Source organism: Rhinolophus ferrumequinum, chromosome X, assembly GCF_004115265.2.
Source record: "Rhinolophus ferrumequinum isolate MPI-CBG mRhiFer1 chromosome X, mRhiFer1_v1.p, whole genome shotgun sequence".
NCBI lineage: Eukaryota > Metazoa > Chordata > Mammalia > Chiroptera > Rhinolophidae > Rhinolophus > Rhinolophus ferrumequinum.
The window spans coordinates 96,291,053-96,363,141 of NC_046284.1; the positions used below are offsets into that span (position 1 = coordinate 96,291,053).

A 72,089-nucleotide genomic window follows, 5' to 3' on the forward strand; every position below is an offset into this window, starting at 1 on the left:
AGGCAGTATATGTAAAACATTTGATTTTCTTATCCACTCAGCCCCCACTATCTTTTTATTGGCGTATTTAATACATTTACATTGAAAGTAATTCTTGGTAGATATGTAGTTGTGGCCACTTTGTTATTCTTATTTTTAATTTTTTTTCCCTTTTTTTTGTCTTAAAGAAATCCCTCTAAGAGTCTGTGTAATACTGGTTTGGTGGTGATGAACTCCTTTAGATTTTTCTTGTCTGGGAAGCTCTTTATCTGTCCTTCCATTCTAAATGATAGCTTTGCTGGGTAGAGTAATCTTGGTTGTAGATCCTTGCTATTCATCACTTTGAATATTTCCCACCAATTGCTTCTGGATTGCAAAGTTTCTGTTGAGAAATCAGTTGATTTTCTTATGGGAGCTCCCTAGTGGGTAACTAACTGCTTTTCTCTTGCTGCTTTTAAGATTCCCTCTTTGTCTTTAACCTTTGGCATTTTAATTATGATGTGTCTTTGTGTGGCCCTCTTTGGGTTCGTCTTCTTTGGGACTCTCTGTGCTTTATGTGTTTGTATGTCTATTTCCTTCACGAGATTAAGGAAGTGTTCTGTCATTATTTCTTCAAACAGGTTTTCAATCCGATGCTCTCTCTCTTCTCACTCCGGTACCCCTATAATTCAAATGTTGTTATGCTCCATGTTGTCCCAGAGGCCCCTTAGTCTCTCCTAATTGTATTTCTTTGGCTTCTTTTTTCTTTTTGCTGTTCTGATTGGATGTGTTCCACTATCTTACATTCTAAATCACTGATTCGATCCCCTGCTTCATCTAACCTACTACTGATTCCCTACAATGTTTTCTTCATTTCTATTACGGTATATTTTATATCCGACTGGTTAATTTTTATGGTTTCTATCTGGATTTTTATGTTTCCTATCTCTTTGTTAAAGTCCTCCCTGAGATCATTGAGCATCCTTATAAACAGTGTCTGGTAGATTACTCGCTTCTACTTTGTTCAGTTCTTTTACTGAAGGTTTGTTTAGTTCTTTTATTTGGGACATGTTTCTTTGTCTCCACATTTTAGCTACCTGCCTATGTTTGTTTCTATGTATTACATAGGGCTCCTATGTCTCCTGTTGTTAGTAGACTGGCCTCATGTAGTAGGTGTGCTAGGGAGCTCAGTGGCGTAGTCTTCCTGGTCTCCTGAGCCTCGCACTCCAGCTGTGTCCCTTGTGTGGGTTGTGTGTACCCTCCTCTTGTAGTTGAGCCTTGGTAATTATTGGCATGCCAATAGTAGAGACTAACCCTCATGTTCACTGGTTGTGGGGACCGGACGTGACTACAGTGGAGGAGTTGTGGTGAAGGGTCTGACCCTAACAGAGCAGGATATGCCTCAGCAGGGCTCTGATGCATTCCCAATCTGCCCCTTGGGTTTGTCATCCTTGGAGATGATTGGGTGATGCTGGTTTGGAAGCTCACGATAGGGCATGCCAGCACCATGGCCACCTGGGAGAGGACCCACTGCACCTCAAGTTCAGCTGCAGTCCGTGGCCCCCCTGTAGCCAGTTGGCAGAAGCCACAAAGCAATCTACAGATGGCTGCTGCCCGAGCCATGCATGGAGGTACCTTGAGAGGCCAAGCCTTGAACCAAGGCTGGCTGCCGCTTGTGCCATGCTTAGAGCTTCTCAGCCAGAGGTACGGGACATGCTCAAACTAGATGTTGCTTGTCTGGGTTCTGCGAACCTTTGAGAGACCATAGGAAAGTCTACAGCATGAGCCACGGCAGGTAGTTTGTATAAAAAAGCCACTGGAAGAAGCTAGTGTGTGCCCAAATGTTGGGTGGGGAGTTGTCTCAGAATCACCTGGACGTAGAAAACCAATGGCGTTAGATGGCTTGATGGAGACACATATGCTGGCTGCCTGCATCTGCACACTGGGAAGGTGTGGCGTGGGGACTCAAGAGAGAAACAATGGCTTCCACCAGCTCCTCCGTCCAGGAGAAAGCGTCCCCTCCAGTCCTTGTCCTGAAGCCAGACAACTGAGTTCATCCCTGTATGATGAGTTTGCCTCTATAGCTGCAGCCCCAGTGCAGGAGCTCACAGGCAGTGAGTCCATTGGTAAGTCAGTGTTCGGTCCCTTGAAAAGGAACTCCTGGGATAGCAGCTGCCCTCTGTCTCAGTCAGGCAATCTCTGCTGGTTGTCACAACCAGAAATCATGGGAATATCTCTCCTGGCACTGGAACCCTAGGATGGGGACTGGCTGAGAACCCTCGCTCATCAGGGGGTTAATTCAATAGCTGACATACCCCTCTGATTGTTAATGGTCACATGTGGGTGTGGAACCAGCCCACTCCACATCTCTGCCCCTCCTACCAGTCTCAAGGTGGCTTCTTCTGTATGTCCTTTGTTGTAGGGCTTTGATTCAACAAGATTTCAGGAGATTCTCAATGATGGTTGTTTTGTAGTTTATTTGTAATTTTCATATGGTGGTGAGAGGAGGTAAGCACAGAGTTTACCTACTCCACCATCTTGACTGCATCTCAGTGTGCACATTTTAAAACACAAATTCTTCCAATCCATGAGCACGGGATGTGCTTCCCTTTATTTGCATCCTCTTCACTTTCTTTCTTCAATCTGTTAGAATTTCCCGAACACAGGTCTCTTATCTCCTTGGTTAACTTTATTGCTGGTTATTCTTGCATGAAATTGTAAGTGGGATGTTGCCTTAATTTCTCTTCCTGATAGTTTGTTATTGGTGTATGAAAATGCAACAGATTTCTGAATATTAATTTTGAATCCTGCTACCTGATAAGTAGCTAATAGCTTTTCTCTTGATGCATTTAAGATTTCCTTTGTCATTGACCTTTGCCAGGTACCCCGAAACAATAAAGCCACTGAATAACTGACATGTTCTGCCCTCCCATTTCGAGCATAAGCCTACTAGTGAAATGGACATCACAACTCTCGATCAGATCCATGCTAATTACCTGGCTGATCAAATGAGTCCTTTATCCATAAATATAAATGAAACAGGGATTTATCAAATACATGAGGAAAGTTTAAGAGAAGCTCATGATTACCAAAGAGAACTATCTCTGGGGCATGGGAACCCCAAAGGCAATACAGGAAACAGAAAAGAACTTTACCAAAAATTCACCTTCATTTTTCTCAGAAACTCTAGGGGAGAAAACGGATATACAAAATAAAAGATGTCTTATACAGAAGGGAAAGATTAGAGGCCAGATAAAGTCCTTGCAAAAAAGAAATATTATTGCAAAATTAAAAACTCAGACGCCAGGAACTCAGGGCAGATTCTCCCTGCCCCACCCAGACTCTGATGGAACCAGGCGCAGGTCAATGACAGGCAGACCCCTCGGACCCCAGCCCCGCCCGCTGGCACCAACGGATTCCCCCTCCAACCCACCTGTCCCCTCACACCACTTCTGGGGTAAAGGTTATGGCTAACGGTCAGGTTTCAGAGCCAACGTCCAACCGCCAACGGCCAGCCGCCAAGCAACTGGGGACATTCCCGTGAGCAGGAGAAGAGCCTGCTGACCTCCTCACCCATTCCGGGAGCATCCGAGGCCCCGCAGCCACCACCTTCGCCCCCGCCACTGCGCACCTCAGCCTCTGCTTCCGAGCCACCTTGGCCTTGGCACCCGCTGCACCGGCGCCACCAGCTATGACGACCGCGCCGCCCTCGTACGCGCGCCAGAACTACTACCCCGAATGCGAGGCCCCATCAACAACCAGATCTCCCTGGAGCTCTACGCCTCCTACGTGTATGAGTCCATGGCCTCCTATTTCAGCAGCCACGAGGTGGCCTTGAAGCACTTTGCCCGATTCTTCCTGCAGCAGTCCAGCCAGGAGAGGGAGCACGCGGAGAGGCTGATGGAGCTGCAGAACCAGCGCGGGGGCCACCTCCGCCTGCGCGACATCAGCAGCCCTGACCGCAACCACTGGGAGAACGGCCTGAAGGCCATGGAGTGCGCCTTGCACCTGGAGAGGAGCGTGAACCAGAGCCTGCTCGACCTGCACTAGCTGGCCACCGAGAACAAGGACGCCCACCTGTGCGCCTTCCTGAGCAGTCACTGCCTGCAGGGGCAGGTGGAGTTCATCAAAGAGCTGGGGGACCACATCACCAAGCTGCGCAAGATGGGAGCCCCGGAATCCGGCCTGGCAGAGGACCTCTTTGACAAGCTCACCCTGGGTGACAGCGACAAAAAGAACTGAGCCTGGACTGCCTGCCCTATAGCCACTGGGTGACTTCCCCTGGTCACCATGCCGAGCATGCACATTGCAGTATTGCCCTTGCAAAACGTTCACTTAAGTTTTTTCTTTCCAATTTTACCATTTTTTCCAATAAAGTTGTCAGTTCCTAAATATATAAAAGTCTTTTCTTCATTACTCTTCGTGTGTGTGGTGTGTGTGTGCGTGTGGGGGGGAGGGTGTGTGTGCGCAAAACCCTCACCTTTTAAGTTTTAAAACAGGTCTCCAGTAGCCTCTACACTGATCCATGTCCCATCCACATGCAGCTCCCGATCTCCGTGGGTGGAGGAAGAACGTACTCCGTGGGACCCTGGAAAACACAAAAGAAATCTTTCCCTTATAAACACTGTGGTATTTGGGGGTGGGGTGAAGTGGGGCTCTGGTAAATGTGGCTGCAGGTGAATTAGTAAAAGTATTGAAACATGGCCTGAAAATCAGGATTCAAGTTGCCTCTGGGGAAGAACTGAAGGGAATGGGATTGCGCGGCGATTAAAATAAAAGGGGTTTTCAGCTTTACCCAAAATGTTTATGTCCATGAAATTATGCAGACTGTAATGTGAACTCTGTGTAGCAAGATGGATGTTTTGGAAGTCTGAATGGTAGAGTATCTCTTTGACAAGCTAACACTGGGCAAAACTGATGATGGAAATGAGCCTTAGGCTGACAGACGGCTGACTTACCATGGTCACCAATGCCTGGCATACACGTTACAGGTACAGAACATCCACTTATGTATGTTTTCCTTCATCTGCATCATGTGTGTTAGTGGAGGGGCGGTGTGTGCAGAGTTCAGTTTGAATCTGTAGAGTAGATTCTGAATGTTTGCCTAGGAAGACAGCACTTGTTGAAAACCAGTTCATGACTGCATTATTGAAAACGTTATGGATGTTTTCAGGACCTTTCTTTAGGCTGCTTTTATTTCTGCCTTTGGATTTCATGTATCCAACATTGATTAGGTTTTGTTATTTGCTACCAAAAGAGCCTAAGCTCATATGTGTCTTATTATCACCACATCTTTACCAGGCTGCACTGTAACTATTTACAGTAAATAGCTCCTTTAGGATAGTAAATGACACTTTTCTCTTTATCTGTATACAGATTTTACTGAAAAGACAAAAAGATGAAAGGGTGAAAGGGATAAGATAAAAGCAGATGCTTGGATGGAAATACAGACTGGTGAAGCCTCCTACCCTAGGCATCGCTTCACACCTGAAAGTGCCTTCCTTTTAATTTGCAGGTTTTTCATTCCTTAGACCAGCCTTTCCAAGACTGTGTTTCAGTATCGGCCAATGCTACAAATCATTAGCAGGTATTCAGTGAAAAAGCCATCTCTCTCTTTCTCTCTCTACATATAATGTATTAATCAGAATAGCAGGATTTTTGTTTTTTTCAGTTTTTGTTTACGCTAGGAATTCTATATCTTTAACATAAAAAAACACAAACTGTCAATTTATAACATGGGAAAGAATAGTCAGTGTTTCCCAAATGTTCTTATCACAGGATTGTTTTTTTTTTTCTTCTTCTTTTACCACGACTCACAGAACAGTATCGCCAAGAAAAAAGCTTTGGAAACAACGTTAAGAGATCTCATCTATGTTGTTTCAGAAGCACATACCTGGTAACTAAACTTCACTCACTTTCACTACGAATCATTTTTAGAAATGGGAAACTTTGCTGTGAAGGTTCCAGCACAATAAGTTTTACGACAATACGTGTAAGGCAGGGTCCTCACCATGAGAGTGGGCATATATCACACTGTCCCTTCTGTTTCCTAACCGATAGCTGCTGACACTGTATTTTCCCTTCAGATTCTAATTTCCATTTTCAAATGAATGGCTTTCTGGGAATGATAACATTGATACTTTTTCCAAAACTTAACGTATAGAGAATGGCTACGCCGCTTATATTCTTCACCTCCCTCTACCTATGTATTCATCTCACCAGCAGAAGAATTCTTTATTTTGGTTTTCCACAGTAGATTCCTAAATTTTGGTCAGTAACACACCTTTGGGTCAAAAGCAGTCTGTGCCTGCATTGTTTTGGAAATAAGAGGGTCAAATTTGTCTCAATTCAGATATTCATCTATTTGGTTAGTGCAAAAGTATTGGAGGTTTTTGCAATTATTTTTAATGTTTTAAACCGCAATTACGTTTGCACCAACCTAATATCAGGGAAAAAAAGGAATATATGCTACCAAGGGTTTTATTAATAAAGTCCAGGATTGTTCAATAAATAAATAATGAGTAATGTGCTTCATGTGCAGCATCTTACACTTTCGCCTTTTTCCTCCAATGGGGATCATCAACATGATTACCGACACCATTATTTGATTTTGGATGAACACCTGATTGCAAAGCATTCCTCTCTGGGTTCCACTGAGGACTTACTAAGTTTCTCTGCTACCTTAAAATACATGGTGCAAATCTATAAGTGGAAATGGCACCAGTCTCAGACTGCAGCCCATGTGAGGCAATATCTAACGATGAATTCTTGGAGATTTTAAAATTTAAATGTGTTCCCACAACGACTCTCAGGTGTCAACTCTCGTGACACCACCAATGAATTGGATAAGGTGCCTATTTTACTCCTGGGCAGATAGCAAGAGAATATAAAACTATTATTGTCTCAACATGGAAAATGTGCCATCATTTTCATAAATGATTACATCATGCTAGAAAATTACAAGATGATTAAAGTAAGCTTCTGAACAAGAACATTATTTGTGTCTGACCCATCTTATTAACCACAACTTTCATTTGTCTACACTGTCTCCCTAATTCAATTCAAGTAGCATTTATTTCTTTCTTTTGACCAACAGAAATTTATTTCTTACCTTTTTTTCCAATTACACTTAATGTATTAAAAACATTATAAATCACTATGAAGTGGGGTCATCCCATGGGCACAAGGATGGTTCAACATATGCACATCGATCAATGTGATACACCACACACACAAAATGAACAAAAATCATATGATTACATCCATAGATGCAAAAAGAGCATTTGAGAAGATTATGGTTGAAACACAATAAAATGGGTATAGAAGGAAAATATACCTTAACATAATAAAGTCCATAAATGACAAACCCTCAGTCAATATCATAAATAATGCTGAAAAACTGAAGCCCTTTGCTCTACCTTCAGGAACACCATAGGGCTATCCCCAATCACCGCTGCTTTTCAAAATAGTATTGGAAGTCCTAGCCAGAACAATTTGGCAAGAGAAGGAAATAATAGGCATCCGAATTGGGGATGAAGAAATTAAATTGTCACTTTTTGCCAATGATATGTTATATATAATAAATCTTCAAGACTTCACCAAAAAGCTGTTAGAAACAATAAATGAATGCAGTAAAGTTGCCGGCTACAAAATCAACGTACAAAAATCCACTCCTTCCTATATACTAACAATGAAATCTCAGAAAAAGAAAAAAAAGACATTTTTGCAATTGCAACAAAAAGAATAAAATATCTAGGAATGAACTTAACCAAGGATGTGAAGGGCCTATACACTGAAAAGTATAAGACGCTTATAAAAGAAATTGAAGAAGACACAAAGAAATGGAAAGACATTCCGTGTTGATGGATCGGAAGAATCAACATAGTTAAAATGGCCATATTACCCAAAGCAATACACAGATTTAAAGCAATCCCCATCAAAATCACAATGGCAGTTTTTAAAAAAAGAAATAGAACAAAAAAATCATCAGATTTGTATGGAACCACAAAAGACCTCGAAGAGCCAAAGAAATCCTAAGAAAAAAGATTAAGCTGGATGTATCACATTCCCTGACTTCAGCTTGTATTACAGAGCAACAAAATCAAGACGTTCAATAGTATATTAGTTTCAGGTGTACAACATAGTGGTTAGACATTGATATAACTGATGAAGTGAGCTCTCTGTCACGTCTAGTTAACCTCCAGACCCCCCCGTAATGCCATTCAGAGTTACTACAACATTTTTCTATGCTGTACTTTACTTGCCCATGACTCTTTTGTAACTGCCAATTTATAGTTCTTAATCCCTTCACCTTTTCCATCCAGTCTTGCCAACGCTCTCCTATCTGGCAACTATCAGATTTCCTTCTGTACCTATGAGTGTGTTCCTGTTTTGTTTGTTTATTTTGTTTTTTTTCTTTTAGGTTCCACATATAAGTGTAATCATATGGTATTTGTCTATCTCTGTCTGACTTATTGCACTAGGCATAACAACCTCTAGGTCCATTCATGTTGTCGCACATGGAAGCTTTCCATTCCTTTTTATGGCTGAGTACCATTCTGTTGTATATATGTAGCACATCTTCTTTATCCATTCATCTACTGATAGACACTTAGGTTGCTTTCATATCTCGGCTATTGTAAATAATGCTTCCATAAACATATGGATGAGCATGTGCCCTCGCAGTACCATTTTCACTTTCTTTGGATAAATATCCAAAACTGGGATTACTAGGTCCTTCTATGTCTCTTGTTATAGCCCTTGTTTTAGTCATTTTGACTGGCATAAGGATTGTCACCCCAGCTTTTTGTTTGTTTGCATTTTCATGAAATATCTTTTTCCATCCCTTTACATTCAGTCTGTGTGTTTCTTTGATCTGAAGTGAGTCTCTTATAGGCAGTACATGTAAAACACTTTTTTCTTTTATCCAGTCAGCCCCCGGTGTCTTTTTATTGGAGCATTTAATTCTTTTACATTGAAAGTAATTCTTGGTAGGTATGTAGTTGTTGCCATTTTATTATTCTTATTTTTAATTTCTTTCCTTTTTTCATCTTAAAGAAATTCCTCTAAGATTCCGTGTAATACTGGTTTGGTGGTGATGAACTCCTTTAGCTTTTTCTTGTCTGGGAAGCTCTTTATCTGTCCTTTGATTCTAAATGATGTCTTTGCTGGGTAGAGTAATCTTGTTTTTAGACCCTTGCTTTCCATTGCCTTGAATTTTTCCTGCCAATCCCTTTGGTCCTGAAAGGCTTCTGTTGAGAAGTCAGTTGACTGTCTTATGGGAGCTCCCTTGTGGATAACTAACTGCCTTTCTCTTGCTGCTTTTAAGATTCCCTCTTTGTCTTTAACCTTTGGCATTTTAATTATGATATGTCTTTGTGTGGGCCTCTTTGAGTTCATCTCCTTTGGGACTCTCTGTGCTTTTTGGGTTTCTATGTCTATTTCCTTCACCAGGTCAGGGAAGTGTTCTGTCATTATTTCTTCAAACAGGTTTTCAATCCGATGCTCTCTCTCTTCTCACTCCGGTACCCCTATAATGCCAATGTTGTTATGCTCCATGTTGTGCCAGAGGCCCCTTAGGCTCTCCTAATTTTATTTCTTTGGCTTCTTTTTTTCTTTTTGCTGTTCTGATTGGGTGTGTTCCACTATCTCACATTCTAAATCGCTGATTCGATCCCCTGCTTCATCTAACCTACTACTGATTCCCTACAATGTTTTCTTCACTTCTGTTACTGTATTTTTTATTTCCGATTGGATACTTTTTATGGTTTCTGTCTGGATTTTTATGTTTCCTATCTCTTTGTTAAAGTCCTCCCTGAGATCATTGAGCATCCATATAACCAGTGTCTGGTAGATTACTTGCCTCTACTTTGTTCAGTTCTTTTTCTGAAGGCTTGTTTAGTTCTTTTATTTGGGACACGTTTCTTTGTCTCCATATTTTGGCTAACTGCCTGTGTTTGTTTCTATGTATTACGTAGGGCTCCTATGTCTCCCGTTGTTAGTAGACTGGCCTCATGTAGTAGGTATGCTAGGGAGCTCAGTGGCGTAGTCTTCCTGGTCACCTGAACCTAGCACTCCAGCTGTGTTCCTTGTGTGGATTGTGTGTACCCTCCTCTTGTAGTAAAGCATTGTTATTATTGGCATGTCAATAGTAGGGACTAACCCTCAGGCTCACTGGTTGTGGGGACTGGCTGTGACTATAGTGGAGGAGCTGTGGTAAAAAGTCTGACCTTAACAGAGCAGGATGTGACTCAGCAGAGCTCTGGTGCCTGCCCAATCTGCCCGTTGGGTGTGTCGTCCTTGGAGGTGGTTGGGAGATGCTCTACCTTGTTTGGAAGCTCACCACTGGGCATGCCAGCCCCAGGTCACCTGGGAGAGGACCCACTGCAGGTAGTCTTCTGCTGTAGTCTGTGGCCCACCTGTAGCCATCCAGCAGGAGCCATAAAGCAATCTGCATATGTCTGCTGCCCAAGCCGTGCATGGAAATACCTTGAGAGGCCAAACCATGAACCAAGGCTGGCCGCCACTAGTGCTAGGCTTAGAGCTTCTCAGCAAGATGTACAGGACATGCTCAAGCTAGATGCTTGTTGTCTGGGTTCCGTGAACCTTTGAGAGACCACAGGAAATTCTACAGCATGAGCCACGGCTGGCAATTGGTATGAAAAAGCCACTGGAAGCAGCTAGAGTGTGCCCAAATTTTGCATGGGGCGTGGTCTCAGAATCACCTGGACATAGAAAACCAATGGTGTTAGCTGGCTTGATGGAGATACAGATATGGTGGCTTCCTGCATCTGCACACTAGGAAGTTGGGGGGAGGGGCTCAAGAGAGAAACAATGGCTTCAACCAGCTCCTCTGTCTGAGACAAAGCGTCACCTCCAGCCCTTGTCCTGAAGCCAGACAACTCAGTTCACCGATGTATGATGCGGTCGCCTCTATACCTGCAGTCCCATGCAGGAGCTCACAGCCAGTGAGTCCATTGGTAAGTCAATACGCAGTCCCTTGAAGAGGAGCTCCTGGGAAAGCAGCTGACCTCTGTCTTAGTCAGTCAATCTCCACTAGTTTTCACAACCAGAACTTATGGGGACATCTCTCCCTGGCCTTGGAACCCAAGGATGGGGAGCAGCTGGGAACCCTTGCTCATCAGGGGGTTAACTCAACAGGTGACATATCCCTTCTGATTTTTAATAGTCATATGTGGGTTCCACACATAGCCCGTTCCACATCTGCTCCTCCTACCAGACTCGAGGTGGCTCTTTCTGTATGTCGTTTGTTGTAGCGCTTCAGTTCAACGAGATTTCAGAAGACTCTCATTGATGGTTGTTTTGTAGTTTATTTGTAATTTTCATATGGTGGTGAGAGGAGGTAAGCACAGAGTTTACCTACTCCACCATCTTGAACGGATCTCAGTGTGCACATTTTAAAACAGAAATTCTTCCTATCCATGAGCACGGAATGCGCTTCCCTTTGTATCCTCTTCACTTTCTTCAATGTCTTAGAGTTTTCCGAGCACAGATCTCTTACCTCCTTGGTTAAATTTATTCCTGGGTATTCGTTCATGAACTTGTAAGTGGGATGTTGTCTTAATTTCTCTTCCTGAGAGTTTGTTATTGGTGTAGGAAAATGCAACAGATTTCTGAATATTAGTTTTGAATCTTGCTATCTGGTAAGTGGCTAAAAGCTTTTCTCTTGGTGCATTTAAGATTTCCTTTGTCATTCACTTTTGGCATGTACCCCCAAATGACAAAGCCACTGAATAATTGACATGTTCTGCCCTCCCATTTTGAGCAGAAGCCTACTAGTGAAATGGACATCACAACTCTCGATCAGATCCATGCTAATTACCTGGCTGACCAAATGAGCCCCTTATCCATAAACATAAATGAAACAAAGGTTTGCCAGATACCTGAGGAAAGTTTAAGAGAAGCTCATGATTACCAAAAAGAACTATCTCTGGTGCAGGGGAACCCCAAATACAATACAGGAAACAGAAGAGAACTTTACCAAAAATTCACATTCATTTTCTCAGAAATTGAAGGGGAGAAAACGGATATACAAAATAAAACATGTCTTGTACATAAGGAAAAGATTAGAGGCCAGATAAAGTCCTTGCAAAAAAGAAATATTATTGCAAAATTAAAAACTCAGATGCCAGGAACTCAGGGAAGATTCTCCCTGCCCCACCCAGACTTGGATGGAACCAGGCGCAGGTCAATGACAGGCAGACCCCTCGGACCCCAGCCCCGCCCGCTGGCACCAACGGATTCCCCCTCCCCCACCTGTCCCCTCACACCACTTCTGGGGTAAAGGTTATGGCTAACGGTCAGGTTTCAGAGCCAACGTCCAACCGCCAACGGCCAGCCGCCAAGCAACTGGGGACATTCCCGTGAGCAGAAGAGCCTGCCGACCTCCTCACCCATTCCGGGAGCATCCGAGGCCCCGCAGCCACCACCTTCGCCCCCGCTACTGCGCACCTCAGCCTCTGCTTCCGAGCCACCTTGGCCTTGGCACCCGCTGCACCGGCGCCACCAGCCATGACGAGCGCGTCGCCCTCGTACGTGTGCCAGAACTACTACCCCGAATGAGAGGCGCCGTCAACAACCAGATCTCCCTGGAGCTCTACGCCTCCTACGTGTATGAGTCCATGGCCTCCTATTTCAGCAGCCACGAGGTGGCCTTGAAGCACTTCGCCCCGTTCTTCCTGCAGCAGTCCAGCCAGGAGATGGAGCATGCGGAGAGGCTGATGGAGCTGCAGAACCAGTGCGGGGGCCACCTCCGCCTGCGCGACATCAGCAGCCCTGACCGCAACCACTGGGAGAACGGCCTGAAGGCCATGGAGTGCGCCTTGCACCTGGAGAGGAGCGTGAACCAGAGCCTGCTCGACCTGCACCAGCTGGCCACCGAGAACAAGGACGCCCACCTGTGCGCCTTCCTGAGCAGTCACTGCCTGCAGGGGCAGGTGGAGTTCATCAAAGAGCTGGGGGACCACATCACCAAGCTGCGCAAGATGGGAGCCCCGGAATCCGGCCTGGCAGAGGACCTCTTTGACAAGCTCACCCTGGGTGACAGCGACAAAAAGAACTGAGCCTGGACTGCCTGCCCTATAGCCACTGGGTGACTTCCCCTGGTCACCATGCCGAGCATGCACATTGCAGTATTGCCCTTGCAAAACGTTCACTTAAGTTTTTTCTTTCCAATTTTACCATTTTTTCCAATAAAGTTGTCAGTTCCTAAATATATAAAAGTCTTTCCTTCATTACTCTTCGTGTGTGTGTGTGTGTGGGTGCGCAAAACCCTCACCTTTTAAGTTTTAAAACAGGTCTCCAGTAGCCTCTACACTGATCCATGTCCCATCCACATGCAGCTCCCGATCTCCGTGGATGGAGGGAGAAGGTACTCCGTGGGACCCTGGAAAACAGAAAAGAATTCTTCCCCTTATAAACACTCTGGTATTTGGGGGTGGGGTGAGGTGGGTCCTTTGAGGTGGGTGCAGGTGAATTAGTAAAAGTATTGAAACATGGCCTGAAAATCAGGATTGCAGTTGCCTCTGAGGAAGAAATGTAGGGAATGTGATTGGGCAGGTATTAAAATAAAGTTGGGTCTTCAGTTTTACCTGAAATGTTTATGTCCATGAAATTATGCAGATACTAATGTGAACTCTGGGTAACAATATGGGTGTTTTGGAAGTCTCAATGGTCGAGTATCTCTTTGACATGCTTATACTAGCAAACACAGATAATGGAAATGAGCCTTAGGCTTGCTTTCCCATAGACAGGGGGCTGACTTACCATGGTCACCAATGCCTGGCTTACATTTTTGCAGGTACAGAACATCCACTTATGTATGTTTTCCTTCATCTGCATCATGTGTGTTAGTGGAGGGGCGGTGTGTGCAGAGTTCAGTTTGAATCTGCAGAGTAGATTCTGAAGGTTTGCTTAGGAAGACAGCACTTGTTGAAAACCAGTTCATTGACTGCACTATTGAAAATTATATGGTTGCTTTCTGGACCTTCCCTTAGCCTAGTTTTATTTCTGCCTTTGGGTTTTATGTATGGAACTTTGATTTAGTTTTTGTTATTTGCTACTAAGAGAACCTAAGAACATGTGTTCTTATTATCACCACACTTTACCAGGCTCCACTGTAACTATTTACAGTAAATAGCTCCTTTAGGATAGTAAATGACGCTTTTCTCTTTTATCTTTAGTACAGATTTTACTGAAAAGACAAAAAGATGAGAAGGTGAAAGGGATAAAATAAAAGCAGATGCTTGGATGGAAATACAGACTGGTGAAGCCTCCTACCCCAGGCATCGCTTCACACCTGAAAGTGCCTTCCTCTTAATTTGCAGGTTTTTTATTCCTTAGACCAGCCTTTCCAAGACTGTGTTTCAGTATCGGCCAATGCTACAAAACATTAGCAGGTATTCAGTGAAAAAGCCATCTCTCTCTTTCTCTCTCTACATATAATGTATTAATCAGAATAGCAGGATTTTTGTTTTGTTTTTCAGTTTTTGTTTATGTTAGGAATTCTATATCTTTAACATAAAAAAATTAACACTGTGAATTTATAACATGGGAAAGAATAGTCAGTGTTTCCCAAATGTTCTAATCATGGGATTGTTTTTTTTTTTCTTCTTCTTTTACCACGTCTCACAGAACAGTATCGCCAAGAAAAAAGCTTTGGAAACAACGTTAAGAGATCTCATCTATGTTGTTTCAGAAGCACATACCTGGTAACTAAACTTCACTCACTTTCACTACGAATCATTTTTAGAAATGGGAAACTTTGCTGTGAAGGTTCCAGCACAATAAGTTTCACGACAATACGTGTAAGGCAGGGTCCTCACCATGAGAGTGGGCATATATCACACTGTCCCTTCTGTTTCCTAACCGATAGCTGCTGACACTGTATTTTCCCTTCAGATTCTAATTTCCATTTTCAAATGAATGGCTTTCTGGGAATGATAACATTGATACTTTTTCCAAAACTTAACGTATAGAAAATGGCTACGCCGCTTATATTCTTCACCTCCCTCTACCTATGTATTCATCTCACCAGCAGAAGAATTCTTTATTTTGGTTTTCCACAGTAGATTCCTAAATTTTGGTCAGTAACACACTTTTGGGTCAAAAGCAGTCTGTGCCTGCATTGTTTTGGAAATAAGAGGGTCAAATTTGTCTCAATTCAGATATTCATCTATTTGGTTAGTGCAAAAGTATTGGAGGTTTTTGCAATTATTTTTAATGTTTTAAACCGCAATTACGTTTGCACCAACCTAATATCAGGAAAAAAAAGGAATATATGCTACCAAGGGTTTTATTAATAAAGTCCAGGATTGTTCAATAAATAAATAATGAGTAATGTGCTTCATGTGCAGCATCTTACACTTTCGCCTTTTTCCTCCAATGGGGATCATCAACATGATTACCGACACCATTATTTGATTTTGGATGAACACCTGATTGCAAAGCATTCCTCTCTGGGTTCCACTGAGGACTTACTAAGTTTCTCTGCTACCTTAAAATACATGGTGCAAATCTATAAGTGGAAATGGCACCAGTCTCAGACTGCAGCCCATGTGAGGCAATATCTAACGATGAATTCTTGGAGATTTTAAAATTTAAATGTGTTCCCACAACGACTCTCAGGTGTCAACTCTCGTGACACCACCAATGAATTGGATAAGGTGCCTATTTTACTCCTGGGCAGATAGCAAGAGAATATAAAACTATTATTGTCTCAACATGGAAAATGTGCCATCATTTTCATAAATGATTACATCATGCTAGAAAATTACAAGATGATTAAAGTAAGCTTCTGAACAAGAACATTATTTGTGTCTGACCCATCTTATTAACCACAACTTTCATTTGTCTACACTGTCTCCCTAATTCAATTCAAGTAGCATTTATTTCTTTCTTTTGACCAACAGAAATTTATTTCTTACCTTTTTTTCCAATTACACTTAACGTATTAAAAACATTATACATCGCTATCAAGTGGGGTCATCCCATGGGCACAAGGATGGTTCAACATATGCACATCGATTAATGTGATACACCACACACACAAAATATGAACAAAAATCATATGATTGCATCCATAGATGCAAAAAGAGCATTTGAGAAGATTATGGTTAAAACACAATAAAATGGGTATAGAAGGAAAATATACCTTAACATAATAAAGTCCATAAATGACAAACCCTCAGTCAATATCATAAATAATGCTGAAAAACTGAAGCCCTTTGCTCTACCTTCCGGAACACCACAGGGCTATCCCCAATCACCGCTGCTTTTCAAAATAGTATTGGAAGTCCTAGCCAGAACAATTTGGCAAGAGAAGGAAATAATAGGCATCCGAATTGGGAATGAAGAAATTAAATTGTCACTTTTTGCCAATGATATGATGTTATATATACGAAATCTTAAAGACTTCACCAAAAAGCAATTAGAAACAATAAATGAATGCAGTAAAGTTGCTAGCTACAAAATCAACATACAAAAATCCACTCCTTCCTATATACTAACAATGAAATCTCAGAAAAAGAAAACAATTTTGCAATTGCAACAGAAAGAATAAAATATCTAGGAATGAACTTAACCAAGGATGTGAAGGGCCTATACACTGAAAAGTATAAGACACTTATAAAAGAAACAGAAGAAGACACAAAGAAATAGAAAGACATTCCGTGTTGATGGATCGGAAGAATCAACATAGTTAAAATGGCCATATTACCCAAAGCAATATACAGATTCAAAGCAATCCCCATCAAAATCCCAATGGTATTTTTGAAAAAAGAAATAGAACAAAAAATCATCAGATTTGTATGGAACCACAAAAGACCTCGAATAGCCAAAGAAATCCTAAGAAAAAAGAATAAAGCTGGAGGTGTCACACTCCCTGAATTCAGCTTGTATTACAGAGCAACAACATCAAGACATTCAATATTATATTAGTTTCAGGTGTACAACATAGTGGTTAGACATTGATATAACTGATGAAGTGATCTGTCACGTCTAGTTAACCTCCAGCCCCCCCCGTAATGCCATTCAGAGTTACTACAATATTTTTCCTATGCTGTACTTTACATGTCCATGACTCTTTTGTAACTGCCAATTTATAGTTCTTAATCCCTTCACCTTTTCCATCCAGTCTTGCCAACGCTCTCCTATCTGGCAACTATCAGATTTCCTTCTGCATCTATGAGTGTGTTCCTGTTTTGTTTGTTTGTTTATTTTGTTTTTTTTCTTTTAGGTTCCACATATAAGTGTAATCATGTGGTATTTGTCTATCTCTGTCTGACTTATTGCACTAAGCATAACAACCTCTAGGTCCATTCATGTTGTCGCACATGGAAGCTTTCCATTCCTTTTTATGGCTGAGTACCATTCTATTGTATATATGTAGCACATCTTCTTTATCCATTCATCTCCTGATAGACACTTAGGTTGCTTTCATATCTCGGCTATTGTAAATAATGCTTCCATAAACATATGGATGAGCACGTGCCCTCGCAGTACCATTTTCACTTTCTTTGGATAAATATCCAAAACTGGGATTACTAGGTCCTTCTATGTCTCTTGTTATAGCCCTTGTTTTAGTCATTTTGACTGGCATAAGGATTGTCACCCCAGCTTTTTGTTTGTTTGCATTTTCATGAAATATCTTTTTCCATCCCTTTACATTCAGTCTGTGTGTTTCTTTGATCTGAAGTGAGTCTCTTATAGGCAGTACATGTAAAACACTTTTTTCTTTTATCCAGTCAGCCCCCGGTGTCTTTTTATTGGAGCATTTAATTCATTTACATTGAAAGTAATTCTTGGTAGGTATGTAGTTGTTGCCATTTTATTATTCTTATTTTTAATTTCTTTCCTTTTTTCATCTTAAAGAAATTCCTCTAAGATTCCGTGTAATACTGGTTTGGTGGTGATGAACTCCTTTAGCTTTTTCTTGTCTGGGAAGCTCTTTATCTGTCCTTTGACTCTAAATGATGGCTTTGCTGGGTAGAGTAATCTTGATTTTAGACCCTTGCTTTCCATTGCCTTGAATATTTCCCGCCAATCCCTTTGGTCCTGAAAGGTTTCTGTTGAGAAGTCAGTTGACTGTCTTATGGGAGCTCCCTTGTGGATAACTAACTGCCTTTCTCTTGGCATTTTAATTGTGATGTGTCTTCGTGTGGGCCTCTTTGGATTCATCTTTTTGGGACTCTCTGTGCTTTTTGGGTTTCTATGTCCATTTCCTTCACGAGGTCAGGGAAGTGTTCTGTCACTATTTCTTCAAATAGGTTTTCAATATCATGCTCTCTCTCTTCTCCTTCCAGTACCCCTATAATATGAATTTTGATATGCTCAATTTTGTCCCAGAGGCCCTTTACACTCTTCATTTTACTTCTTTTTTCGTTTTGCTGCGCTGATTGCGTGTATTCTGCTACCTTATCTTCCAAATCGCTGATTCGATCCTCTGCTTCATTTAACCAACTTTGATTCCCCAAAATGTCTTCTTTATTTCTATTACTGTATTTTTTATTTCCGACTGGTTACTTTTTATGGTTTCTGTCTGGATTTTTATGTTTCCTGTCTCTTTGTTAAAGTTCTCCCTGAGATCACTGAGCACCCTTATAACCAGTGTTTGGAACTCTGTGTCTGGTGGATTACTTGACTCTACTTTGTTCAGTTCTTTTTCTGAAGCTTTGTTTTCTTCTTTTATTTGGGACATGTTTCTTTGTCTCCCCATTTTTGCTACCTCCCTGTGTTTGTTTCTATGTATTACGTAGGGCTGCTATATCTCCCAATGTTAGTAGAGTGGCCTCATGTTGTAGGTGTGTGGAGCTCTGTGGCGCAGTCTTCCTGGTGACCTGAGCCTCGCACTCCAGCTATGTCCCTTGTATGGGTGATGTGTACCATTGGTTATTATTGTAGTTGAGCCTTGTAGTTGAGCCTTGGTTATTATTGGCATGTCAGTACTGGGGACTAACCCTCAGGCTCACTGGTTGTGGGGACTGGCTGTGACTACACTGGAGGAGTTGTGGTGAAGGGTCTGACCCTAACAGAGCAGGATGTGCCTCAGCAGGGCTCTGGTGCCTGCCCAATCCTCCCCTTGGGTTTGTCTTCCTATGAGGTGGTTGGGTGATGTTCCACCTAGTTTGGAAGCTCACCACTGGGCATGCCAGCCCCATGGCCACCTGAGAGAGGACTCACTGCAGGATCCATAGCCAGCTGTAATCTGTGGCCCACATGTAGCCAGCCTGCAGGAGCCATACAGCAATTTGCAGATGGCTGCTTCCTGAGCTGACCACAGAATTACCTTGAGAGGCCAAGCCTTGAACCAAGGCTGGCTGCCACTAGTGCCATGCTTAGAGCTGCTCAGCAAGAAGTATGGGACACGTTCAAGCCAGATGCTGTTTGTCTGGGTTCTGCAAACCTTTGAGAGACCATAGGAAAGTCTACAGCATGAGCCACGGCAAGAAGTTTGTATAAAAAAGCCACTGGAAGAAGCTAGTGTGTGCCCAAATGTTGGGTGGGGAGTTGTCTCAGAATCACCTGGACGTAGAAAACCAATGGCGTTACATGGCTTGATGGAGACACAGATATGCTGGCTGCCTGCATCTGCACACTGGGAAGGTGTGGCGTGGGGACTCAAGAGAGAAACAATGGCTTCCACCAGCTCCTCCGTCCAGGAGAAAGCGTCCCCTCCAGTCCTTGTCCTGAAGCCAGACAACTGAGTTCATCCCTGTATGATGAGTTTGCCTCTATAGCTGCAGCCCCAGTGCAGGAGCTCACAGGCAGTGAGTCCATTGGTAAGTCAGTGTTCGGTCCCTTGAAAAGGAACTCCTGGGATAGCAGCTGCCCTCTGTCTCAGTCAGGCAATCTCTGCTGGTTGTCACAACCAGAAATCATGGGAATATCTCTCCTGGCACTGGAACCCTAGGATGGGGACTGGCTGAGAACCCTCGCTCATCAGGGGGTTAATTCAATAGCTGACATACCCCTCTGATTGTTAATGGTCACATGTGGGTGTGGAACCAGCCCACTCCACATCTCTGCCCCTCCTACCAGTCTCAAGGTGGCTTCTTCTGTATGTCCTTTGTTGTAGGGCTTTGATTCAACAAGATTTCAGGAGATTCTCAATGATGGTTGTTTTGTAGTTTATTTGTAATTTTCATATGGTGGTGAGAGGAGGTAAGCACAGAGTTTACCTACTCCACCATCTTGACTGCATCTCAGTGTGCACATTTTAAAACACAAATTCTTCCAATCCATGAGCACGGGATGTGCTTCCCTTTATTTGCATCCTCTTCACTTTCTTTCTTCAATCTGTTAGAATTTCCCGAACACAGGTCTCTTATCTCCTTGGTTAACTTTATTGCTGGTTATTCTTGCATGAAATTGTAAGTGGGATGTTGCCTTAATTTCTCTTCCTGATAGTTTGTTATTGGTGTATGAAAATGCAACAGATTTCTGAATATTAATTTTGAATCCTGCTACCTGATAAGTAGCTAATAGCTTTTCTCTTGATGCATTTAAGATTTCCTTTGTCATTGACCTTTACCAGGTACCCAGAAACAATAAAGCCACTGAATAACTGACATGTTCTGCCCTCCCATTTCGAGCATAAGCCTACTAGTGAAATGGACATCACAACTCTCGATCAGATCCATGCTAATTACCTGGCTGATCAAATGAGTCCTTTATCCATAAATATAAATGAAACAGGGATTTATCAAATACATGAGGAAAGTTTAAGAGAAGCTCATGATTACCAAAGAGAACTATCTCTGGGGCAGGGGAACCCCAAAGGCAATACAGGAAACAGAAAAGAACTTTACCAAAAATTCACCTTCATTTTTCTCAGAAACTCTAGGGGAGAAAACGGATATACAAAATAAAAGATGTCTTATACAGAAGGGAAAGATTAGAGGCCAGATAAAGTCCTTGCAAAAAAGAAATATTATTGCAAAATTAAAAACTCAGACTCCAGGAACTCAGGGCAGATTCTCCCTGCCCCACCCAGACTCTGATGGAACCAGGCGCAGGTCAATGACAGGCAGACCCCTCGGACCCCAGCCCCGCCCGCTGGCACCAACGGATTCCCCCTCCAACCCACCTGTCCCCTCACACCACTTCTGGGGTAAAGGTTATGGCTAACGGTCAGGTTTCAGAGCCAACGTCCAACCGCCAACGGCCAGCCGCCAAGCAACTGGGGACATTCCCGTGAGCAGGAGAAGAGCCTGCTGACCTCCTCACCCATTCCGGGAGCATCCGAGGCCCCGCAGCCACCACCTTCGCCCCCGCCACTGCGCACCTCAGCCTCTGCTTCCGAGCCACCTTGGCCTTGGCACCCGCTGCACCGGCGCCACCAGCTATGACGACCGCGCCGCCCTTGTACGCGCGCCAGAACTACTACCCCGAATGCGAGGCGCCATCAACAACCAGATCTCCCTGGAGCTCTACGCCTCCTACGTGTATGAGTCCATGGCCTCCTATTTCAGCAGCCACGAGGTGGCCTTGAAGCACTTCGCCCCGTTCTTCCTGCAGCAGTCCAGCCAGGAGAGGGAGCACGCGGAGAGGCTGATGGAGCTGCAGAACTAGCGCGGGGGCCACCTCCGCCTGCGCGACATCAGCAGGCCTGACCGCAACCACTGGGAGAACGGCCTGAAGGCCATGGAGTGCGCCTTGCACCTGGAGTGGAGCATGAACCAGAGCCTACTCGACCTGCACCAGCTGGCCACCGAGAACAAGGACGCCCACCTGTGCGCCTTCCTGAGCAGTCACTGCCTGCAGGGGCAGGTGGAGTTCATCAAAGAGCTGGGGGACCACATCACCAAGCTGCGCAAGATGGGAGCCCCGGAATCCGGCCTGGCAGAGGACCTCTTTGACAAGCTCACCCTGGGTGACAGCGACAAAAAGAACTGAGCCTGGACTGCCTGCCCTATAGCCACTGGGTGACTTCCCCTGGTCACCATGCCGAGCATGCACATTGCAGTATTGCCCTTGCAAAACATTCACTTAAGTTTTTTCCTTCCAATTTTACCATTTTTTCCAATAAAGTTGTCAGTTCCTAAATATATAAAAGTCTTTTCTTCATTACTTTTCGTGTGTGTGGTGTGTGTGTGTGTGGGGGGGGTGTGCGCAAAACCCTCACCTTTTAAGTTTTAAAACAGGTCTCCAGTAGCCTCTACACTGATCCATGTCCCATCCACATGCAGCTCCCGATCTCCGTGGATGGAGGGAGAAGGTACTCCGTGGGACCCTGGAAAACACAAAAGAAATCTTCCCCTTATAAACACTGTGGTATTTGGGGGTGGGGTGAGGTGGGGCTCTGGTAATTGTGGCTGCAGGTGAATTAGTAAAAGTATTGAAACATGGCCTGAAAATCAGGATTCCAGTTGCCTCTGGGGAAGAACTGAAAGGAATGGGATTGCGCGGCGATTAAAATAAAGAGGGTTTTCAGCTTTACCTGAAATGTTTACCTCTATGAAATTATGTAGTTCCTGATGTGAACTCTGGGTAGCAAGATGGATGTTTTGGAAGTCTGAATGGTAGAGTATCTCTTTGACAAGCTAACACTGGGCAACACTGATGTTGGAAATGAGCCTTAGCCTGCTTTCCCATGGACAGGAGGCTGACTTAACCATAGTCACCAAGCCTGGCATACATGTTGCAGGTACAGAATATCCACTTATGTATGTTTTCCTTCATCTGTGTCATGTGTGTATGTGTAATTTCAGATTGTACAACATAGTGGTTAGGTATTGATATAACTATTGATGTGATGTCCGCTATGTCTAGTTACCCTATGATACTATACAGCTTTATTACATTTTTCTATTCTGTACCGTACATCCCCATGACTGTTTGTAGCTGCCAATTTGTACCTCTCAATCCCTTCATCGTCTTCACCCAGCCCTGCCAACCCCCTTCTATCTGGCAGCCATCAGATTTCCCTCTGTGTGTATGAGTGTGTTCCTATTTTGTTTGTTTTTTGTTTCCACATATAAGTGTAATTATGTGGCATTTGTCTTTCTGTGTCTGTCTCATTGCACTTGTCATAATAACCTCTATGTCCATCCATGTTGTCGCAAATGATGGCATTTCATTCCTTTTTATGGTCGAGTACTATTCCAGTGTATATATGTTGCACCTCTTCTTTATCCATGGACATTTAGATTGCTTCCATAGTCCACATCATGGCTATTGTTAATAGTGCTGCTATGAACATAGGGATACATACATATCTTTTCTCATATGTGTTTTGGTATTGCTGGGTCATATGGACGTTGACTTTTAAAATTTTTAGGAACCTGCATTCTGTTTTGCATAGTGTCTTCACCAGTTTGCAATCCCACCAACAGTGTACGAGGATTTACTTTTTGCCACATCCTTGGCAACATCTGTTGTTTGTTGATTTATTGATTATAGCCATTCTGATGGGTGTGAGTTCAGAGGTCACTGTGGTTTTTAACTTGCATTTCCCTGACCATTAGTGACCTTGACTGTCTTTTCATATGTCTATTGTCCAACTATAGATCCTCTTTGGAGAAATGTCTATTCAGGCCTTCTGCCCATTTTCTAATTGGATTTGTGTTTGTTCTAAGTTCTATGAGTTCTTTATATATTTTCAATACTAATGCTTTATCATCAGATGTAGCATTGGCAAATATCTTTTCCTATTCAGTAGGTTGTCGGTTCATTTTGTTGATGGTTTCTTTGCTGTGCAAAAACATTTTAGTTTGATGTAGTCCCAAATGTTTATTGTTTTTTTTGTTGCCCTTTCTTGAGGAGACATCTCCAAAAAAATATGACTAAGAGCAATGTCAAAGAGATTACTGCCTGTGTTTTCTTCGAGGAGTTTTATGGTTTGCAATGTTATGTTTAAGACTTCAATCCATTTTGAGTTTATTTTTGTATATGGTGTTAGAAGGTGTCTAGGTTCATTTTTTTTATGTATCTGTCCAATTTTTCCAGCATTATTTATTGATGAGACTGTCTTTACCCCTATTGGATACTCTTGCCCATTTTTTCATAGATTAACTGACCATAGAGGCATGGGTTTATTTCTGGGTTTTCTCTTCTGTTCCATTGATCTATGTGTCTGCTTTTATGCTTGTGGCATCCTGTTTTGATTACTAACATCTTGTAGCATAGTATGACATCTAGTAGTGAGATGTATAAGGTCTGACAATTAAGTTCACGAACTTGTTGTAATGATGTTGCTAACCTTTTTTGATGTCAGAGGGATTATTCATTATGAATTTGTACCAACTGAACAAATAGTTAACCAAGTTTACTATTTGGAAGTGCTGAAAAGGCTGCATGAAAAAGTTAGGCTACCTGAACTTTTCACCAACAATTCACGGCAATGCACCAGTGCACATGGCACTGTCTGTGAGGGTGCTTTTAGCCAGTAAACAAATAACCGTATTGGAACACCCTCCCTAGTCACCCGATCTAGCCCCCAATGACTTCTTTCTTTACCCCAAGATGAAAGTAATACTGAAAGGAAGACATTTTGATGGCATTCAGGACATTAAGTGTAAAATGATGCCAGTTCTGATGGGCATTCCAGAAAAAGAGTTCCAAATTTGCTTCGAAGGGTGGACTAGGCACTGGCATTGGTGCATAGCTTCTCAAGGGGAGTACTTCAAAGGTGACCCTAGTGATACTCAGCAATGAGGTATATAACACTTTTTCTAGGATGAGTTCGTGGACTCAATTGTCTGACCTCATATATCTCCAACCTTGTTCTTTTTTCTCAAGTTTTCTTGGTGTTCGGGTATTCTGTGGTTCCATATAAATTTTAGGATGATGTGTTCTAGGTCTGTGAAAAATGCCATCTGTACTTTGATATAGATTGCATTGAATCTACATGTTTTGGGTAGTATGGACATTTTAAAATAAATTTTTCATATTCATAAGCACGGAATGTGCTTTTTATTTGTATCCTCTTCACTTTCTTTCTTCAATTTCTTTTAATTTTCCAAGCACATGTCTTTACCTCCCTGGTTAAATATATTGCTGGAATTTTTTTTACGCAATTGTAAATGGGATATTTTCTTCATTTGTCTTTCCTATATTTTGTTATTGATGCATAAACTGCAACAGAATCCTGAAGATTATAATAGTTTTGGATCCTGCTACCTTGTGGGTAACTAACTGCTTTTATCTTGCTGGTTTTAAGTTCCTCTCTTTGTCTTTAACTTTGGCATTTTAATTATGATGTTTCTTGATGTGGCCTGTTCGGATTCATCTTCTCTGGGACTCTCTATGCTTTTATATCTATTTCCTTTACCAGGTTTGGGAAGTTTTCCATTATTATTTCTTTAAATAGATTTTTAATCCTTTGCTCTATCTTCTCCTTCCACTACCACTATTATGTGGATATTGTTATACTTAATGTTGTCCCAGAGGTCTCTTCAACAATCCTTATTTTTTGAAATTCTTTTCTTCTATTCCAATTGGGTGTTTTAAGCTACCTTGTCTTCCAAATTGCTGATTCCATCCTCTGTTTCATCTGGTGTTTCTAGAGGGTAAGGGTGAGGCGGGGTAGTACACGAGGGTAAAGGGGGTCCAATATATGGTGATGGAAAGAGAACTGACTCTGGGTGATGAACAAACAGTGTGATATATAGATGATGTATTACAGAATTGTACACCTGAAATCTACATAGCTTTACTAACAACTGCCACCCCAATAAAGTTTAATTTAAAAAAAAAAGAGAGACATCATTAAAATAGCAGCATGAGGTGAGCCTCTGTAAGCTCCCTTGGAATTTACAACTAGTCGAACAACAATAACTCCACAAAGGACTCCGTGCAGAGCAGGTAGGCAAGACGAAGAGGCCCACTACTGAATTCACCTACAGGTTGGCGAATCGCTCAAGCAGGGGAGGAGAGAAGGGAGAAGTGTGGAGACGGAGCCGCGTGGGACCAGGATGCAGACCTGGTTTAGTGCTCTAAGCTCGCTGCATCCCGGAGCTACCACAGCTGCGGGAGAGGGAAGAACTCGGACTGCTAGGGCTCCGCTTATGGCCCACAGGGCTGAGGGGGCAGCATATAACACGGCTGAACCCAACACTCACGGCAGAGAACTCGGAGCAAAGACTGAGGGAAGAAGGCTGAAAACGGCGGTTTAAGCCCTCACTGCCGAGCAGAGAACGGAAGCCTTAGGCACTGAGACTAGCTGCCCCCTCCCAGAGCTCGCCCCGTCCCCACCTGCCCAGAGCTAGAAGCGGAACAGTAGCAGTGTCAGATCAAAACAACAAAATATGTGCTGTTCTGAGAACTGTGGACCGCAGACACAGATTCACAGCCCAACTAGTTCCAGCAGAGGGGAGGGAGCAGTGGAAGCAGGACTGGCTGTGGTGATGATAGCCGCCATTGCTCTGCGCCACCTCTCACAACTCACCCCACCCCTAGCCCCACCTATCTGGGCAGATCCCTGCAGGAGTAAACAGAGCTGCTAAAACACACGGGCTCTGAATCTGCTGTAGGAAGAGCTTTGGAACTTAAAAAACTTTCTGCATACCCACATGGACACTGCGCCCTGTGACCCAGGCGAACTATTAACAGAGGGAATATCCCCATTGTGGGAGAAGCTGGAATAGTGCAGAGAAAACATAACACTACCGTGTGAGAGAGAAAAAAAAGGCTGCAGTCTAAGAAAAAATAAAACATTCTACCAACAAGTACTGGCAAACAAAAGAAAGACCTCTTCCTATCAACCTGTTGCAGAAGCCACTCCTGTAGAAGTCTAGGAAGAGAAATAATAAATCAGTAATTGCCATGAATAACCAAGGCAACAAGACAGCTCAGAAAGAAAGTGAAAAGTCTCCAGAAAAGGAACTTAAAGATATGGAAATATGTGACTTAAACGACAGAGAATTCAAGATTGCAGTTCTGAAAAAACTCAATGAGATGCAAGAAAACACAAAAAGACAGTTTAATGAACTCAGAAACGCAATCAAAGAACAACATGAGCATTTTACGAAAGAGATTGAAATTTTAAAAAAGAACCAAATAGAATTTCTGGAGATTAAGAGCTCAATAGAAGAAATTAAGAAAGAAATAACCAGCTTAGGTAGTACAGTTGACCAGATGGAGGAAAGAATCAGTGACATCGAAGATAGAAATCTGGAAATTACACAGGTGGAAGAAGAGAGAGACTTGAGACTTAAAAGAAACGAAAGAACTCTACAAGAACTTTCTGACTCCATCAGAAAGAGCAATATAAGAATAATGGGCATACCAGAAGGAGAAGAAAGAGAGAAGGGAACAGAGAATGTATTCAAACAAATTGTTGATGAGAACTTCCCAAACTTGTGGACAGAACTGGATCCTTGAATCCAAGAAGCAAATAGAAGACCTGATTACCTCAATCCCAACAGGCCTTCTCCAAAGCACATTGTGTTGAAGCTGTCTAAAATCAATGACAAAGAAAGAATCCTCAAGGCAGCCAGGGAAAAGAAGATGGTAACCTACAAAGGAAAGCCCATTAGATTATCATCAGATTTTTCAGCAGAAACTCTACAAGCCAGGAGGGAGTGGAACCAAATGTTCAAACTATTGAAAGAGAGAAATTATGAGCCAAGAATAATATATCCAGCAAAGATATCCTTTAGATATGAAGGAGGAATAAAGACCTTTCTAGACATACAGAAGCTGAGGGAATTTTCTAATACATGACCTGCACTACAAGAAATACTAAAGGAGGCTATTCGACCACCATCAACAGGGACAGTTTGTGGCAACCAAAACATAAAAAGGGGGAGAGTAAAGGCCTGAACCGGAATATGGGAATGGAGAAAGTAAGCGTGCTGAAGAAAATGGAATACTCTAAATATCAAACTTTCTTTTACTTAAACTTAAGGGTAACCACTCAAGAAAAATCCAGAACTGAAATACATACTGTAATAAAAGAAGAAACAGAGGGAAACATTATAGAATACCACCACACAGAAATAATACACAACAACAAAAAGGCAAAAAACAATGGAGACACAGCCTTACCAGAAAACTAAAGATAGAATGACAGGAAATCCTCACATATCAATACTCACCCTAAATGTAAATGGACAGAACTCACCAATAAAAAGTCACAGAGTAGCAGATTGGATCAAAAAACTAAACCCAACCATATGCTGTCTCCCAGAGACACATCTCAGCTACAAGGACAAGCATAGACTCAAAGTGAAAGGGTGGAAATAGACAGTCCAAGAAAATGGTACCCAGAGAAAATCAGGTGTAGCCATAATGATATCAGATGAAAAAGACTTCAGGGTGAAAAATATAACAAGAGACAAAGATGGACATTTCATAATGGTAAAGGGGACTATACAACAAGAAGACATAACAGGAGATGACGTCATAGGAATGGCGGCAGTGGGGCGCACTTTCTGAGTTTTCCTAAGGATCTTATTACAAACGGGACCTATAATCCATCAAAGAACTCTTTGCTCATCACACAGAACAGCTAAGAGACTCGGGAAGGATTACTTGAAGGTGCGCTAATTGGGCGAGCAGGGGAAGGAAGGAAGGGAGCGGAGTGAAAATGCCGGGGCCCGCGGCGGGGTCCCGGCCGGCGGCGGTGGAGGCGGCGTCGACGGTGGCGAAAACCCGTGGTGGCACCCGCAGTTCCGGGCTCGCACGGGATCCCAGGGCGGAATGGAGAGCACAGAGACGAGGAGGTGGGCTCTTTCCCTGCGTCCCACGGCTGATTTCTCCCGCCGGGAGGGTAGCTAGTGGGCCCTAGGGCAGACAAAGAACACAGACTCCATACCTGGGCCCCTCCCCCGCTCTTCCATTCCTACCCCCGCCCTTCTAGAGACTTAAACTGGACCCTGAACTGAGGAGTAGTGTCAGATTACAAAGGAGCTGTAGTAGTGCTCAGGATCTGGGAAGACTGACAGGCAGCCCTGACCCAGGGAAGAGGCTGGGAAGAGTGTGATTTTGGCTGAGCTAGGAGAGAAGAGACTCTTCCACCCCCAGCCACCACCTTTTCTGGCCTGCGGGGAGAGGGTGATGCGCTGCTGGGCTGGGAGAGAGAAGACCCCTCCATCCCCACCCCCACCCTTTCTGGCCTGCCTAGGGCGGGGCAAGTGCTACTGCAGAGACACTCCCAGGGATCAGCACTAAGGCAAACGCAGCTCTGGGCTTTCAGCAGCTCAGAAATCTCCTGCCCGTACTCCCCCATACACACAAACACTGAAGCAGTGCCCTAAGACTCAGGAGTACTGGACACGGGGCTGGTGGTGCTACTCTCAGTGTGCATATGTGCAGTCAAGGGCAGAAACTGCACTGACTTTGTAAGAACTATCATCCAGACCCCTCAGGCCCACACATTTAAATCTAGAGTCCCAAAGTCACTCTGGGCACCAGGTGACCGGCTCTGCCTGCGCAATAAGCAGGGGGCTCTTTGGTACAGCAGAGGACAACCTGGACATTACTTGGTGGGCTTAAGCCAAGACTGGCGCTTCTTTTTGTTTTGCTTTGTTTTGTTTTGTTTTGCTTTATCTTTATATCTTTGATATCTTTGCATGTGTCCAGTGGGGGTTATCGGGTGTTTTTACATGTGACTGTATGTGATTTTTTTCTTTGTTGTTGTTGTTGTTGTTGTGCTTGGTGATTTGCTTTGTTCTGAAACTGCCTACCAGGGCTCAGCTTAAGAGGCACAAGATTCAACATATCCAGAGGCCAACTCCAGACCAAACCAGAGTACTACTGGGTTTGACCTACAAGTCACACACCCAGAGGGAATTCTCTGCAGGCACTAGAGCCCATAGAGGCCAAACCACATTTAAGTGGTCAACCCTCACGCAGCAGAACGCCCTGCGGTGGGCAGAGTCAAGTCTCACAAGGAGTCAGCCTAGGAGTTAACCCCACCTACTCATAAGCAAAAAGCAATTAAAGATCTTCTTGAACAGGACAATATACACAACACAAGAGTCACCTTTGGAGCACACACAGAGGAGAAGAACGAAGTAGTGCAAGTCAAATATAAAGGACACATACTACATAAGATAACCTAGCAAGAACTAAGAACTCTAGGGGATCTACCTAATACATCAAAGCAAACACAGAGAGTCTGCCAGAATGGGGAAACAAAGATACACGTCCCAAATAAAAGAACAGAAGAAACCTCCACAACTGGAACCAAATGAAGCAGACGTAACCAACCTTTCAGAGACAGAGTTCAGAACACTGGTGATAAGAATGTTTAAGGAGCTTAGAGAAGACATAAAGAAGGATGTAGAAATCATAACGAACAACCAGTTAGAACTAAAGAACACAATTACTGAAATTAAGAACTCACTTGAAGGAATTACCAGCATGTTAGATGAAGCAGAGGATCGAATCAGCGACTTAGAAGAAAAGGTAGCAGAGATCACCCAAACGGAGCAACAGAAAGAAAAAAGATTAAAAAACAATGAGAATGGCTTAAGAGACCTCCGGGATAACATCAAGCGCAACAACATGCACATCATAGGAATACCAGAAGGTGAAGAAAGGAAACAAGGGATTGAGAACATATTTGAAGTAATAATGTCCGAAAACTTCCCCAACCTGATGAAGGAAACCAACATACAAGCCCAGGAAGTGCAGAGAGATCCAACCAGGATAAACCCAAACAGGTCCACACAAAGACACATTATAGTTAAAATGGCAAAGCTTAAAGACAAAGAGAGAATCCTAAAAGCAGCAAGAGAAAGACAGAGGGTTACATACAAGGGAACTCCCATAAGACTATCAAATGACTTTTCTACAGAAAAATTGAAGGCCAGGAGGAAGTGGCAGGAGATACTCAAAGTGATGGAAAACAAAGGCCTACAACCTAGATTGCTTTATCCAGCAAGGCTATCATTTAAAGTTGATGGAGAGATAAAGAGCTTTCCAGAAAAAAATAAGCTAAAGGAATTTATTACCTCCAAGCCAGCATTGCAAGAAATACTAAAAGGACTTCTGTAAATAGAAGAAAGATCAAAACAACCTAACTACAAATTTAAAAATGGCAATAACTATGTACCTATCAATAATCACTTTAAATGTAAACAGATTAAATGCTCCAATCAAGAGACATAGGGTGGCTGACTGGATAAGAAAGCAAGACCCTTGTATATGCTGTATACAAGAGACTCACCTCAGAACAAAAGACACACACAGGCTGAAAGTGAAGGGTTGGAGTAAGATATTTCATGCAAATGGAAATGAGAAAAAATCTGGAGTTGCAATACTTATATCTGACAAAATAGACTTTAAAATGAACAACATATTAAAAGATAAAGATGGGCACTATATAATAATAAAGGGATCGATCTGACAAGAGGACATAACCCTAGTAAACATCTATGCACCCAACATAGGAGCACCTAAATATATAAAACAGGTACTGACTGACATAAAGACAGAGATCAACAGTAACGCTATCATAGTAGGGGACTTCAAGACACCTCTGACAACAAAGGACAGGTTTTCCAGACAGAAAATCAATATGGAAACAACAGCCTTAAATGATACATTGGACCACTTGGATTTAATCGATATTTTCAGAACACTTCACCCCAATGCTGCAAAATACACGTTTTTCTCAAGCGCACATGGAACATTTTCCAAGATAGACGATATGTTAGGCCACAAAACAAGTCTTGATAAATTTAAGAAAATTGAAATCATACCAATTGTCTTCTCTGATCACAACGCTATGAAATTAGAAATGAACTACAGGAAAAAAAACTGGAAGACCCACCAATTCATGGAGGCTGAATAACTTATTACTAAATAATGAATGGGTTAAGCAGGAGATCAAGGAAGAAATCAAAAGATATCTCGAGACAAACGAAAATGAAAACACGACAACCCAAAATCTATGGGATGCCGCGAAAGCAGTCCTAAGAGGGACATTCATAGCTTTGCAGGCCTACCTAAAGAAACAAGAAACATCACTAATCAACAGTTTATCTTCACACTTAAGGGATCTGGAAAAAGAACAGCAAAATAAGCCCAAAGGGAGCACAAGGAAGGAGATAATAAAGATCGGAGCAGAAATAAATGAAATAGAAACCAGAAAAACAATACAAAAGATCAATGAATCCAAGAGTTGGTTCTTAGAGAAGATAAACAAAATTGACAAACCTTTAGCCAGACTCATTAAAAAAAAGAGAGAGAGGACCCAAATTAATAAAATCAGAAATGAAAGAGGAGAACTGACAACGGACACCGCAGAAATACAAAAAGTTTTAAGAAGTTACTATGAGCAACTATATGCGAACAAATTTGACAATCTGGAAGAAATGGACAGTTTTCTAGAGGTTTACAACCTTCGAAGGCTAACTCAAGAAGAAACAGAAAACCTGAATAGTCTGATTACCACCAGGGAAATTGAATCAGTAATCAACAATCTCCCAACAAACAAAAGCCCTGGACCAGATGGCTTTACAGGTGAATTTTACAAAACGTTCAAAAAAGAATTATCACCTATTCTCCTGAAGCTCTTCCAAAAAATCCAGAAGGAGGGAAGGCTCCCAAACACTTTTTATGAGGCCACTATCACCCTGATCCCAAAATCAAACAAAGCCACCACAAAAAAAGAAAACTACAGGCCGATATCTCTAATGAACATAGATGCAAAAATCCTCAACAAAATATTAGCGAACAGAATTCAGCAATACATTAAAAAGATCATACACCATGATCAAGTGGGATTCATCCCTGGTATGCAAGGGTGGTTCAACATCTGCAAATCAATTAATGTGATACACCACATTAACAAAATGAAAAATAAAATTCACATGATCATATCAATAGATGCAGAAAAAGCATTTGATAAAGTCCAACAGCCATTTATGATAAAAACCCTTAAGAAAGTGGGAATAAAGGAATCATATCTCAACATAATAAAGGCCATATATGACAAACCCACAGCTAACATCATACTCAATGGGGAAAAGGTAAAACCATTCCCCCTAAGATCAGGAACAAGGCAAGGTTGCCCACTATCTCCGTTTCTATTCAACATGGTGCTGGAAGTTCTAAGCACAGCAATCAGACAAGAAAAAGAAACAAAAGGCATCCAAATTGGTAAGGAGGAAGTAAAATTATCATTGTATGCAGATGATATGATACTATATATAGAAAACCCTAAAGACTCCACCAAGAAGCTATTAGAACTGATAGATGAATTTAGTAAAGTAGCAGGATACAAAATTAATATTCAGAAATCAGTTGCATTTGTATATACCAATAATAAAATATCAGAAGGAGAAATTAAAGAAACAATCCCATTTACAATTGCTCCAAAGACTATAAAATACCTGGGAATAAATTTAACCAAAGAAGTAAAAGATCTGTACTCAGAAAATTATAAGACACTGAAGAAAGGAATGAAAGAAGATATAAATAGATGGAAACACATATCATGTTCATGGATAGGAAGAATTAATATAGTTAAAATGTCCATACTGCCTAAGGCAATATACATATTCAACGCAATTCCTATCAAACTACCAACGACGTTTTTCACAGAAATAGAACATATAATCCTAAATTTTATATGGGACCATAAAAGACCCCGTATAGCCTCAGCAATCTTGAGAAATAAGAACAAAGTGGGAGGTATAACAATACCTGACTTCAAATTATACTACAAGGCTACAGTAATCAAAACAGCATGGTACTGGCATAAAAACAGACACATAGATCAATGGAACAGAATAGAGAGTCCAGAAATAAATCCATGCCTATATGGCCATTTAATCTACGACAATGGAAGCAAGAATGTACGATGGGGTAAAGACAGTCTATTCAATAAATGGTGCTGGGAAACCTGGACAGACACATGCAAAAAATGAAGCTGGACCACCTCCTTACACCATATACAAAAATAAATTCAAAATGGCTTAAAGACTTAAATGTAAGATCTGAAACCATAAAATACCTAGAAGAAAATATAGGAAGAAACTTCACAGACATTACCTGGAGTAAGATTTTTACTGATATATCCCTTGCACAAGGGAAGTAAGAGAAAAAATAAACATGTGGGATTATATCAAACTGAAAAGTTTTTTCACAGCAAAGGAAACCATCAATAAAACAAAAAGGGATCCTACTGAATGGGAAAAGATATTTGCCAATGATATATCTGATAAGGGATTAATATCACAAATCTATAAAAAAAACTCACTCAACTCAACTCCAAAAAAACAAACGACCCAATTAAAAAATGGGCAGAGGACTTGAAGAGACATTTTTCTAAAAAGGACACACAGATGGTAAACAGACCTATGAAGAAACGCTGAACCTCACTAACCATCAGAGAAATGCAAATAAAAACCACAATGAGATACCACCTCACCCCAGTCAAAATGGCTATCATCAATAAATCAACAAACAACAAGTGCTGGCGCGGATGTGGAGAAAAGGGAACGCTTGTGCACTGTTGGTGGGATTGCAGATTGGTGCAGCCACTATGGAAAACAGTATGGAGGTATCTCAAAAATCTGAAAATGGAACTACCCTATGATCCAGTAATTCCACTCCTAGGTATCTATCCGGAGAAATCCAAAACTCCAATTCAAAAATCTTTATGCACTCCTATGTTTATTGCAGCACTATACACAATAGCTAAGACATGGAAACAACCGAAATGCCCATCGGTAGATGACTGGATTAAGAAACTGTGGTACATTTATACAATGGAGTATTACGCAGCCATAAAGAAGAAAGAAATCTTACCGTTTGCAACAACATGGATGGACCTAGAGAACATTATGTTAAGTGAAATAAGTCAGACAGAGAAAGATAAGTACCATATGCTCTCACTTATATGCGGAATCTAAAGAAAAGAATAAGTGAATGAACTAATCAGAAACAGTTTTGGAGACAAAGAGGAAAAACTGAAGGTTGCTAGATGGGTGGGGGCGGGGGCGATGGGGGTAAGGGGGAAGGTGAGGGGATTATAAAACAATCAGTAACCACAAGATGGCCATGGGGTTTTGAAAATTAATCTGGGGAATGTAATTTAGTGGTTACCAGAGGGTAAGGAGGTTGGGGGGTGGGAGATGAGTGTAAGGGGGATCAAATATATGGTGATGGAAGGAGAACTGACTCTGGGTGGTGAACACACAATGTAATTTATAGATGATGTGATACAGAAATGTACACCTGAAATCTATGTAATTTTACTAACAATTGTCACCCCAATAAATTAAAAAAAATAAATAAAATAAAATAAAATTATAATATGAAAAAAAAAGAAGACATAACAGTTATCAATATTTATGCCCCCAATCAGGGAGCACCGAAATATACCAAGCAACTATTAAAAGAACTAAAGGGAGAAATTGACCAAAACACAATTATACTAGGGGACTTAAATACATCATTGACAGCTATGGATAGATCATCCAAACAGAAAATAAATAATGAAATAGCAGCCCAAAATGACACATTAGATAAAATGGAAATAATTGACATATATAGAGCACTTCATCCTAAAACATCAGACTATACATTCTTTTCTAGGGTACATGGAACATTCTCAAGGATAGACCACATATTGGGACATAAAATCAACCTCAGCAAATTTAAGAAGACTGAAATCATACCAAGCATATTCAATGATCAGAAGGCTTTGAAATTGGATATCAAATGCAAAAAGGAAGCAGGAAAAAACACAAATACATGGAGATTAAACGACATACTTTTAAAGAACGACTGGGTGAAAGAAGAAATTAGAGGAGATCAAAAGATACATAGAAACACTGGGATTTGGACAAAAAAAAAAAGATACATAGAAACAAATGACGATGAAAATACATCCTACCAAAATTTTGGGGATGCAGCGAAAGCAGTTTTAAGAGGGAAATTTATATCATTACTGGCCTATCTCAAGAAACAAGAAAAATCCCAAATAAATAACCTCATGTTACACCTTAAAGAACTAGAAAAAGAAGAACAAGTGAAACCCAAGGTCAGCAGAAGAAAGGAAATAACAAAAATCAGAGCAGAATTAAATGAAATAGAGAACAAATAGACAATAGAAATATTAATGTGACAAAGAGCTGGTTCTTTGAGAAGATTAACAAAATTGACAAACCCTTGGCTAGACTCACTAAGATAAAAAGAGAGAAGACACTAATTAACAAAATCAGAAATGAAAAAGGGGAAGTTATCACAGACACCACAGAAATACAAAAGATCATCCAAGAATACTATGAAGGACTATATGCCACCAAATTCAATAACCTAGAAGAAATGGACAAGTTCTTAGAAACATATAGCCTTCCTAGGCTGAACCATGAAGAACTGGAAAATCTAAACAGACTGATCACCAGTAATGAAATTGAATCAGTCATCCAAAACCTTCCCAAAAGCAAAAGTCCAGGACCAGATAGCTTCACTAGTGAATTCTACCAAACCTTCAAAGAGGATCTAATACCAATCCTGCTCAAACTCTTCCAAAAAACTGAAGAAGAGACAGTATTCCCTAACTCCTTTTATGAGGCTAACATTAATTACCCTGATACCAAAACCTGGTAAGGACAACACAAAAAAGAAAACTACAGACCAATATCTCTGATGAATACAGATGCAAAAACCCTAAACAAAATTCTAGCAAATCGAATACAACAATGCATTAAAAAGATTATTCATCACGACAAAGTGGGGTTCATCCCCGGGGCACAAGGATGGTTCAACATCCGCAAATCCATCAATGTGATACATCACATAAACAAAATAAAGGACAAAAATCATATGATTATATCAATTGATGCAGAAGAAGCATTTGACAAGATACAACATCCATTTATGATTAAAACACTTAATGAAATAGGTATAGAAGGAAAATACCTTAACATAATAAAGGCCATATATGACAAGCCCTCAGCTAATTTCATAATTAATGGTGAAAAACTGAAGCCCTTTGCTCTACGTTCAGGAACATGACAGGGCTGTCCCCTATCACCTCTGCTTTTCAATACAGTGTTGGAAGTCCTTGCCAGAGCAATCAGGCAAGAGAAAGAAATTAAAGGGATCCAAATTGGGAATGAAGAAGTTAAATTATCACTCTTTGCAGATGACATGATGCTATATATAGAAAACCCTAAACACTCCACCAAAAAGCAATTAGAAACAATCAACGAATACAGTAAAGTTGCTGTCTACAAAATCAACGTACAAAAGTCCATTGCATTCCTATATACTAACAATGAAATCTCAGAAAAAGAAATACAAAAAAACAATTCCTTTTGCAATTGCAGCAAAGAGAATATAATACCTAGGAATAAACTTAACCAAGGATGTGAAGGACCTATATGCTGAAAACTATAAGACATTTTTGAAAGAAATTGAAGAAGACACAAAGAAATGGAAAGAAATTCCGTGCTCATGGATTGGAAGAATCAACATAGTTAAAATGGCCATATTATCCAAAGCAATATACAGATTTAATGTAATCCCCATCAAAACCCCAATGGCATTTTTTAAAGAAATAGAACGAAAAATCATCAGATTTGTTTGGAACCACAAAAGACCCCGAATAGCCAAAGCAATCTTAAGAAAAAAGAACAATACTGGAGGTATCACACTCCCTGACTTGAGCTTGTACTACAGGGCTACAATAATCAAAACAGCATGGTCTTGGCAGAAAAACAGACACATAGACCAATGGAATAGAATTGAGAACCCAGAAATAAAACCACATAAATATGGACAGATAGTTTTTTACAAAGAAGCTAAAAACATACAATGGAGGAAAGACTGCCTCTTCAATAAATGGTGCTGGCAGAACTGGAAAGCCACGTGCAAAAGAATGAAACTGGACTGCTATCTGTCACCATGTACCAAAATTAATTCAAAATGGATCAAAGACTTAAGCATAAGACCTGACACAATAAACTGCATAGAAGAAAACATAGGTACTACACTTATGGACCTTGGGTTCAAAGAGCATTTCATGAATTTGACTCCAAAGGCAATGGAAGTAAAAGCTGAAATAAACAAATGGGACTATATGAAACTTAAAAGCTTCTGCACAGCAAAAGAAACCATCAACAAAATAAAGAGGCAACCAACTGAATGGGAGAAGATTTTTGCAAACAGTGCCTCTGATAAGGGGCTAATATCCAAAATATACAAGGAACTCATGAAACTCAACAACAAAAAAACAAACAACCCAATTGAAAAATGCGCAGAGGACCTGAAGAGACATTTCTCCAAAGAGGACATACAAATGACAAATGGACATATGAAAAAATGCTCAACATCACTAATCATCAGAGTAACGCAAATAAAAACCACAATGAGACATCACTTGACCACAGTCAGAATGGCTATCATCAACAAGACAAATAGTAACAAGTGTTGGAGAGGCTGTGGAGAAAAAGGAACCCTCATACATTGTTGGTGGGAATGCAGACTGGTGCAGCTGTTGTGGAAGGCAGTGTGGAGGTTCCTCAAAAAATTACGAATAGAATTACCATATGACCCAGCAATCCCTCTCCTGGGTATCTACCCAAAAAATCTGAAAACATTTATGCATAAAGACCCGTGTGCTGCAATGTTCATTGCAGCTTTGTTTACGGTGGCCAAGACATGGAAACAACCAAAATGTCCTTCGATAGATGAATGGATAAAGAAGTTGTGGTATATATACACAATGGAATACTATTCAGCGGTAAGAAAAGATGATATAGGAACATTTGTGACAACATGGATGGATCTTGAGAGTATGATGCTAAGCGAAATAAGTCAGACAGAAAAAGCAGAGAACCATATGATTTCACTGATATGTGGTATATAAACCAAAAACAACAAAAGAACAAGACAAACAAATGAGAAACAAAAACTCATAGACACAGACAATAGTTTAGTGGTTTCTCGAGGGTAAAGGGGGTGGGGGGTGGGAGATGAGGGTAAGGGGGATCAAATATATGGGGATGGAAGGAGAACTGACTCTGGGTGGTGAACACACAATGGGATTTATAGATGATGTAATACAGAATTGTACACCTGAAATCTACGTAATTTTACTAACAATTGTCAGCCCAATAAATTAAAAAAAAAAAAAAAAGAGCATCCTTTAATTGTTGCTGCAATTCACTTTCAATCTGGCCAAAACTATGTTGGTTTCCTTGCTGCATGTAAGTGATGCCTGATTAGCTTTCTTATCTTTCACAACAGACCTAGGCATATATAACGCTGTGATGCAAGAACAGCAGCTAAGACACCTTTCTTTTGTGCACGTTCATCAACATCTGGCCTTAAGTCATCTTCTGACCTTAAATTCTTCTTTGAACAGGTTTAGCTGGTGGAGCAAGAGTTGGTGTAGCTTTGCTCACATTAGTGGGAGCACTAGCAGCTTTCTTTTCTTCCCTTTTACTGGTGTCTATTTTGGCAACTCGAAGAGAATTTGCAGGATCAGAAGCTATTTCAACCATCAAGACCTCTGGATGTTTCTCAGCTTAATCACCTCATTCTTTATTTACATTGGATGCAGCAAATACTTCAAATTGGCTGAAATCTGCAAAGTGTGGTTGTTCTGGTATCTGTTGAGGTGAGGTACTGCAGGTACTGGTGTGAGTCATTAGGCTACGGGCATCCACTGGGCAATGGACGACTGGACCAGCAGCCGGTGAGGGCTGTGGTCTTGGGGGCACTGCAGGAGGAGGGGCCCCAGCTCCAGCCTGTTGTTGATCTGTGGTGACCATGCAGGTCCGATTCATACGTGTAGATGATGATCTAGAATGAGAGGGTTGTAGCCTTGGAAGGGGAGGGGGAGTGCAGTGCTATCAGGTGACGGTCCTGAGTCCAACCTTTAACGAGGTCCATTGTTCCTCATCTAGTCTGGGTCTGAAGTGAAAGAGTCCAAACTACTGTAACCATTGCCTACAGTATTTCCAGAAGCAATTTTCACAATGAATTGATCTAATTTTCTTCTGAAAGGCCAGATGTTTTCACAGGTAATGGGCTAGTGGGATTAGTATGATCACTGCCAGTTCTTTTAAGTTTCATTTCCTGAATGTGGATTTTGCTTGGAGTCATCCGAATGGGAACTGGATGAAGAATAGCAGTATCAGGGTCAACTGGTGCAATGTCGGGATCAAAGTGGGTCAGAGCTTGTGAGCTTGAAGAGTGTTCACTAAATGTCTCCCACTGCCCACTGCTCTGATTCATCTCCAGCCAAGTCTGGCTCAATGACGGCATTGACGGTGACTTGCTTGGAGGTGCTTCTGCAGGAGAGCCTGAATCACCTACCTCAGCTGTCTGATCCGCAATGTCTGTTGAATCTTCCAAATCAATTAGTGTGGGCATTAAACTTTCAGGGAGTTTTTCTGTAATCCATAGCTATTCTTTCTAGCAACTACCAGGTGAAAAGCAGCACAACACTCATCCCATGTCAATGCTACATCTTTACCAAAGCCTGAGAGTTCCCAAACATGAGTAAGTTCAAGTATGGGAAGCTCTGATTTTGTAAAAACAAAAAACAAAACAAAACAAAAACCCCCCAAAAACTCTAGCTGCAGATCCTGGAATAAATCCATTTAGATCAGGTTGAATGGTTTTACATTGATGTACGCAATACTATCTTTGTCTGTTATTTTCTAGGGATCATAACAACTGGATTGCCTACAAATTTCACTGGCAGTTGTAGCTGATGCTACAGTTTATGCTGTTGTCTGATCCTGGGCAGAAGCAGGATGTGTAGTTAAAAGAGTACTGGTTGGTGGAGTAGCTGCAAAACTGACCCAGTTTTCTTGAAGAGGAGGTTGGGAATACCCTGACCACACTTCATCACCAGCAGAAGAACCTTACTGTGCTTCACCAAAGGGAGATCAAAATGGCCCTGGTCCTGCACAAGGCCTCCTACTATTTCCTGCACTGGGGTGACGGTTGTGCGTCTTCCACATGTGTGGAGAAATTGGTGGGGACTGCTGTGGTGAAACTACTGGAGATGCAGGTTCCTAGTGATCTGCAGAGGTATGAGACTAGACAGTGTCATGACTTACAGATCCCCTTTCCACTTGCCCACTGCCAGGTGGTGGGGGAATTATACCAGAATAAGACCCTTGATTTTCAGAATCTGAAGACTATGAGGCTGCATGACAAGATTCCTGTTCATTCTTTGAAGAGACAAATCTTGGCAGATGAAGGTCCTTGTCTGTATTAATACTTCCCATTCAAAATGGAACCACACTGGGTAACAGCTACCAGTTTCAAAACAATACAGAAATGACTTCTTCCAAAATAACCAAGTCTTGTTGCACCACAAAGCTCCATAACCTGCTGGACCACATCGCTGGGGAGCTGCGCGGCTCAGAACAGCTCCAGCACTGGTCCACTGGCCGCCACCTTCTTGGTGCTCTCCATGTCGCAGTAGAAGAGATCCAAGTAGTATTTCAACTCTGCATCACTCAGTGTTAAATCTTCACCTCCAGCTCACAGCAGTTCTGCCAAGCAAACAACACTCGGGGCCAGGACCCAGGACAGTCCGGGCTGCATATTGCCCAGCTTTCTTCTCGCCGTCCCCTCCCCCGAAGCCGCTGGGAGGCCCAGCTCTGGCCTTACACACGCAAGGGGGTGTGTCAGAGCGACAGGGCAGGAAGGTCACGAAGAGGGGGTCTGGCTGGGCTCTGCGCTGCTGCTTGAGAGGCCCGCGCAGTCTCAGGGTCAAGGAACGGAGCGTGGGTCCGGGCTTGGGCTCTGCTCCATGGCTGTTGGGAGGGCACGGGGTGGGGGTGGGGGGGTGGGAAGAGGCGAGGGGCACGGGCCCGTGAGAGGAAGGGGTGGACTCTGCCACCGCCCCCACCGTGGCTCAGCTCGAGTCTCCCTGAACAAACGTTTATTCTCAATAAATGAGTTTATGCTGCGGAATCAAAGTTAAATAAGGCATGGACATGGCCCAATTAAACCAAATATATTAGCACTTTGCCAATTTTCTAAAAATAAAATATAAGTCCAATAAGATTTTAATAACCAATTAAATCAAAAGTACAGATAGGCAGTGTTTTCATTTATCACTCTCCACTGTATAAAGAGGTATGCTACTCAGTCATTTGAGAAATTTGCCCAAATGGGAATGAAGCCATTTTTCATAAGGTATGAGGAAGAGTGTAGGCCAGCTATTCTTCAGGTCAGAACAGTGGATTCTAACGAAATCTAAAGCAAACTTATAATGACAATCATCTGGGTAAATTATGCTATCAAAATAATGTGTTAAAGAACTTCCTCTTTCAGATAATGAGGGATGTTACCTGAGAGAGGGAGAGAATCTGAGGAAGAACAATAATACAATGTGATTAATGGATTAAATTTTAGCAAATAAGGTTACTCATCTGTTTACATATTTTATGCTGTTGTTGCCCGGAAACAGAGGAGGCACTTGAAGGTACCTGTCACCAGTGTGGATCACACAAGAGTCTGTAAGGGGCTAGTTTAAAAACATCTTTTCTTTTCAAAACTAGAAAAAATATTATTTCTGCTGTAATTTAAATCTGTAAGAAATTTATAGGTAAAGGTAGTCTAAAAACAAAAAAACTAGGGTAGCATTAAAGGCAACTCTTTAATTAAGAAAGCTTTTAGAGTATCACTGCTTGCATCCACTAATAAAAACAGCTTGCACTTACTGAAAACTTACCATGTATTAGGCATGAGGTTAAGACATTTACATAATACCTCACTTCCTCCTCACAACACCAGAGGGAGTGCTAGTTTTACCCCCATTTCACAGATGATCACAGTGAACTGAGAGAGAGACATGAATTCCCTAACAACTTAGTAAGTGGCTGAACTTAAATTTAAACACATGCAGTAGAACTTGAGGACCTGTGCACTTAACCACTAGTCTACATGGTAATGAATAAATGTGAAGTTTACAAGCTCTACGAGTGATGATAATGTGACAAAGTCTGCTGCAAGAAGTCAGTAGGAAAGAGATCCTACAAGCCTGGTTAACAGAAATCTCAGTTCATTAATCAGTTAAGTACCAATAATACAAACTGATATGGCCCATGGTCTGAAAAGTCAAAGAGATGTCTGGAATTATTCTAAGAAGGGCAGTAAGTTTAAACGTAGAATCTTCTGCTTTGTGTTAATGCAATGCTCAGGTGTAAAAAGGTAAACCCTGGCTCTGATTGGGCAGAAGTCAGCTGCTGGGATCTTTTGAAGAAATTCATTGGAGATATGAAATATAAAGAGAAAGATGAAATGTAAATAGAAATGGATTATTTTAAATGGCTAGCTAGTAGAGTGAGCATATTTAACCAATGAATATAATGCTTAGTAACAAGTAATTACAACAAATGAATTAATATTGATTTTCTACTTCAACATTCACCAATCAGTAACAGACTATGATTACTCCATGGCTACCAATCTGAATCTCATTTTTGAGAAAAGCTTTTCAATCCCATTCACTCCTCTAGAGGCCGCTAATAAAGTACCTGAAAATGGCACCTCTTTTTGCTATTCTCCTCCAAAGTTTGCTTTTCTAGGTTCTAAACAACATAGAAAGAATGGGAATGGCAGGTTCCAAGAGTCCTTGTTAGCCAATGAAGTAGGAGAGGATAAATTTACGATGGAACAGAAGTTAAATGCTTTCTCTTAGAATGCCCCTAAACCTTTTGCTATCTGCCAGAGAAAACAGAAGTCTGTAATTGAAGGAAACTGGCAAGCCAGGTGAAGGGGGCCAGGAAATCTTGGATATAGACGATGAGATCCTTTAAACTGTCCATACTGGGGTCCAGACAGAGCAAGAGGAATGTGTTTCCAGCACTTGCTGAAAGATTAAGAAAGGAGAGAGAATAACAGGAGTGAGGAACAAGTTCAAAAAGAGTGAAAGATGGAGATGGAGGCAGTGCTCTGGCCTCTGAGAAGTGTGAAACTGATCATGAATAGAAGGAGAAAACTGGAGCTCACTGGAGTTAACAAGGATTGGGAACTGAGGGAGGAGGCTATCAGAACTGTCATTAGTATGGAGGTTGAAGTCACTCAAATAAAGCTTTGTGATATTAAACATAACCAATGATACCACAAACTTGCCAATTTAATGAAACAATCACATTAGGACAATATTCAAATAAGTTGCTCAAAGAAATCATGCAGGTGATTAACTCAAACCAGGTGCACTTATACACATGAATAACATTTTAAAATATTATATATGCCAGGCACTCAGCACTGAGTCACCCTTCTCCTGCAGGCTGGGATGGAACCTGGAACACGTTGATGGTACGCCACCCGCTCCAGCCCCCCTCCGCCCCCCTGACCCCATCACTTCTGGCGGTAAAGGTCACGCCCAACGGTCACACCTCTGCTCACTGCCTGGCCCTGGAGGGCGATCTCCTCCAGCCGCCATCCTAGTCCATCGGGGAGCCCCCCGAGGTACCCGCCATCGCGGCTGCTGACTCAGCCTCTGGCCACCCTCGTCTACCACCATGGGGAATCTCCGAGGCCATAAAAGCCACCGCCGTGGCCCCCGCCGCCGCCCGCTCCACAGCCCCCCTCCCCATGACTTCTTGGCTTTCAATTTCGGAGGGCCGGTGCCACCAGACATGTTGCCTGTGCTGCCAGGCATGGTGCCTGTGCTGCCACCCGTGGTACCTGTGCTGCCACCCGTGGCGCCTGCACCCCCCGGGCTGCCCTCGCAAGTGCGGCAGAGCTAGCATCCCAACTGCGAGGCCGCAGTCAACAACCAGATCAACCTGAAGCTCTACGCCTCCTACCTGTATCTGTGCCTGTCCTTCTACTTGGACCGCCAGGACCTGGCCTTGACGCACGTCGCCCCCTCCTTCCTGCGGCAGTCCAGGGAGGCCAGGGAGCACGGAGAGAGGCTGATGCGGCTGCAGAACCTGCGCAGGGGGGGCGCATCCGCCTGCGTGATATCAGGAAGCCAGACTGCAACCGCTGGGAGAACGGCCTGAAGGCCTTGAAAAGCGCCTTACACCTGGACAGAACCCTGAACCAGAGCCTGCTCAATCTGCAACAGCTGGCCTCCGAGAAGAAGGCCGCCCATCTGTGCGACTACCTGGAGCGTCATTACCTGCACGAGCACGTGAAGTCCATCAAAGGGTCGGGGGGCCATATCAACAACCTATGCCAGATCGGAGCCCCGGAATACGGCCTGGCAGACTGCCTCTTTGACAAGCTCACCCTGGGTGACAGCGACAAAAAGAACTGAGCCTGGACTGCCTGCCCCATAGCCACTGGGTGACTTCCCGTGGTCACCATGCCGACCAGGCACATTGCAGTATTGCCCTTGGAAAACGTTCACTTAAGTTGTTTTCTTCCAGTTTTACCATTTTTTCCAATAAAGTTGTCAGTTCCTAAATATATAAAGGTCTTGCATTGAGTCGTGTGTGTGTGTGTGTGTGTGTGTGTGTGTGGGTGTGCAAAACCCTCACCTTTTAAGTTTTAAAACAGGTCTCCAGTAGCTTCTACACTGATCCATGTCCCATCCACGTGCAGCTCCGGATCTGAGTGGATGGAGGGAGAAGGTACTCCGTGGGACCCTGGAAAACATAAAACAATTCTTCCCCTTACAAACACTGTGGTATGTGGGTGCTGGGTGATGTGGGGACCTGGTGAATGCCGCTGCAGGTGAATTAGTAAAAGTATTGAAACATGGCCTGAAAATCAGGATTCCAGTTGCCACTGGGGAAGAATGGGATTGGGCGGGGATTAAAATAAAGGGGTCTTCAGATTTACCTGAAATGTTTGTGTCCATGATATTATGCAGATACTAATGTTAAGTCTGGGTAACAATATGGGGTTTTGGAAGTCCCAATTGGTAGAGTATCTCTTTGGCAACCTAACACTGGGCAACACTGATAATGGGTAATGAACCTCAGGCTGGATTTCCTGTAAACAGTGACTGACTTACCATAATCACCAATGCCTGGCATACACGTTGCAGGCATAATACATTCACTTATGTATGTTTTCTTTCATCTGTATTGTGTGTGGGGGCGGGGGTGGGTGGGCGTAGGCAGAGTTCAGTTTGAATCTCCAGACTAGATTCTGAACGTTTGCTTAGGAAGACAACCTTTGTTGAAAACCAGTTCAATGACTACATTATTGAAAATGATATGGCTGCTTTCTAGACCTTTCCTGAGCCTGGTTTTATTTCTGCCTTTACATTTCATGTATCCAACTTTGATTTAGTTTTTGTTATTTTGCTGCTGAGAGAACCTAAGTTAATATGTGTTCTTAGTATCACCACACCTTTATCAGGCTCCACTGCAACTATTTACGTGGAGTAAATGGCTCTTGCAGGGTAGTAAATGAAGCTTTTCTCTTTATCTTTAGTACAGATTTTACTGAAAAGAAAAAAGACAAAAGGATGAAAGGGATAAGATAAAAGCAAGTCCCTGGATGGAAACACAGACTAGTGAAGGCTGCTACTACAGGCATCTCTTCTCACCTGAAAATGTTTTTCTCTTAATTTGCAGGTTTTTCATTCCTTAAACCAACCTTTCTACCGTGTGTCCCCGAAAATAAGACCTAGCCGGGCAATCAGCTTTAATGCGTCTTTTGGAGAAAAAATTAATATAAGACCCAGTCTTATTTTGCAATAAGACCGGGTGTAATATAATATAATACCCGGTCTTATTTTACTATAAGACTGGGTCTTTATAATATAATATAACATAATACCGGGTCTTATATTAATTATTGCTCCAAAAGACACATTAGAGCTGATTGTCCACCTAGGTCTTATTTTTGGGGAAACAGGGTAAGACTGAGTTCAGTATCAGCCAGTGCCACAAAGTATTAGCAGGAAGTCAGTGAAAAATGGATCTCTCTCTCTCTCTCTCTGTCTACACACACACACACACACACAACACACACACATACACATGCGAGGTCGGAAGATTATGTTCTTGAACTCATCCTAGAAAAAGTGCTACATACCTCATTGCTGAATATCACTACGGTCACCTTAGAAGTACTCCCCTTGGGAAGCTATGCACCGACACCAGCGCCTAGTCCACCCTTCAAAGCAATTTTGGAACTCTTTCTGGAATGGCCATCAGAGCTGTTGTCCTATTACCCCTGATGTCCTGAATGTCATCAAAATGTCTTCCTTTCAATATTTCCTTTATCTTGGGGTAAAGAAAGAAGTCACTGGGGGCCAGATCAGGTGAGTAGGAAGGGTGTTCCAATACAGTTATTTGTTACTGGCTAAAAACTCCCTCACAGACAGTGCCGTGTGAGCTGGTGCACTGTCCTGATGCGAGAGCCGTGAATTGTTGGTGAAAAGTTCGGGTCGTCTAACTTTTTCATGCAGCCTTTTCAGCACTTCCAAATAGTAAACTTGGTTCACTGTGTGTCCAGTTGGTACAAATTCATAATGAATAATCCCTCTGATACCAAAATAGGTTAGCAGCATCATTGAAACAAGTTCGTGAACTTAATTGTCAGACCTCGTTTATATACATATATGTGGTATTAATCTGATTAGCAGGATTTTTTATTTAATTTTTCAATTTTTGTTTACACTAGGAATTCTATGTCTTCAATGTGAAAATATACATTGTAAATTAATAACATGGGGAGAAATATTCAGCATTTCCCAAACATACTAATAGGAGGGTTCCCTCCCCACTCCCAAGTCTCACAGAAGCATATTGCCAAGAATAAAACTTTGGAAGTAACGTTAAAAGATCTCATGTGTGCTGTTACAGAAGCACATACCTGGTAGCTAAACCTCATTCATGTTCACTAAGAAGTCATTATGAGAAATGGGAAGCTTTGCTGTAAAGGTTTTAGCACAGTAAACTTTAGGACAATACATGTAATGCAGGGCCCTCACCACGAGAGTGGGTAGATACCACACAAATCCCTTTGTTTTATAACGAATAGCTGCTAACACTATAATTTTCCACCATATTTCAATTTCCATTTTTTAAATTAATGGTTTTCTTGGAATGATAACACTGATATTTTTTCCAGTACTTAAAGTTTCGAGAAAGGCTGCTCAGTAACTTATATTCTTCACCTCCCTCTACCTATGTATTCATCTCACCAGCAGAAGAATTCTTCATTTTGATTTTCCAGACTAGATTCTTGAATTTTGATCAGTAGCACACCTTTGGGTGAAAGGCAGGGTGTGCCTGCATATTTTTGTAAATAAGAGGCTGAAATTTCTCTCAATTCATACATTTAACTATGCGAAAAAAAATAAAGCATATATGGTACAAAGCGCTTTATTAGTAAAGTCCAGGATTGTTCAATAAATAAATAATGAGTAATGTGCTTCATGTGCAGCATCTTACACTTTCGCCTTTTTCCTCCAATTGGGATCATCAACATGATTACCGACACCATTATTTGATTTTGGATGAACACCTGATTGCAAAGCATTCCTCTCTGGGTTCCTCAGAGGACCTATCAAGTCCTCTTTTGCTGCCCTAAAGTACATGATGCAAATCTATAAATTGAAACGACACCAGTCTCAAATAGCAGCCCCTGTGAGACAATATCTAACCGTGAATTCTTGCAGATTTTGAAATTTAAAATTTAAATGTGTTCCCACAACGACTCTCAGGTGTCAACTCTCGTGACACCACCAATGAATTGGATAAGGTGCCTATTTTATTCCTGGGCAGATAGCAACAGAATTTAAAACTATTATTGTCTCAACATGGAAAATGTGCTATCATTTTCATAAATGATTATATCACGCTAGAAAATAACAAGGTGATTAAAGTAAGCTTCTCAACAAGAATAGCATTTGAGTCTGACCCCTCTTACTAACCACAACTTTCATTTGTCTAAGCTTTGTCTGCTTAATTTGATTTGAGAAGCATTTATTCTTTTCTTTTGAACAACAGAAATTTATATTTTATATATTTTTTCAATTACACTTGACGTTCAATATTATATCAGTTTCAGGTGTACAACATAGTGGTTAGACATTTCTATAACTGATGAATAGAAATGTCACATCTAGTTCCCCCCATGATGCCATACAGAATTATTACAACATTTTCCTATGCTGTACTTTACATCCCTGTGAATCTTTTGTAACTGCCAATTTGTACTTCTTAAACCCTTCATCTTTTCCACCCAGTCTTGCCAACCCCCTCTTATCTGGCAACCATCAGATTCCCCTCTGTATCTATGAGTGTGTTCCTGTTTTGTTTGTTTGTTTTGTTTTTTAGGTTCCACATATAAGTGTAATCCTGTGGCATTTGTCTTTCTCAGTCTGACTTCTTGTACTTGGCACAATAACCTCTAGGTCCATCCATGTTGTCACAAATGGTAGCATTTCATTCTTTTTTATGGCCAAGTACTATTCCATTGTATATATGTAGCACGTCTTCTTTATCCATTCATCTACCAATGGACACTTAGGTTGCTTCCACATCCTGGCTATTGTAAATAGTGCTGCCATGAATGTAGGGATGCATATATGTGTTTTAGAATTAATGTTTTAGATTTTTCAGATAAATACACAGAAGTGGGATTGCTGGGTCATATGGTAGTTGTATTTTTAATTTTTTGAGGCACCTCCATACTGTTTTCCATAACGGCTGCATCAATCTGCAATCCCACCAACAGTGCACAAGGATTCCCTTTTCGCCACATCCTCGCCAATACCTGTTGTTCATTTATTGATGATAGCTATTCTGATGGGTGTGAGATCAGAGCTCACCTTGATTTTAATTTGCATTTCCCTGATTATTAGTGATGTTGAGTGTCTTTCCATATGTCTATTGGCCATCTATAGGTCCTCTTTGGAGAAATGTCTATTCAGGCCTTCTGCCCATTTTCTGATTGGATTTTTGTTTGTTCAGTGTTTAGTTGTATGAGTTCTTTATATATTTCCGATACTAACTCCCTAACAGATGTATCGTTGGCAAATATTTTCTCCCATTCAGTAGGTTGTTGGTTTATTTTGTTGTGGTTTCCTTTACTGTGCAAAAAGATTTTAGTTTGATGTAGTCCCAAATGTTTATTGTTTTTTTTTGTTGCCGTTTCCCAACGAGGCATCTTCAAAAAAATATTACTAAGAGATGTCAAAGTGATTACTGCCTGTGTTTTCTTCAACGAGTTTTATGATTTGGGATCTTACGTTTAAGTCTTTAATCCATTTTGAGTTTATTCTTGTATATGTGTAAGAAGGTGGTTTAGGTTCATGTTTTTTTCATGTATCTGTCCAGTTTTTCCAACACCATTTATTGATGAGACTGTCTTTAACCCCATTGTATATTCTTGCCCCCTTTTTCATAGATTAACTAACTGTATATGCGTGGGTTTATTTCTGGGTTCTCTATTTTGTTTTATTGACCTACATGTCTGTTTTTATGCTTGTACCATTTTTTCCATAAAGTTATTGGTTCCTAAATAAAGTTCTTTCATTGATTCATGTGTGCAAAACCGTCACCTGTTAAGTTTTAAATCACATATCTAGGAGTCTATACACAGACCCATGCCCCATACACATGCAGCTCAGAATCTCTGTGGATGGAGGGAGAAGGTTCTCCGTGGGACTGTGGTATACACAAATTATTTCTTATTAGTTTCAGGTGTACAAATCAAATGTAATAGTTAGACATGTACACCCCTCACAAATACCATATGATCTCACTTACACGTGGAATCTGAAGAACAGAATAAATGAACAGACAAACCAGAAATAGTCTCAGAGATATAGAGAAAAAACTGATGGTTGCTAGTTAGGAGGGAGATCAGGGAGAAGATGAGGGAATTAGAAAGCACAAATTGGTAACCAGAAGATTGCCATGGGGATATGAAAGACAGTCTAGTATACACAAAATTAATTGTTAACTTATAAACAGTGGTTTTCAGTGGGTAGTCTGTGGCCCTGGTGAATGTATGTGCATGAGCATAGTAAAAGTGTTAAGCATGGCCTAAAAATCACAATTGAGTTTGCCTCTGGAGAAACAATGATAGGAATGGAATCGGGCAGGGATAAAATAAAGGGTTCTTACATTTTACCTGAAATTTTTTAATTTACTAAAATATGTAAATATTAATGTTCTGAACATTAATTTGGTAGCAAAATAGAGACCCCAGAAACCAACTTGACATAATATGCTTTTGAGAAGCTCACCCTGGGCAACAGTAATCATGGTAGTTGGGCCTTAGGGTGACTTTCCCATAGACATGAGTGTGACTTCCCATAGTCACCATGTCGCTCATGCATATTGCTCTTATAAATCATCCAAATATAGTTTTTTTTTTGCTTCAATTGCACCCTTTTTTTGCATTAAGGTAACATGGTACCCCAAACCCAAATTACATCAAAAAAGGACTGAAAAAATAAGGTCAAATTTCTCACACTCAATATTAAGTAGAATAACTTTCCCTGAATATAAAGTCAGTGACTTGCTGCTTTGAAGAATGTAGTAGGTGGGAGATAGTTCAAGCTGGGAGAGCAGTTAAGAGATCTTTTGGCTGGTCCAGATTAGAGACAATGGTGGTTTGTACTGTGGTGGTGACTGAGGAAATGAAAAGACGTGACAAATTCCAGATAGATTAGACAAGGTTACAAGATCTGCTTATGAACCAGAGGTGAAGAATGAGAAATGAGGAAAATAATCTGAGTTCTGGTGTTTGGACTTGAACAGCTGGGTAGATGGCACTGCTATTTATTAATTTGGGGACATTTGGCTACAGACCCATCTGGGGAAGTATTGTAGGAATGGTATATCATGTAAAATCTGAGATGCTTATTAGATGTCTAAGTAGAACTATCATACAGATAATAGCTGGAAAAAATGTAGTTGAAGCTCAATTGGGATGTTAGGTTTGGGAATATACGAGGTGTGATAGAAATATACAATGAATGTTTAAATTAAAAAAAAATTTATTACAGTAAAAGACACATTGCCATTAATCCCCCTCAAAATACTCCCCCTAACTTCGAACACACTTATCCCGTGATTCTTGCCACTTTGTGAAGCAGTTCTGGAATTCCTCTTTCATGAGTGTCTTTACTTCATCCTCCATCATGACAATGCTCCACATCATACATCGCTTCTGGTACAACAATTTCTGTCAAATAAAAACATTATAGTGTGTCCTCATCCACCTTACTCACTGGATCTGGCACCATGAGAATTCTGGCTCTTCCCCAAAGTAAAAATGACCATGAAAGGTAAATATTTTGAATTGATTCAGGACATCAAGGCAGCCATGTCAGCACAACTAATGACACTCACGAAAGAGGACTTCCAGAACTGCTTCAGAAAGTGGCAAGAACAGTGGGATAAGTGTCTTCAAAGCAAGGGGGAGTGTTTTGAGTGGAACTAATGGCAATGTGTCTTTTACTGTAATAATTTTTTTTTAATTTAAACATTCACCATGTCTTTTGATGGTGATTGTGGCCTCTGGTTACTTCTTTCAGGATGTGGAGAAGATTTAACCTTTTTTCCTATCTTCATGTCTACGTATAGAAAGAAATTATTTCCCTGTAGAGAGCAGATTCCCAAAGGAAATGATAAACATGCATTTGTATGTTTTTCTTTTTTTATGTTCCCCTTTCGAAACTGCCTGTTTCTCAGTCCATTCACTATTTAACCACATGAAATTTTCACTGGTGCTATTTCTTTGAGAAAAAAAAATACACAAAACATTGTGTTTCTTCTGTAATGTATGGGTTACAAAGATAAAGTTAAAAATTATAGACTTTGTATCTTACATTCAAAGACACATGGGTAGTTTTTAAAAGCCAGCAGATGGCTGTGAAGCTTTCAGTAAAATATAAACAATTTTAAGTAAGCAGTAATTGTATTCCATATTTACCCATACTGTGCTTCAACACTTTCTTAAAAATGATTCTGAGTTCAGTTTCCAGGAAAAGCTATTGATCCTTTACTCTTCTTAGTCAAAATTTGTCTTTTCACTATATTGCCTTCTCTGTCTGCTCTGAGAACATCTCTTTCTGATTTGTCTCAGACCTTACAGGTATAGGGGTGTGTGTGTGTGTGTGTGTGTGTGTGTGTGTGTGTGTGCATGTGTGTGCACATGCATGCTAATATTCCGTTACTTGTGGCTAACTTAACATATGCAAGAGAACTACAAGAAGGTGGTTTTTAATCTCATTCAGAGTTAAATCTTTTTTTTTCTTCTTTTTTGAATACCCAGTATGATAAGTGCACTCTAGCTGTGAGGTACCATTTCAGGTGCTTTCCAGACATTGTCTGTGTTGTTGTCACATCAACCTTCTATAATACGGATCCTCCCTACTTTACATATAAGACAATGGATTCAGAGTAGTGTCATTTCTGAGACAGTCTAGCCCAGTAGGTGATAGGGCTAGAATTGTCTGGTTTCAGAAGGGGATAAGCTTTGCATATTTTCTGCTCTGCTGTTACCTCAATTCCTTGCACTATGTAATCCATGTTACATAGGTGATTTCGTTTAGGCAACAATCCCATGGGATGAGTCTCTTATCCTTGTTTTATTTTTAAAAATGGCAATTAGGGGCTGGCCCGGTGGCTCAGGTGGTTGGAGCTCCGTGCTCCTAACACCAAAGGCTGCTGGTTCAACTCCCACATGGGCCAGGGGGCTCTCAACCACAAGGGTGCCGGTTCTACTCCTGGACTCCTGCAAGGGATGGTGGCTGCACCCCCTGCAACTAACAAGGGCAACTGGACCTGGAGCTGAAGGGCACCATCCACAACTAAGATTGAAAGGACAACAACTTGACTTGGAAAAGGTCCTGGAAGTACACACTGTTCCCCAATAGAGTCCTGTTTCCCTTCCCCAATAAAAACTTTTAAAAAAAATGGGAATTAGGTTTGTGGGTGGTGTTTGCATGTCCCTTTCAGGAGTTCAGACTACTCAGAGTCCATGTTCTCTCTTGTACCCAGCCCTGAATGACCTATTTCACTCTTCGTGTTCATTAAACACACAGGTCCCTAATCCTCATCTGTATGTCAAATCAGTTGCTCTCTACTTTTAGGTCACAGTCAGACTTCTTGAAAGAGTCACCTGTACTTTTTTATTTCCCTGGAGGAATGAATTTATTTGTGTTAAGTTTTACAAGCAGTAATCCACAAGATTCAGAAAGCAAAACATATAAAAAGATTTATGGTGAATCATTCACTCTGTCACTGTCCTTAGGCTCCCAATTGTCTCTACCCAATGGGTATTTTTATGTAGGGATAGGCCTTTGGACTTCTAATTTAATATATATGGAAGCATACAATATGTATTCTTTGTGTCTGGTTTCTTTCACTGAGCATGATGTTTTTGAGGTTCATTCATGTTGCAACATATATTTGTACTTCATTTTTTTTATTGCTGAATAATATTGTACTGTATGGATAGATCACTTTTGTTACCTATTCACCAGCTGACACACATTTGAGTTGTTTCTATTTTTATTTTTACTTTTTTATTAGTTTCAGGTACACAAAAAAATGCAATAGTTAGACATTTCACCACTCACAAAGAGATAAATACCTTCCCCCAATCTATTGCCCCTCTGACATCGTATATATCTATTACAATTCCATTGACTCTATTACCTATGCTGTACTCCATATCCCATGACTATATATATTATAGTTGACATACAGTATTATTCAGCTTCAGCTTCAGGTGTACAGTGCAGTGGTCAAGCATCTACACCGTCCACGAAGTGGTCTCCCTAATAAGACAAGTGCCCATCTGACATCCTACAAAATCTTTACAACATTATTGATTATATTCCCCAAACTGTCTTTCATATCCCCGTGGCAATATTGTAGTTACCAATTTATGCTGTCTAATCCTTTCCCCTTCTCCCTTATCCCACCCCCTCCCATCTAGAAACCATCAGTTTTTCCTCTATATATCTTAGACTATTTCTGTTCACTTTGCTCATTTATTCAGTTCTTTAGATTCCACATATAAGTGAGATTATATAGTATTTGACTTTCTTCGACCGACTTATTTCACTTAGCCTAATGTTCTCTAGGTCCATCTATACCGTTGCAAATGGTAAGATTTCATTCTCCTTTATAGCCGAGTAATACTCCATTGTACAAATGTACACAGTTTCTTAATCCAGTCATCTACCAATGGGCATTTCGGTTATTTCCAAGTCTTGGTGACTGTAAATAGTGCTGCAAAAAACATAGGGGTGCATATGTTTTTTTGAATTAGCATCTAGGATTTCTCTGGATAGATACCTAAGACTGGAATCGCTGGGTTATAAGGTAGTTCCATTTCCAGTTTTTTGAGATACCTCCATACTGATTTCTATAGTGGCTGCACCAATCTGCAATCCCACCAACAGTGCACCAGGGCTCCCTTTTCTCCACATCCTCCCCAGCACTTGTTGTTTGATTTATTGATGATAGTCATTCTGACATAAGTGAGGTGGTAACTCATTGTGGTTTTTATTTGCATTTCTCTAATGAATAGTGAGGTTGAGCATTTATTCATATGTCTGTTGGCCATCTGTATGTCCTCTTTTGAGAAATGTCTCTTCGTGTCCTGTGCCTATTTTTTAATTGGGTTGCTTGTTTTTTGGGTGTTGAGCTGAATGAGCGTTTTATATATTTTGTATATTAACCCCTTATCAGATATATCGTTGACAAATATCTTCTCCCATTCAGTAGGCTGCCTTTTTGTTTCATTGATGATTTCCTTTGCTGTGAAAAAACTTTTAAGTTTGATGCAATCCCATATGTTTGTTTTTTCTTTTACTTCCCTTGACCGAGGGGATATATCAGTAAAACTATTACTCAGTGTAATGTCTGAAAACTTACTCCCTATATTTTCTTCTAGGAGTTTTATGGTTTCGGTTCTTACATTTAAGTCTTCAATCCATTTTTAATTTGTTCTCGTATATGGCATAAAGAGGTGGTCCAGTTTCGTGTTTTTGTCTGAGTCAGTCCAGTTTTCCAAGCACCACTTATTAAATAGCCTGCCTTTACCCCAGTGTAAATTATTGCTTCCATTGTCATAGATTAAATGACCATATATGAATGGATTTATTTCTGGGCTCTTTATTCTGTTCCATTGATCTATGAAAATAGTCTGTTTTTATGCCAGTACCATACTGTTTTGATTACTATAGCTTTGCAGTATGATTTGATGTTGGGTGGCGTGATACCTCCTACTTTATTCTTATTTCTCAAGATTGCCGTGGCTATTCGGGGTCTTTTATGGTTCCATAAAACTATGGTTCCATAGTCCATTATATGTACTATTTCTGAGAAAAATGTCAGTGGTAGTTTGATAGGAATTGCGTTGAATCTATATATTGCCTTAGGTAGTATTGACATTTTAACTATATTAATTCTTTTTATCCATGAACACGGTATGTGTTTTCATTTATTTGTATCTTCTTTGATTTCTCTTCTGTGGCTTATAATTTTCTGAGTACAGGTCTTTTACATCTTTGGTTAAGTTTATTCATAAGTATTTTTTTTTGAAGCAATTGTAAATGGGATTGTTTTCTCGATTTCTCCTTCTGATAGTTTATTATTGGTGTATACAAATGCAACTGATTTCTGAATATTAATTTTGTATCCTGCTACTTTACTAAATTCATTTATCAGTTCTAATGGTTTCTTGGTGGAGTCTTTGGGGTTCTCTCTATATAGTATCATGTCATCTGCATATAAAGACAATTTTACTTCCTCTTTTCCAACTTGGATGCCTTTATTTCTTTTCCTTGCCTGACTGCTGTGGCTAGAACTTCTAGAACTATGTTGAGTAAAAGTGGTGAAAGTGGGCAGCCTTGTCTAGTTCCTGATCTTAAATGGAAAGATTTTACCCTTTCCCCATTGAGTAAGATGTTAGCTGTGGTTTTATGATATATGGCCTTTATTATGTTGAGATATGATCTTTCTATTCCTACTTTGCTAAGAGTTTTTATCATAAATGGCTGCTGGATTTTGTCAAATGCTTTTTCTGCATCTATTATATGATCACATGATTTTTATTTTTCATTTTGTTAATTTGGTGTATCACATTAATAGATTTGCAGATATTGAACCAACCTTGCATACCAGGAATGAATCCCACTTGATCGTGGAGTAGATCATTTTAATGTGTTCCTGAATCCTGTTTGCTAGTATTTTGTTGAGGATTTTGCGTCTATGTTCATTAGGGATATTGGCCTGTAGTTTTCTTGTTTTGTAATGTCTTTGTCTGGTTTTGGGATCAGAGTACTAGTGGCCTCATAACATGTGCTTGGGAGCTGTCTCTCTTTCTAGATTGTTTAGAATAGTTTAAGGAGAATAGGTGTTAATTCTCTTTTGAATGTTTTATAAAATTCACCTGTGCAGCACTCTGGTCCAGGACTTTTGCTTGTTGGGAGCTTGTTGATTACTGATTCGATTTCTTTGGTAGTAATCGATCTGTTCAGAGTTTCTGTTTCTTCTCGATTCAGTCTTGGAAGACTGTATACTTCTAGAAATTTATCCATTTCTTCCAGATTGTCTAATTTGTAGCCATATAGTTACTCATAGGTATTTTCTTCAAATTTTCTGTATTTCTGTTGTATCTGTTGTCATTTCTCCTCTGTCATTTCTTAATTTTTTTTTATTTCACTAATTCTCTAATATATCTGTTTTTTATTTAATTTATTGGGGTGACAATTGTTAGCACAATTACACAGATTTCAGGTGTACAATTCTGTATTACATCATCTATAAATCCCATTGTGTGTTCACCACCCAGAGTCAGTTCTCCTTCCATCACCATATATTTGTTCCCCTTTACCCTCATCTACCACCCCCCTCCCCCCTTACCTTCTGGTAACCACTAAACTATTGTCTGTGTCTATGAGTTTTTGTTTCTCATTTGTTTGTCTTGTTCTTTTGTTGTTTTTGGTTTATATACCACATATCAGTGAAATCATATGGTTCTGTGCTTTTCCTATCTGACTTATTTCACTTAGCATTATACTCTCAAGATCCATCCATGTTGTCACAAATGATCCTATATCATCTTTTCTTACTGCCAAATAGTATTCCATTGTGTATATATACCACAACTTCTTTATCCATTCATCTATTGAAGGACATTTTGGTTGTTTCCATATCTTGGCCACCGTAAACAAAGCTACAAAGAACATTGGCGCACACGTGTCTTTATGTGTAGATGTTTTCAGATTTTCTGGGTAGACACCTAGGAGAGGGATTGCTGGGTCATATGGTAATTCTATTTGTAATTTTTTGAGGAACCTCCACACTGCCTTCCATAGCGGCTGCACCAGTCTGCATTCCCACCAACAGTGTATGAGGGTTCCTTTTTCTCCACAGCCTCTCCAACACTTCTTACTATTTGTCTTGTTGATGACAGTCATTCTAACTGGGGATGGATCTTGAGAGTATAATGCTAAGCGAAATAAGTCAGACAGAAAAAGAAGAGCATCATATGATTTCACTGATATATGGTATATAAACCAAAAACAACAAAAGAACAAGACAAACAAATGAGAAACAGAAACTCATAGACACAGACAATAGTTTAGTGGTTACCAGAGGGTAAGGGGGGAGGGGGGTGGTAGATGAGGGTAAAGGGGATCAAATATATGGTGATGGAAGGAGAACTGACTCTGGGTGGTGAACACACAATGGGATTTATAGATGACGTAATACAGAATTGTACACCTGAAATCTATGTAATTTTACTAACAATTGTCACCCCAATAAACTTAAAAAAAATTCATTTTTCTGCATCTTGAAAATATGTTGACTTACCAAATCCCCACTGAAAAGAATTATCTCTGGAGGACGTAATGCTTTAGTTAATAGCATATAAGTCAGGATTCTCTAAACTTTGTGTATCATGGAAAAAAATATTAAGTTGTAGTAGTAAATGTTGAATTTGTATCAGTAAAAAAAATTAGTTGTATCTCCATTACACACACACACACACACACACGCATTTACATATGAGGTCTGTCAATTAAGTCCGTGAATTTGTTGGAATGATTTTGCTAAGCTTTTTTTGATATCAGAGGGATTATTCATTATGAATGTGCACCAACTGGACAAACAGTTAACCTAGTTTACTATTTGGAAGTGCTGAAAAGGCTGCGGGAAAAGTTTGATGACCTGAACTTTTCACCAACAATTCATTGGTCTTGCAGCACGACAATGCACCAGTTCACACGGCACAGTCTGTGTGGGAGTTTTTAGCCAGTAAACAAATCACTGTATTGGAACACCCTCCCTACTCACCTGATCTGGCCCCCAATGACTTCTTTCTTTACCCAAAGATAAAGGAAATATTGAAAGGAATACATTTTGATGACATTGAGGACATCAAGGATAATATGATGACAGCTCTGATGGCCATTCCAGGAAAAGAGTTCCAAAATTGCTTTGAAAGGTGGAGTAGGCACTGGTGTCAGTGCATAGCTTCCCAAGGGGAGCACTTCGAGGGTGACCATAGTGATATTCAGCAGTGAGGTATGTAGTACTTTTTCTAGGGTTCGTGAACTTAATTGTTGGACCTCATATATCCTTGACTCCCTTGACTCATTCTCATTCAAACTTACTTCCTTGAAACAACTAAAACCCTAGTCACAATCAGCTCTCTGCCTACTTTGGCAGCTGTGCCCTGCTAGTGCATTTGGCTGGAGTAAAACCCACAATCATGCAGTTGGGTCTCTCTTTTTAAATCATGCTGAAAACCTCATGTGGGCTCTTAATGCATCTGGGCTGTCAGACTATTCTTTCCTAATCTAGTCACCATCCCTGAAGTGTATCTCAAACTTCAGTCTGCTATAAATTACCTTAGCATCTTGATACACTTTCTGATCTTGCCAGGGAGTATGAGACCCTGTGTTTCTAACAAACTTCCCGGTAAAGTACGACACTAGTGACCCTTGAGTAGCAAGGTCCTAGATGACCATTTTATACCTTATTATCTCTCTTCAAAATTCTAACACTTCCTCTCCCACCCCCACTCCCAGCTAGTGACCTACTTCCTACTGGACTGAGACAGTTGTAACAATAAGAGGATTTCACAGACTCCACCGCCTCATCTACCCACCTGGCAGCTTCTGCACCCATATATTTTGCCTTCCCACCTCTTAATAGACATCTCAAACATAACTTGCCTAAAAGCAAACTTCCTTATTTTACCTTACTGTCATATAAACACTTCACATGAGAACTACCCTCTTAACAGATTTTAAGTGTATAACACAATATTGTTATCTATTGATACAATGTCATATAGCAGACCTCTAGAAATTATTCATCTTGCATAACTGACATTTTATAGCCGTTGATTAGCAACTCCCCACTTGCCCCTCCTCCTAGCCTCTGGGAAGTGCCATTCTATTCTTTGAGTCTATGAGTTTGACTATTTGAGATACCTTATTCATGTGAAATAATACAGTAGCTTTCCTGTGCCTGGCTTATTTCCCTTAGCATAAAGTTCTCAAGGTTTATCTATGTTCTCCATAATGCTGGATTTCCTTCTTTATAAGGCTGAATAGTATTTCGTTGTATGTATATAATACATTTAAAATATATTTAACCATAGATGGACATTTATGTTGTTTCTACATCTTAACTATTGTGAACAGTGCTGCGATGAACATAGGAATGCTAATATCTCCTCCAGATCACGATTTCAATTATTTTGGATAAGTACCCAGAATTAGGATTGCTAGATCATATGGTAGTTCTATTTTTAATGTTTTGAGAAAACTTCATATTATTTTCCATAGTGGCTGCACCATTTTCCATTCCCACTAACAGTATGCAAGGGTTGCAATATGTCCACACTTGTCTTTTTAATATTATTATTATTATTGCCACCTAATGGATATGAGGTGATATCTCTTTGTGATTTTGATTTGCATTTCCCTGATGATTAGTCACAGTGGGCATCTTTTCATATGCCTGTTGGATATTTGTATATATTCTTCAGAGAAATGTTTACCCAAGTCCTTTGCCCATTTCAAAATCTGTTTGTTAGATTTTTTTGTGGGGTTTTTATGCTATGAATTATAGGAGTTCTGTACATATTTTAGAAATTAATCCCTTATTTGATATATAGTGTGCAAATATTTTCTCCCATTCTGCAGGTTGCCTATTCATTCTTTTGATTGTTTCCTTTGCAGTGAAGAAGCTTTTTAGTTTGATGTAGTCCCACTTGTTATTTTTGCTTTTGTTGCCTATGCTTTTGTTGTTACATCCATGAATTCATTGCCAAGAGCAATGTCATGAAGCTTTTCCCCTACCTTTTTTTCTAGGAGTTTTACAGTTTGGGAAATAGAAAATTTGAACAGACCCATAACTGGTAGGGAGATCGAAATAGTAACCAAAAATATCCAAAAAAAAAAAAAAGAAAAAAAAAGAAAAGCCCAGGACTAGTGGGCTTTGCTGGCTATAACACCAATTCTAAGACCTCAATTGCTTCCAATGAATTAGAGATGGCAGAATACTTCCAAACTGATTTCATGAGGCCAACACTACCCTGATACCAAATCCAGAAAAAAGACACCAGAAAAAAAGAAACTAGAGACCGATAACCCTGATGAATTTGGATGTAAAAATCATGAACAAAATACTAGCAAACTAAATTCAATGGCACATGAAAAGGATCATGCACCATGACCAAGGGGGATTTTCCCCTGAATTACAAGGATGGTTCAACATACACAAATCATTTCAATTCAAGAGGTGATTAAGTTTAAATAAGGATGTTATAGTGGGATCTAATGCAATCGGACTGGTGTCCTTATAAGAGGAAATTTGGACACACAGAGACACCAGGGATAGGCATGCATAGAGGAAGCACCATGTGAGGACACAGCAAGAAGGCAGCCATCTAAAGAAAGAAACCTCACAAAAAAACCCATCCCTGCCAACACCTTCATCTTTCACTTCCAGCCTCCAGAACTGTGAGAAGATAATTTTCTATTGTTTGAGCCACCCAGCCTGTGATATTTTCTTATGGTAGCCCTAACAAATTAACATACTTCCAAACAGTTTTGCTTGTCCACAATACCTTTTAACTTCCTTATGATTATGGACAACATCTGGAGATGTTCTGTATAGAAAAATGCAGGAGATGGGGCCATCTTCTGCTGATTCATGGTCAGTGCTGTCCACTGTGATATAAGCTTAGCAGTCAGTTTGAATTCAAAGATCTTGCAGAAGTTAGAAAGGTTGCATGGGAGATTTGCTTCAGAAAGAGGAGTAGCTTCCAGAATAGTTAGAAAAAACAGAGATCATTAATGCCTTCCTGGACCTCTGTATCTCTCCAGCTGTCAGGGATTTGCTTTTCTCCATTATTACAAATTCAATATGTCCCATTCAACAATTATAACTACATTTTTTAAGCCATCCTCTAATCTTAACCAGCCCTTTTGACTGGATGGTTGTGTCCAAAGGGAACAAAAGCATTTTCATTAAAAATAAGTTTTATATAATTTAACCAGAAAAATACATTGTGTTCAGGCATTGGTCAGGATGAAATTCTGATTTTTTTTTTTTTTTCAAAATGAACTTAAGTAACCTTCTACCTCTTTTGTCCTGATCATTTATCCGTAGGCAGCCTAGAGAAGAGTAATCCTTTTCTGAGGACAGTTGTATTGCATTTAATAATCAGATTGCTTTTCCAAGGTGTGTGTACCAAGAAAAAGGTGAGGAACATAGACTTAAGCTGTCCATTCATTGTTGCAAACTGTAACTAATCAGGAATGCCAAACACAAAAAATCAATAGCCAACAGCCATGAGACATCTTCGCGTGAGGTCATGTGTTCATTTTGTCAAAAGTGACCAGAGGGGTCACAGAACCTGGAATATGTCCTCTCTCAACTTGCATCTTTCAGCACGAATCACAAGTTAGGAATGCAACAGTCTCTGCATCAGGAATATAGAGCTGGTCATCATCTCAATATCAGATGGTCACATCAGTGAACATGTCCTCTCCTGAAGGCGTTTGTATGTGACCCAGACAGTCCAGCAGCATCTGTGAGGTTTTTCTAGTTTAGGGCCCCACAGAGGAGTGTCCTAAATCTGAAATAAAGTCCAAGATTCTGACTTCTACTCATTGAGTGGAGCAACTTTGTCAGATTTTAGTTCCACACAGGTAGCTGAGGCTGAAATAGTTCATGGTAGACAGTATTTGCTTTCAGCTTAGAGCCAGGTCCAGGTAATTAGGATCTGTGAATTCAAGATTCTAAAAAGGCTTAGAAGTTGCAGGGATAGACTGTCACTCTTGCTGCATTTCCTAAGCCCATTTTGCATTGTCAGTCTTAGAGTTGAAACTGACCCACTAAAAATATGCACATCAGGCTAGGAAATCATTAGCTTCTAAGTGTCAGACATCTGATTTCATAAAATCTCATTAATAATTAAAACTGCTTTTTAACCCCCCTAAAGTGTATTTCCAACTGGAGACTGTTTCACTTTCATTTGTCTCCCTTTTCCCAGAGACTGTGATAGACAAAAAATCATCACTTATGAAGATTTATTATTTTCACTATTCAAAGACTTCAAATTCTGTCAGTCTACCAATGGACAAAAAGCAAGAAAGTTGTGTTCCACTAATGTCTCCCACCCCCCTTCCCCAGTTTTCCCTGATTGGGGATGATCCCAGTAGCATTTATATAATCAATGTTATGATACACCCGGATGCAATAGCCACAAGTTACAAATTCGTTTTTTAAAATTCCCTTTCTCATCACAAATTCACTCAAACCCTTAACAAGAAATTCAGATTTACAGGTTTAACATGACAGATCCCTGAGATACAGACTGGAATGAGATGGGGGGTGGGGGAGGCAGTACTGTTGAAGTAGCTGCTAAGGCCAAGAAATGGCTAGTGTTCCCCTCCCTCCTTTTTCACCTGTCTGGTTTATCTATTGAAAGCTTTGTCCCAGTCCTGGGAATTTAACCATTTTCCTCCCACTTGGAGGAAAGAAGAATGCTGACTTTTCACATTTTTGGCTTGCCTCCAGGCTTACCTCTGGAAATTTGGGGGTCCTTTCTCCTGCAGTCTGGAGGAAGCACAAACACCAAAGGCTATTGACACAGTTTTTCTCAGTTAGCTTGCATAACCAAAAACAGTCAGGGGATTCAGCAAGCCAACTCTCTTGGATATATTACTTTCAAATTCCACAGTTAACTTTTACCTCCCATTACAGAGAGCAGCTCAACTACTATTTCATACTGTGGATGAGTCCCTGGCCACCCAGGCACCAAAGGGTCCCCTTATTTAACCCCTTCATCCTCCATTTCCCAAACCACGCTTTCGCTGGATTTCCCTGAATCAGAGTCAGCAGATCTTCCTGCTGCCACCACCGTGTTGGGGGTCTCCAGGACCATGTCGGGGATTGATGAGTCATGAGAAGGACTCTCAGGACACAGCACATGGTCGTATTTAAGACTATGATTTACTACAGGAAAAGGTTACAAAGCAAAATCCACAAGAGGAAAAGACATATGGGACCAAACTAAGAGGAAACCAGAAATCAGGTGGAAGCCTACAAAAATCTTCTCCCAGTGGATTCACACAGACCATACGTAAGTCCTTCAGCAACAAGTTGAGGCAACACATGTGAAATGTGTCCCAGAGAAGCTCTTTATAGACTCAGTGCTCAAAGTCTGTCCTGGGGGCTGGGCATGTAAGCACTGTCTACTTAGCAAGTCCCAAGACTCCATATACACAGAAAGAAAACATGTGTTCAGCACAAACCATATTGTTTGTACATGCCAGGCACAATGAGACAGTTTTATCAGTTTGAGAAAGGTGGGAACACTCCCAAACTCAACGTTCCCAGATATGAGGCCTAAGGTCCAACCTCGCAAAGAGGCCTTTCTAAAGATAGTGGTCTCAGTCCTGCTATGTTAACCCACTTATGTACAGTAGGTGTAATTTACCCAAAAGGGGCATTTATCATCTACCCACCACTAGAATGAGCCTGACACAGTCATATCTGTATGTGAAGTATATAAGTAGCGAGTAACAAACAGGCTTTTGTAGGTTAAAAGACTGAATAAACAGTTGTGATTAAATACAAACATCCTATTTCTTAATGGTAAAGAAAGACTAACTATATAAAAGAATTGAGTTAAACAGACATGTATTTCAAATGCTTCTTTGAGCTAAAGCTACAGATGGTCAGCAAAGAATGTGCAGCAGATTCAACTCCCCTAATAAAAATCATACCTCCAAACCTGCCAAAAGACTAGAAGTCGGCAAAGTGTCATGTTAGGAATTTATTTTTCAATAACATTAGAAAGAAATTACATTTTTGATTTTTAAAAATCCTCATTGAGATACAATTCAAATAACATAATATGTACCTATTTAAGGTGAAAACAATCAGTGGTTTTATTACATTGACAGAAGTATGAAACCATCACCAAAATCTAATCGTAGAATATTTTCATCAGTCCAAAAGGTAACCTTGTACTCACTAGCAGTCACTCGCCATTCTCTCTGACCACAGCAGTAGGCAAAGACTAATGTATATTCTATCTCTATAGATTTCCCTATTGTGGAAATTTCATACAATTGGAATCTACAAAATGTGGTTTCGTTAGATTGGCTGCCTTTATCTTTACTTTTCAAGATTCATTTATGTTTCAGGATGTATCAGAAATTCATTCCTTTTTATTGCCAAGTCACTTTCTATTGTATGGATAATCTACATTTTGTTCATGTATTTATCAGTCGATGTGCACTTGATTTCTTTCAAAAATTTTTATTATGAACAATGCTCCTATAAATGTTCATGTGTGGTTTTTGTGTGGCCATATGTTTTAATTTCTCTTGAGTAGATAGTACCTACTAGTGGAATTGCTGGGTAATATGTTAACTGTATGTTTAACATTTTAAGAAACTGCCAAAATGTGTTTCAAAGTGCTTATACTATTTTATAGTCCCACCAGCAATGTACAGGGTTCCAATTATTCAACATTTATACTCACACATTTTGTTTTCTGTCTTTTTTTTATTATAGTCATCTTAGTGTGTATAAAGTTGTATTTAGCTCATTGTAGTTTTGATTTTCATTTCCCTAATGACTGATGATGCTGAGCATCTTTTTATGTAGTTACTGGCCATTATTATATCTTCTTTGTGCAGATGTCTATTCAAATCCTTTGCCCATTTAAAAAATTGAGATATTTACCTTTTTATTATTGAATTCTAAGAGGTGCTTTTTTATTTCTTACATATTTTGGTTACATCCTTAACAGAGACACGTTTTAAAAATAATTTCTCCCATTGGTTGGATCATCTTTGACTTTCTTAATGGTATTGCTTGCAGCACAAAAGTTTCTAGTTTTGATGAATTTATATTATGCTTTGTTGCTTGTGCTTTTGGTGTTGTATCTAAGAATCCATTCCCTAATGCAAGGTCATGATGATTTATTCCTGCACTTTCTTCTAAGAGTTTAATAGTTTTAGTTCTTATCTTTAGGTCTATCATCCATCTTGAGTTAATTTTGTATAATATGTGAGGTAGGGATCCAACTTCATTCTTTCATAGGTGGATATCCAGTAGCTTCAGCACTGTTTGTTGAAAAGACTCTTCTTTCACTATTGAATTGTTGGTATTATTGTTGAAAATCCACTGACCACAAAAGTAAAGGTTTCTTTCTGGATTCTCAATTCTATTAATTTGATCTATATGAGAATCTTTATGCCAAAATCACACTGCCTTGACTACTAAATCTTTTTAGTAAGTACTGAAATTGAGAAGTGTGAATCTGTCAAATTTCTTCTTCTTTTTCAAGATAGTCTTGTATATTCTGGGTGCCTTGCATTTCTTTCTGAGTTTTAGGATCAGGATGCATCCTGATTTCTGCAAAAAGGTAGCTGAGATATTGATAGGGATTACACTGAATCTGTAGATTAATTTGGGGAGTATTGCCAACTTAATATTAATTCTTTATATCCACGGACATGGGATATCTCCACATTTATTTAGGTATTCTTTAATGACTTTTGACAGTGTTTTGTAGTTTTTGGTGTACAAGTTTTGCACTTACTTTGTTAAATTTATTTCTAAGTATTTTATTACTTTTGATGCTATTATAATTAAAATTTTAACATATCTTTTTCAGATTACTCATTGATAGGGTAAAGAAATACAATCAATTTTGATGAATATTGCAGCCTTGCTGAAATCAAGATTTAATAGGTTATTAGATTTAATAGGTTTTCAGCAGATTCCGTGGGATTTTCTATATACAAGATTATGCTGTCCACAAATAGAGGTTTACTTCTTCCTTTCTAAACTGGACGTATTTTATTTCCTTTTTTTGCCTAATTGCCTTGGCTAGACCCTCTTATAAAATGTTGAATTGAAGTGGTAAAAGCAGGGATCCTTCTCTTGTTTCTGATCTGAGGCAAAAAGCATCCAGTCTTCCCCCATTAAGTATGTTATCTGGGGGGGGGGGGGTTTCACAGATGAGCCCTTTATCAAGTTGAGGGAATTCCTCTGTATTTTCAGTTTGTTGAGTGTTTTGTTTTATCACAAAGGTTGTTGCATTTTGCTCTTCCTATATATTGAGGAAGATAATGAGTATTTTGTACTTCATTCTACTAATATGATGTATTATATTGATTGGTTTTCTGATATCATTCCAATCTTGCATTCCTGGGATTAATCCAAAATGATCATGAAATATAATTCCTTTTCTATTTGCTGGATTCAGTTTGTTAGGATTTTGTTGAAGCGTTTTCATCTATATTCATAAGCAATAATGATTTATACTTTCTTATGATGTCTTTGTCTGAATTTGGCACTGTACCATTTAGAGTTTTCCACTTTACCTAAGTTGCTCTGTTGTTAAGTAATTATGAATTTCCATCTTTCTCTATATCACTCTACTTCCTGGATCTCTAGGTACTGAAACTTAAGGAAAGAGAGAGAGATAAAGTAAAACTGATCATGAAGGAAAGGGAGAATGAAAATGAAATGCAGAGCATATACTACCTATGTCTAAGTCATTTTTACTTGTTAGCTTAAATTTTGTTTCTATATTAACAGGTCTTATAACAGTGACTTGAGTTCTCTAGAGTCCTTTGGATTCCGTTTCATTAAAAAAATAACAGGTTGACTATTTCTCTCTCTCTCTCTCTCTCTCTCTCTCTCTCTCTCTCTCTCTCTCTCTCTCTCTCTCTCTCTCTTTCTCTCTCTCTCCCCCATCTGTGTATGCCCTCAAAACACGACAGTGATCACCATTATCACCACCATTCCTCCCTCAAATTCAGACTTTGCAGAATTTGCCGTGAAGAGAAAACAATAGAGCATCTGTACAGAATAGTAGGATACATCTTTTTCCAATTTGTAGTATAAATATGTAAACCCTCTCTAGTGAAAGGGCAAGAGAGTAGGACCTAGTAAAATCATAATGTTCCTCTCATTGTGCACATTTTGACACAGATCAAATTAAAATAAAAGAAACATTAAGACCAGCTAGAAAGGAGAAATTACGTTGTTCAAGGGTAAGCTTAGCCTAAAGGATGGATTTCTATCTTTTTCCCTAGGGTCAAGGTGTTGGTAAGGTAACAGGCAAGAAGAACATTTAATTTTATTTTGAATGTCATTGTCTAACCACCTGGTTCTAGCCATGCAGGGAAAGACCTTTCAAAGGCCTAAGTCTTGGCTAGTTGGTTCAATTCATTTTGGCCTAGAGCTTACCAAGAAAACTAGTTCTGTACCATGTCTTTCATCTGATGTCCTTTAGCATAATAGAATGGGAAAAGACTCCCACATAGACCTTTATTCCAAATGACCAGCCCAGCCATAGTACTTAAAGATGACCTACTGGCCTCTCCCTGAGGTCAATCTCCAGTAAAAGTGGACTTCTTACACCCCTGCTTTATTCAGAGTCCTCAACTTCTTAGCTTTGTCATAAAGTAGGTCATAAATCACTTTCTGATTTTCTACAGACCCCAATAGCTTGATATTTTTTCCATTTCGCTCTTTGTAGTCCCTTAGAATTGATACAAGCTACTTTGCCAATGCTCACCTCAGCCTGTCTCTTCCAAACCAGTTCCAAGGTGCTCCCTGTGCTATGTCTGTCTCTACAAGTACTCTGTCCAATACTAGCCAAATGACACAATCGAGCCTTTTAAAAGTTACTGGTCCAAAAATTTATAACAAACTCATACAACTCAACATGAAAAAAACAACAATCCAATTAAAAAATTGGAAGAGGACCTGAATAGACATTTCTCCAAATAGGACATACAGATGGCCCATAGACATGTGAAAAGATGCTCAACATCACTAATCATCAGAAAAATGCAAATAAAAACCACAATGAGATATCACCTCACACAAGTTAGAATGGCTATCATCAATAAATCAACAAACAACAAGTGTGGTGAGGATGTGGAGAAAAGGAACCCTGTGCATTGTGGTGGGGTTGCAAATTGGTGCAGCCACTATGGAAGAAAGTATGGAGGTTCCTCAAAAACTTAAAAATACAACTACCATTTGATCCAGCAATTCCACATCTGTGTATTTCCATGAAAATCCCAAAATACTAATTCAAAAAGATTTATATGCATCCCTATGTGCATGGCAGCATTATTTACAATAGCCAAGATAGGGAAGCAAACTAAGTGTCCACTGGTAGATGAATGGATAAAGAAGAGATGCTATATACGAGGTCTGACAATTAAGTTTGCAAACTCATCCTAGAAAAAGTGCTACATACCTCATTGCTGAATATCTCTGTGGTCACCTTCGAAGTACTCCCCTTGGGAAGTTATGCACCGACACCAGCGCCTAGTCCACCCTTCAAAGCAATTTTGGAACTCTTTTCCTGGAATGGCCATCAGAGCTGTAATCGTATAACCCTTGATGTCCTGAATGTCATCAAAATGTCTTCCTTTCAATATTTCCTTTATCTTGGGGTAAAGAAAAAAGTCATTGTGGGCCAGATCAGGTGAGCAGGGAGGGTGTTCCAATACAGTTATTCGTTTACTAGCTAAAAACTCCCTCACAAACAGTGCCCTGTGAGCTGGTGCATTGTCGTGATGCAAGAGCCATAAATTGTCAGTGAAAAGTTCAGGTTGTCTAACTTTTTCACACAGCCTCTTCAGCACTTCCCAATAGTAAACTTGGTTCACTGTTTGTCCAGTTGGTACAAATTCATAATGAATAATCCCTCTGATATCAAAAAAGGTTAGCAACATCATTGCAACAAGTTTGCGAACTTAATTGTCAGACCTCAGTATATACGATGGAATATTACTCTGCCATAAAAAAAGAATGAAATCTTACCACTTGTAACAACATGGATTGACCTAGAGGATATTATGCTAAGTGAAATAAGTCAGACAGAGAAAGACAAATGTCATATGATTACATTTATATGTGGAACCTAAATTAAATGAAGAAACAAAACAGAAACAGACTCACAGATACAGAGAACAAACTGATGGTTGCTAGAAGGGAGGGGGTTGGGAGATGGGTGAGGAAGGTGAGGGGATTAAGAAGTACAAATTAGTAGTTGTAAAATAGTCACAGGGATATGAAATACAGTATGGGGAATATAGTCAATAATAGCATAAAAACTACATATTGTGTCAGATAGGTACTAGACTTATTGGGGGATCACTTCATAAATTATATAAATGCCTAACCACTATTTTGTACACCTAAAATTACTATAAAATAACATTAAATGTCAACTATAAAAATATATAGTCACAGAATGTACAGTAAAGGGAATATAGTCAATGGTATTATAATAGCTATATACAGTGTCAGATGGATAGTAGACTTGTTGGGGTTATCACTTTGTGAGGTGTGCAAATGCCTAATGACTATGTTGTTTGGTGCACCTGAAACTAATAATAAAAAAAAGGAGAGAAGGAGACTAGACCTTGAACTCTCTTGGCCACGTGAAGATACAGTGAGAAGGCAGCTATCTACAATTCAGGAAGCAAGTTCTCACCAAAACCAGACCATGCTGGCACCCTGATTTCAGACTTCCAGCCTCCAGAACTGAGAAATAAATGTCTATGGTTTAAATCAACAAAAAAAGTGACTTGTCCAAACTACAATGTGCCATAAACATAAAATATATATTGGATTACAAAGACTTAGTTGAAAAAATGGAGCATGTAAAATATCATGTTAATTTTTTATATTAATTATATGTTGAAATTTTAATATTTTGATATATTGGGTTAAACAAAATATATTATGAAAATTAATTTAACCTGTTTCTCTTTAGCTTTTGTAATGTGGCTACCAGGAAATTAAACATTACATATGTGGCTTTTGCACTTATGGCTAATATTATATTTCTAGCGGACAGTGCTATTCCAGACCCTCTTAGTTCTAATAACTAGACTCTCTATTCAGAAAATGTATCTTTAAGTGACAAAGTTATTTAGCATTAGGTAGACTGGGATTTACTTCTAGTTCTGCCACTAGCTATATGGCTTTAGGCAATTTAGTTATTTTGTTGGATCTTAGTTTCCTTATTTGTAAAATGGGACCACTAATACTTACCAATTTTACTTGTATATATGGTCCCATTTTATAGATTTGCTATCCTGAAATTTAAAAAAGATAAAGTTTATTTATAGCTCAGTGCCTGCCAAATGATAGGTAGGTCCTCATTAGCTCTGCTCATCATAAGTCTGTACAGAGTTATCAAATGGAGTTTTCAAATCTAAGTGTCTTTAGGGCTTGACTTGTCCATAAATCTTGTGTAGCTCCTTGTCTCTAATCTGGTGTTCTTTGCACAAGTCTGTTCTCTATAATGCTCTACAGTGCCTCCATGAAAACAATTTCCTATAAAGAGCACTATATATTCAGGAATCTCATGCAAATGAAAATAATTTGCATGATAGAGGGTTTCCTTTAGGTTAATTTGTGTTTAGTCCATATGCCATCTCAGAATTTTACAAAATGCTGCAGGCAGCACTGATTTAATTGTCTACAGGTTTTATTTTATGCTACAGATTTTGCCCCTATCCAGAGAAATATTAATTCATTTTCTCTACACAGGCAGGACAAAACATAGACATGCAAACATTATAATCTCTTTCCCAAGAGGAAAAAGAATCATCAAATTCCCCTATTAATTCCCACCTACAATGAAGATAAGGCCAAAAGAACTACAACAAAAGTCATCAAACTAGAAAATATGCATTAGTCACTGTTTCCTTTTTCTAAAACTGAAGTTAATACTTTTTATATATATCACTAAATTTC

The 72,089-nt window shown here is 40.2% G+C and overlaps 1 protein-coding gene and 4 pseudogenes across 1 annotated transcript; 4 read left to right on the plus strand and 1 right to left on the minus strand.

Annotated features, from left to right (window-relative positions):
* The first annotated feature begins 3,634 nt into the window (after positions 1-3,634).
* LOC117026211 (ferritin heavy chain-like) lies at positions 3,635-4,200 on the plus strand (annotated as a pseudogene).
* An 8,289-nt stretch (positions 4,201-12,489) lies between these two features.
* LOC117026194 (ferritin heavy chain-like) lies at positions 12,490-13,040 on the plus strand. Its single transcript, XM_033112787.1, is given in 2 exon segments — positions 12,490-12,541; positions 12,544-13,040. Coding segments are annotated over 2 exon segments (549 nt in total).
* Positions 13,041-21,304: 8,264 nt separating this feature from the next.
* LOC117026235 (ferritin heavy chain-like) lies at positions 21,305-21,870 on the plus strand (annotated as a pseudogene).
* A 262-nt stretch (positions 21,871-22,132) lies between these two features.
* On the minus strand, positions 22,133-44,383 carry LOC117018239 (ralBP1-associated Eps domain-containing protein 1-like; annotated as a pseudogene).
* On the plus strand, positions 44,382-45,124 carry LOC117018312 (ferritin heavy chain-like; annotated as a pseudogene).
* Positions 45,125-72,089: the final 26,965 nt, after the last annotated feature.